At 41.0% G+C, this 57,923-nt stretch overlaps 2 protein-coding genes and 34 non-coding genes across 38 annotated transcripts; 35 read left to right on the top strand and 1 right to left on the bottom strand.

Moving 5' to 3' along the window:
* The first annotated feature begins 17,710 nt into the window (after positions 1-17,710).
* On the top strand, positions 17,711-17,793 carry trnal-cag (transfer RNA leucine (anticodon CAG)). Its single transcript has one exon. It is a non-coding gene; the product is annotated as a tRNA-Leu (tRNA).
* Positions 17,794-18,064: 271 nt separating this feature from the next.
* On the top strand, positions 18,065-18,146 carry trnas-aga (transfer RNA serine (anticodon AGA)). Its single transcript has one exon. It is a non-coding gene; the product is annotated as a tRNA-Ser (tRNA).
* Positions 18,147-19,017: 871 nt separating this feature from the next.
* On the top strand, positions 19,018-19,100 carry trnal-cag (transfer RNA leucine (anticodon CAG)). The gene has a single exon. It is a non-coding gene; the product is annotated as a tRNA-Leu (tRNA).
* A 271-nt stretch (positions 19,101-19,371) lies between these two features.
* Positions 19,372-19,470, top strand: trnas-aga (transfer RNA serine (anticodon AGA)). The gene has a single exon. It is a non-coding gene; the product is annotated as a tRNA-Ser (tRNA).
* An 866-nt stretch (positions 19,471-20,336) lies between these two features.
* trnal-cag (transfer RNA leucine (anticodon CAG)) lies at positions 20,337-20,419 on the top strand. The gene has a single exon. It is a non-coding gene; the product is annotated as a tRNA-Leu (tRNA).
* A 271-nt stretch (positions 20,420-20,690) lies between these two features.
* Positions 20,691-20,772, top strand: trnas-aga (transfer RNA serine (anticodon AGA)). The gene has a single exon. It is a non-coding gene; the product is annotated as a tRNA-Ser (tRNA).
* Positions 20,773-21,666: 894 nt separating this feature from the next.
* On the top strand, positions 21,667-21,749 carry trnal-cag (transfer RNA leucine (anticodon CAG)). Its single transcript has one exon. It is a non-coding gene; the product is annotated as a tRNA-Leu (tRNA).
* Positions 21,750-22,019: 270 nt separating this feature from the next.
* On the top strand, positions 22,020-22,101 carry trnas-aga (transfer RNA serine (anticodon AGA)). Its single transcript has one exon. It is a non-coding gene; the product is annotated as a tRNA-Ser (tRNA).
* Positions 22,102-22,993: 892 nt separating this feature from the next.
* On the top strand, positions 22,994-23,076 carry trnal-cag (transfer RNA leucine (anticodon CAG)). The gene has a single exon. It is a non-coding gene; the product is annotated as a tRNA-Leu (tRNA).
* Positions 23,077-23,346: 270 nt separating this feature from the next.
* On the top strand, positions 23,347-23,428 carry trnas-aga (transfer RNA serine (anticodon AGA)). The gene has a single exon. It is a non-coding gene; the product is annotated as a tRNA-Ser (tRNA).
* An 871-nt stretch (positions 23,429-24,299) lies between these two features.
* On the top strand, positions 24,300-24,382 carry trnal-cag (transfer RNA leucine (anticodon CAG)). The gene has a single exon. It is a non-coding gene; the product is annotated as a tRNA-Leu (tRNA).
* A 271-nt stretch (positions 24,383-24,653) lies between these two features.
* trnas-aga (transfer RNA serine (anticodon AGA)) lies at positions 24,654-24,735 on the top strand. The gene has a single exon. It is a non-coding gene; the product is annotated as a tRNA-Ser (tRNA).
* Positions 24,736-25,592: 857 nt separating this feature from the next.
* On the top strand, positions 25,593-25,675 carry trnal-cag (transfer RNA leucine (anticodon CAG)). Its single transcript has one exon. It is a non-coding gene; the product is annotated as a tRNA-Leu (tRNA).
* A 271-nt stretch (positions 25,676-25,946) lies between these two features.
* On the top strand, positions 25,947-26,028 carry trnas-aga (transfer RNA serine (anticodon AGA)). Its single transcript has one exon. It is a non-coding gene; the product is annotated as a tRNA-Ser (tRNA).
* Positions 26,029-26,922: 894 nt separating this feature from the next.
* trnal-cag (transfer RNA leucine (anticodon CAG)) lies at positions 26,923-27,005 on the top strand. The gene has a single exon. It is a non-coding gene; the product is annotated as a tRNA-Leu (tRNA).
* A 271-nt stretch (positions 27,006-27,276) lies between these two features.
* Positions 27,277-27,358, top strand: trnas-aga (transfer RNA serine (anticodon AGA)). The gene has a single exon. It is a non-coding gene; the product is annotated as a tRNA-Ser (tRNA).
* An 888-nt stretch (positions 27,359-28,246) lies between these two features.
* trnal-cag (transfer RNA leucine (anticodon CAG)) lies at positions 28,247-28,329 on the top strand. Its single transcript has one exon. It is a non-coding gene; the product is annotated as a tRNA-Leu (tRNA).
* Positions 28,330-28,599: 270 nt separating this feature from the next.
* trnas-aga (transfer RNA serine (anticodon AGA)) lies at positions 28,600-28,681 on the top strand. The gene has a single exon. It is a non-coding gene; the product is annotated as a tRNA-Ser (tRNA).
* Positions 28,682-29,548: 867 nt separating this feature from the next.
* trnal-cag (transfer RNA leucine (anticodon CAG)) lies at positions 29,549-29,631 on the top strand. Its single transcript has one exon. It is a non-coding gene; the product is annotated as a tRNA-Leu (tRNA).
* Positions 29,632-29,902: 271 nt separating this feature from the next.
* Positions 29,903-29,985, top strand: trnas-aga (transfer RNA serine (anticodon AGA)). Its single transcript has one exon. It is a non-coding gene; the product is annotated as a tRNA-Ser (tRNA).
* An 890-nt stretch (positions 29,986-30,875) lies between these two features.
* On the top strand, positions 30,876-30,958 carry trnal-cag (transfer RNA leucine (anticodon CAG)). Its single transcript has one exon. It is a non-coding gene; the product is annotated as a tRNA-Leu (tRNA).
* A 271-nt stretch (positions 30,959-31,229) lies between these two features.
* trnas-aga (transfer RNA serine (anticodon AGA)) lies at positions 31,230-31,311 on the top strand. The gene has a single exon. It is a non-coding gene; the product is annotated as a tRNA-Ser (tRNA).
* An 889-nt stretch (positions 31,312-32,200) lies between these two features.
* On the top strand, positions 32,201-32,283 carry trnal-cag (transfer RNA leucine (anticodon CAG)). The gene has a single exon. It is a non-coding gene; the product is annotated as a tRNA-Leu (tRNA).
* A 271-nt stretch (positions 32,284-32,554) lies between these two features.
* Positions 32,555-32,636, top strand: trnas-aga (transfer RNA serine (anticodon AGA)). Its single transcript has one exon. It is a non-coding gene; the product is annotated as a tRNA-Ser (tRNA).
* An 888-nt stretch (positions 32,637-33,524) lies between these two features.
* On the top strand, positions 33,525-33,607 carry trnal-cag (transfer RNA leucine (anticodon CAG)). The gene has a single exon. It is a non-coding gene; the product is annotated as a tRNA-Leu (tRNA).
* Positions 33,608-33,870: 263 nt separating this feature from the next.
* Positions 33,871-33,952, top strand: trnas-aga (transfer RNA serine (anticodon AGA)). Its single transcript has one exon. It is a non-coding gene; the product is annotated as a tRNA-Ser (tRNA).
* An 889-nt stretch (positions 33,953-34,841) lies between these two features.
* On the top strand, positions 34,842-34,924 carry trnal-cag (transfer RNA leucine (anticodon CAG)). Its single transcript has one exon. It is a non-coding gene; the product is annotated as a tRNA-Leu (tRNA).
* Positions 34,925-35,195: 271 nt separating this feature from the next.
* trnas-aga (transfer RNA serine (anticodon AGA)) lies at positions 35,196-35,277 on the top strand. The gene has a single exon. It is a non-coding gene; the product is annotated as a tRNA-Ser (tRNA).
* Positions 35,278-36,167: 890 nt separating this feature from the next.
* On the top strand, positions 36,168-36,250 carry trnal-cag (transfer RNA leucine (anticodon CAG)). The gene has a single exon. It is a non-coding gene; the product is annotated as a tRNA-Leu (tRNA).
* A 271-nt stretch (positions 36,251-36,521) lies between these two features.
* trnas-aga (transfer RNA serine (anticodon AGA)) lies at positions 36,522-36,603 on the top strand. Its single transcript has one exon. It is a non-coding gene; the product is annotated as a tRNA-Ser (tRNA).
* Positions 36,604-37,493: 890 nt separating this feature from the next.
* On the top strand, positions 37,494-37,576 carry trnal-cag (transfer RNA leucine (anticodon CAG)). The gene has a single exon. It is a non-coding gene; the product is annotated as a tRNA-Leu (tRNA).
* A 271-nt stretch (positions 37,577-37,847) lies between these two features.
* trnas-aga (transfer RNA serine (anticodon AGA)) lies at positions 37,848-37,929 on the top strand. The gene has a single exon. It is a non-coding gene; the product is annotated as a tRNA-Ser (tRNA).
* Positions 37,930-38,651: 722 nt separating this feature from the next.
* On the top strand, positions 38,652-38,723 carry trnaa-cgc (transfer RNA alanine (anticodon CGC)). Its single transcript has one exon. It is a non-coding gene; the product is annotated as a tRNA-Ala (tRNA).
* A 467-nt stretch (positions 38,724-39,190) lies between these two features.
* On the top strand, positions 39,191-39,262 carry trnat-ugu (transfer RNA threonine (anticodon UGU)). The gene has a single exon. It is a non-coding gene; the product is annotated as a tRNA-Thr (tRNA).
* A 2,148-nt stretch (positions 39,263-41,410) lies between these two features.
* On the bottom strand, positions 41,411-44,406 carry LOC116366392 (uncharacterized). The gene is made up of 7 exons (XM_031818532.1): positions 44,271-44,406; positions 43,950-44,068; positions 43,772-43,817; positions 43,543-43,640; positions 42,922-43,400; positions 42,337-42,813; positions 41,411-42,200 (listed from the first exon to the last, which is right to left on the bottom strand). The coding sequence occupies exons 1-7, from the start codon at positions 44,394-44,396 to the stop codon at positions 42,034-42,036; spliced, it is 1,512 nt and encodes a 503-aa protein (XP_031674392.1). The 5' UTR covers positions 44,397-44,406; the 3' UTR covers positions 41,411-42,033.
* Positions 44,407-48,037: 3,631 nt separating this feature from the next.
* On the top strand, positions 48,038-57,881 carry LOC116366391 (TOG array regulator of axonemal microtubules protein 2-like). 3 transcript variants are annotated; one of them, XM_031818529.1, is made up of 9 exons: positions 48,038-48,164; positions 49,055-49,633; positions 52,952-53,503; positions 53,899-54,160; positions 54,506-54,629; positions 54,828-54,933; positions 55,085-55,320; positions 56,237-56,395; positions 57,437-57,881. In XM_031818529.1, the coding sequence occupies exons 3-9, from the start codon at positions 53,021-53,023 to the stop codon at positions 57,585-57,587; spliced, it is 1,521 nt and encodes a 506-aa protein (XP_031674389.1). In that variant the 5' UTR covers positions 48,038-48,164; positions 49,055-49,633; positions 52,952-53,020; the 3' UTR covers positions 57,588-57,881. The 3 variants fall into 3 exon arrangements, with proteins under 3 accessions (XP_031674389.1, XP_031674390.1, XP_031674391.1); XM_031818530.1 differs by having other exon boundaries at positions 48,082-48,164; positions 49,058-49,633; XM_031818531.1 differs by having other exon boundaries at positions 48,096-48,133.
* Positions 57,882-57,923: the final 42 nt, after the last annotated feature.

The raw sequence follows: 57,923 nt of genomic DNA, 5'->3' as shown, positions 1-57,923 counted from the left end.
TGGAATGGCTTCATACAGTATCTGCGTGTATATCATTGACTGTATTGTCTTTTTAGGCCAAGAGGACCAAGAGAAACAAAGTGGAGCAGATCACTGATGCAGGTCATAAATGAAACTCTAATTTCACTGAATGTAATCCTTTTGCATGTAAATGTAATTTAGTATGGACATCTATTGAGCAGAGGACTAATAGCAGAGTGCACATGTTATACTTTCTTGGCTACTTAACTTCACAAAGTGCACAAAGTTGGCTAATACATATTTGCCTCAGAAGGTTACATGTTTTCTGACTTCTTTACCTTGGTGAATGCTGCTTTGCACACAGGTCCCTCTACATCTGTGGAATTCTCTGGGATGGCAGTTCAGGGGACATCTCACCAGGGACAATCTAATGAGAAGATCCTAAGTGAGTGTGTCTCCAGGGCCTGTCAGACCAGGGCTCTTGACCTCCCGCCAATCGATCCGGATGCGTTCAACCCGATTATCATCCGGTTTCTGGAAAAACTTACTGAGGAGTATGTCCAAACTTCTATTGTAGTATTTGAATGCAATGTCATCTGGAGGATTTTATAAATTGTATGTGTGTTGGTGTGCTTTTTGGTGCTAAAAACATCTAATTATCTCCTATAGGCAATGGAGGCAGTTAAGCATTGGCAGGATGGACCCTGTAAGTCCCTTAACCCTGAAAATGATTCATAGATATATTAATAGATGTTTCAAGAATATTAGATACAAACCTTTTATCTATCTACAGTATCATCCACATTATCACAAACAGTTTCATTCAAAGAGCTTTTTAGTAGCCTACTGCTTTTCATGCTTTCCAATGTATGCCACTTTCATGATTCTCATGAACATATGTGAGATTGTTGGTATCTCTTCGAGGAGCTTGGTTTCAGAGCCCGGCTATGAGTAATCTACCTACACTGTTTCGGTCCTACAGGTGATGAGGGCATTGCTTGCAGAGATGTGCCTGGAGATTGTGCGGTTTGTATCTGAGGCCATCCTGGAGGTCATCATCCCTGCAATTTTCCGTTTTGTACGGATATACAGCCATGTGTCTCCAGTATCCAGGCAAGTCTCTGACAGAATCAGAGAGATCCTCTAGCACAAACCTGAAGGTTCGCAAGAGAGGCAGCAGCAAATCCTCAAGGTCTTGCACGGCCAAATCAAGCTCCTCACGTAATGGGTATGTTCAGTCATTCCTAAAGAAACCGGTTTCACCTAACTATTCATAACCCATTTTGTGAAAATATGTTTTGTTATCTGTATAACAGTTTACTCTTAATGACCAGTTTAACTGATTACTGAATGATGTATTAATGTCACTACCGTGTCTACTATTGAATATGGAATGCTGTATTGTTTGCTTTGTATTCTCAAAGGTCTCAGACAGTGTTGCCAAATACTCAGGGAGATGGTGAGTCTATATCATCTGAGCCACTCAGTGACTTTTTTGGGATCACTGAGGACAGTCTCCTCACTGGTGTCCAGGATTCCTTCAAAGAGTTGCTGAACAATGTCCTCTGTATCCAAAGAGAGGACCAGGTAGACACTCAAAGTCTATCCCGGGTTATTGTTGGAGAAGTGTCAAAGAAGGTCAATTCCATAATCTCTGTGGCCATCCAACCTCCCATCTCTGGGCGAATGTCCCCTGTCATTTTTGCCAGTGGTGGTGTCTCCAGCACCAAGGTGGTTGAGGAGATGGTGTCTGGTGTTTCCAACATACTTCAGATGTACATTAATGGGAAGAGTGTTGAGCAGAGTGTTGTTCTCAGAGAGGATGGTGTTGAGGTGGACATGACACATTTAACAGGACAGGTCATGACAGCCCTCAGTGGCACTGTTTTGAACTTCAGCAATAAGGAGAAAAATGAACCCGACAAGAGGGAACTGCTTTGTGTTGTTGCTGACCATATGAAGATGCTTGAAGCTTGTAAAAGTCCAGAGGAGATGCTAAAACAAGGAGAGAGCAACCTCAATATCAAAGGTGCCAAATCTAGTCTTCGTCTGTCAACACAAAGTATGGACAGACTACTCACTGAGGAGTTTCAGACCAAGGCCAATGAATCGATCCGGGAGATCGTTAAAAGATTCAGGGGTTGTACATCATGTTGTTCTGGCACTACATCATCTTGTCCAACTCCTAGGATAGGTGAGATCAGAGACCTTATGGTTGACCCTGAGGCCTCTGAGTTGGTAAGTACCTTTGTTTCAGACATGGACAATCTTACCCAGTCTATCAGGGCATCCTGCTCCCCTGCACAGGGTGAGCAGATCCTTCTTGAAAACCATCAAAGTAAGATCTGGTCTTACACTGTTGGTTGTTACTACGACATGAAAAATACGCTGAAGAGGCTTCTTACCTGTCCAGAAAAAGGGGATCTCGCAAGTACATTTGTGGGGAGCACAAAATATTCTTTCACAATGGTTCCAACTTTGTGCCTGGACGTCGGTCATTCCAGTAATGGTGAGGCTGACACATCAGACTCCATTTCTTGTAAACCACTTTTAATAACCCCCTCATCTATGAATGAACAAAAAGGACAAAGTGAGACCCCAAAACCTCTCTTGGCTCTCAACAAGTATTTGCAAGACCAAGTCCTCCTTGACACCACAAAAGCGATTGCCAGCCAGGTTGTAGTCTTGTATAAGACTGAGGTGATGGAGAAGTTCTCATCTTCTGTTGGAGAGTGTGATTCTGAAGAGTCTCTGGAGGCCATTCTATTTGTGGATGGCATCATGTCTGACTTGAACGATTTCACCAGTTCTTGTTCCCCCTCACCATCTGAGTTGTTAGACAGTGAACAATGTCTCTCCCATCTCACTTTTCCACTTGGTCTGCAGGACAGTACCACCAACAGTGAATCTACCCAGAGTCTTCCAATTATAAATATGAAGAAACTCTCCGGTGTGTCTTTCCAGACAAAGGCTAGAAAGGCAGTGAGTGAAGATCTGAGATCTGTCAACCCCTTTACAAACAGCTTACTGGGAGACTCTGAAGCATCTAAATTGCTGGACACTTTTGTAACAGATGTGGAGACTGTTGTTCAGTCCATGCAGGCACATGACTCTGAAAATGTCCGAATTTCAAAAGTGAGCACCCTTCATGCTGCTCGTATTAAATATCATAGATTTAGAGAAATGCTGAGGCGGTTTCTCACTCCCTGCCAAGACTCTGTAAAGGTCATCGATGGTGTTACACCAATACATGATGAGACTCTCAAACAGGCTCCTAGTGAAAGTTTAGATTCTCAGGTGACTTGTAATAGTGATTCTCTTGAAATCCAGGCAGACCTTCAAACCTGTACCAAGGAGGTCATTAGTCAGATCCTCACTGTGTATCACTCTGCGGAATCCATGGAGAAATGCCTCTCTAGCCTAAAAGGAGATACAGAAGACCTGTCCAAGCTTTTGGATGCCGTTGTTTCTCAGATTGACGTCCTTGCCGCCTCCAAATCATATTTATCTGTTGATGACTATGCTGTCAATACACAGGACAATTTGCACAGTGAGATCAACAATGATGAGGAGGAGGCATCCTCTAGAAGTCTTAAATCCACAGCCTTTGACAAACTATGTACTGAGGAGTTTCAAACTAAAGCCTCACATATGGCTGGTGGGATCCTTCAATCAGGGTTAATTGGCATTGTAAATACCAGCCTTGATGGTAGAAGTGCAGACATTTGTGCAGAGTCCAGTAATGATGGTGATGATAGAGATGTCAAAATCCTTCAGAAGAGTGGAACTTTGTTCACCTCTTCTCTGCACACCAATTCTGCAGCATCCAACATCGTCATAAGCATCACTAAAGACCTTAATAGCTTCACCCAGATGACTAAAATGTCTGATGCGTCAGTGTCTGGCCAGTTAGAGAGATCCCTGTCAGCTTCAACCCTTCCTGTCAGTGTTCACAACGGGGCCAATGTGAAAGGAAAGATCATTTGGCCAGGCACTGTTAACCTGTTCAACAATGTGTTCACCAAGGTCAAGGACTTTTTTGCCCAGCAACAACCGGTCCTCCTAGACAATGTGGTTGAGGCCCCCAAACATGCCGAATCCATATGCAGAACAGCTACTTCTACACAAATGACTTACAGTGAACATGAAGGCAGCCAGACCAGCATGGTAAATTATTCCAAAGCCTTAATTAGTCAGACTCTGATGACAATCCAGAGGAGAGTGTCTATGTCAGAGAGGATGAGCACCTCAGAGAAAGGCCTCTTGACTCGTTCCATCGTGGGCTCCATGTTGGAGGATGTTGACATGGTGAGAACTGATAGTAGACACGAGATACACCGGCCATCCTCCTCAAAGTCCTCCCTGTCCATCACCTCTGCCATGACCAGAGGGTCCCAGAGTGATTTTACAAATTCTCTTCCAGGCACTCCAGTCCCCGATGAGTGGCCTGTTGAAATCTATTGTCCTATCATTAGGAGTTCGGTCATTGATATGAGTGACTCCTCAACTCATTCACAAGGGTCAACAAATGACACAAGGCAAACCATCTCTGCCATAGTTGACATTGTTATGGAGGTCATTCCAAGAGAAGATATGGAACACATAGCCACTGGAGATGATGTCACTTCTTTTACAAGAAGACTTGCGAGACTCAGCCCCAGGGACGGTCTTCAGAACTTCTCACATGAGCTCACTGACAAAGTTTATGAGCTCATAAAGAGTCACAACACCCCCCAGGCTCTTTTTGTGCCAGCTGGCAAGACCGTGTCTGACTCTATTCTTTTGAAGCTGAAGACAGGATTGAATGCTTCTGAAGAATCCAGGGAGTTTCCATCTGACCTTGTATACTCCTTTGCTACGGAGTCAATAAAACGTCTGCTACAGCAGATTGTCTTCTGTCTTCCTCCACCATCACAAGGATCCGATTTCTGCCAAACTATCATCTCTGATGGTTGTCTGCAGGACACAAGTCGGCTTATCCCGAGCTCTTCTGCCATCTCCATTAGTTCCTCACAGGTTTACTGTGACACAAAGAGCCTTTTCACCAATATAATGGTCAATCAGGTCATGGATACCTGTTCTGTGGCCTCCAATTCATCAGAAGAATTATCAGAGTTGATGAACATAATCAATGGGTTGTCCCCAACTGATGCTGGAACACTTGACTCTAACAGACCGGCTCTCATGACCACTAGCCGTCAGTCTAGTGCCAAATCATTGCCTAGACCATCTCTGTCTGGCAGCAGCACACACAACGGTGGAACTGTGGATATTCAAGTTTTAGGAGAGGTGGAATCCAAGATGGACAACAAAGATCTGGAGATGTCTAGTGCCTCTGTGCATCCATCAACTCCATCAGCCATGGACTCTGATACACATGCATCATTTGACTCCACTAGCAATGACTACACCTCTTTGGTACTTTTACTGATTGTTAGACTGCTGTCAATGATCACCCCTATCACATTACTGGAATCCTCTGACATTGGTGAAACATCAAGAGTTCTCACAAAGAGGATTCTGTCTGAGTTCTGTGGCACCTCAGGCCTTGAACCAACTCAAGCCTACCCCCAGAATCTGAAAATAAAAAAGATTTTCAAGGCTGTCTACAAGGGGCTTCTTCAAGAATTTGGGTCAGAGAAGATGCTCCAGGTTGCAATGAAGTCAACGGATTATGCATTTGACGATGCCCTGGTCAAATCATTAACTAGGGAACTACTAACGAAATGCAATGAGGCTAGCTCTTCACCTCCCTCCATGACCCAGTTGTCATCACGCAATGCACTTGGCAGTGACGAGGTAGGTAATTCTGGGCTTCCAAAAACTGGTAGAAAGGAAAAGAAGAGAGGAAGATTCAGCACTCTCTGTGGACTCAACCCAAAGGTACATATGTCATCAAAATACACATTTTTAAGATTATTTTTTATTCATTACGTACAGTATGATGGTAAACACTGTTACCCTTTGTGTGCAATTTCTCCTACTGTATAAATGACTGTTGGTTACCCAGAGTACAAAGCAGGTCAACAAGAAGAACCACTGCACTCCAACACCTTCCCAGAACCAGACCCCTGCCGTCAGTGAAACAGGTAAGTCAATACACTCAAATGTGTACTGAACAAAAATATAAACGCAACATGCAACAATTTCAAAGATTTTATTGAGTTACAGTTCATATATGGAAATCAGTCAATTGAAATACGTTCATTAGGCCCTTATCTATGGATTTCACATGACTGGGAATACAGATATGCATCTGTTCGTCACAGATACCTTAAAAAAAGGTAGGGCGTGGATCAGAATACCAGTCAGTATCTGGTGTGACCACCATTTTCCTCATGCAGCGTGACACTTCTCCTTCGCGTAGAGTTGATCAGGCTGTTGATTGTGGCCTATGGAATGTTGTCCCACTCCTCCTCAATAGCTGTGTGAAGTTGTTGAATATTGGTGAGAACTGGAACACGCTGTTGTACACGTCAATCCAGAGCATCACAAACATGCTAAATGGATGACATGTCTGGTGAGTATGCAGGCCTTTCGACATGGGGCCATGCATTATCATGCTGAAACATGAGGTGATGGTGGTGGATGAATGGCACGACAATGGGCCTAAGGATCTCGTGACGGTATCTCTGTACATTCAAATTGCCATTGATAAAATGCAATTGTATTCGTTGTCCGTAGATTATGCCTGCCCACACCATAACCCTACAGCCAACACGACGCCATATACGTGGTCTGTGGTTGTGAGGCCTGTTGGACATACTGCCAAATTCTCTAAAACGACATTGAAGGCGGCTTATGGTAAAGAAATAAACATTCAATTCTCTGGCCACAGCTCTGGTGGACATTCCTGCAGTCAGCATGCACAATTGCACGCTCCCTCAAAACAAGTCAACCAGCGTTTTTCCTTGCTCCTATTTTTCTCAGTCTCTGTCTCTGAGACATCTGTGGCGTTGTGTGGTGTGTACAAAACTGCACATTTTAGCGTGGCCTTTTATTGCCTCCAGCACTAGTTGCACCTTTGTAATGATCATGCTTTTTAACCCACAAGAGTCTAAGCCCTGTCTAGGCCGAGGGGTTTGTATCGTCCTTACTGCTAATAGCCGATACAAATGCATTGAATAACATATTCACTACATGGAAAGTGTCTGTCCTAAATCTGAGAGATATAAGAAAGTTGACGAATATATATATATTTATTTATATGTATATATATTTTTGCATGGTTTTATCCCCTTCTTTTTGGCACTAAACAGTCTAAGCCCTGGGGGGGCCTATGTAACACTTCTGCGTTAAATAGCCGACTGCTAGGCTACCTGCCGCCCTACATTTGTAAATTATGTAGAATATTACAATTTAAATAATAATAATGCAATACTAATTCTTCACACTAACTAGGGTCAGTTAAAGAAAATGTTATGTTTACATTTTTTCCCCCAGCAATTGTCAATGATCAAGAATCCTGCCGAACAGAGAGTGTATGCTCCACCAAGAAGAAACCAAGGAAGCGTTCGCTCATTTCCAGGATGTTTTCAGCTATAGGCAAAGCCTTGTCCAGTCCCTTTACTTCCTGCTATAAAAAGAAGAGCACCTAATCTATATTTCAAAATAAATATTTGAAATTAACATAATTGCATTAATTCTTCATGTTGAGTGTTTTTCATTATATATTATTGGATGATATAAAGTGTAGTAGTAGTAGTAGTAGTAGAAGTTGTATAGTTGACTATATTACTTTTACTTTTAAGATACATAAAAAAATAATAAGAATAGTGTGCACTTCTAGGTACAGTTGAAGTCTGATGTTTACATACACCTTAACCAAATACATTTAAACTCAGTTTTTCACAATTCCTGACATTTAATCCTCGTAAAAAAATCCCTGTCTTAGGTCAGTTAGAATCATCACTTTATTTTAAGAATGTGAAATGTCACAATAATAGTAGAGAGAATGATTTATTTCAGCTTTTATTTCTTTCATCACATTCCCAGTGGGTCAGAAGTTTACATACACTAAATTAGTATTTGGTAGCATTGCCTTTAAATTGTTTAACTTGGGTTAAATGTTTCGGGTGGACTTCCACAAGCTTCCCACAATGCGTTGACTGAATTTTGGCCCATTCCTCCTGACAGAGCTGATGTAACTGAGTCAGGTTTGTAGGCCTCCTTGCTCGCACACGCCTTTAAGTTCTGCCCACAAATGTTCTATAGGATTGAGATCAGGGCTTTGTGATGGCCACTCCAATACCTTGACTTTGTTGTCCTTAAGTCATTTTGCCACAACTTTGGAAGTATACTTGGGGTTATTGTCCATTTGGAATACCCACTTGCGACCAAGCCTTAACTTCCTGACTGATGTCTTGAGATGTTGCTTCAATATAGCCACATAATTTTTGTGGATATCACATCAAATAAAACTATAAATAATCTTATCTAAGTCCTTTACAATTTTAGGGGGTAAGTCAAGTGATAACGTGACATAAACCGACCTGGATAACCCTTCAGCTTTGGATAATAATACCCGACCGTATAACGAAATATCTCTCATCAACAAGAGGTTCAATTTGTTCTTTGTTTTCTCAATGGAGTTAAAGTTCAATTGTTTTTCATCCTTGCATATAACAATTTCAAGATAAGTAACCTTATCTTTAGATGGGATACCATATACAGTGGGGCAAAAAAGTATTTAGTCAGCCACCAATTGTGCAAGTTCTCCCACTTAAAAAGATGAGAGGCCTGTCAATTTCATCATAGGTACACTTCAACTATGACAGACAAAATTAGAAAAAAAATCCAGAAAATCACATTGTAGGATTTTTAATGAATTTATTTGCAAATTATGGTGGAAAATAAGTATTTGGTCACCTACAAACAAGCAAGATTTCTGGCTCTCACAGACCTGTAACTTCTTTAAGAGGCTCCTCTGTCCTCCACTCGTTACCTGTATTAATGGCACCTGTTTGAACTTGTTATCAGTATAAAAGACACCTGTCCACAACCTCAAACAGTCACACTCCAAACTCCACTATGGCCAAGACCAAAGAGCTGTCAAAGGACACCAGAAACAAAATTGTAGACCAAAGTAACAAAGCCTAACATCAGTAACACACTACGCCGCCAGGGACTCAAATCCTGCAGTGCCAGACTTGTCCCCCTGCTTAAGCCAGTACATGTCCAGACCCATCTGAAGTTTGCTAGAGAGCATTTGGATGATCCAGAAGAAGATTGGGAGAATGGCATATGGTCAGATGAAACCTAAATAGAACTTTTTGGTAAAAACTCAACTCGTCGTGTTTGGAGGACAAAGAATGCTGAGTTGCATCCAAAGAACACCATACCTACTGTGAAGCATGGGGGTGGAAACATCATGCTTTCGGGCAGTTTTCTGCAAAGGGACCAGGGCGACTGATCCGTGTAAAGGAAAGAATGAATGGGGCCATGTATCGTGACATTTTGAGTGAAAACCTCCTTCCATCAGAAAGGGCATTGAAGATGAAACGTGGCTGGGTCTTTCAGCATGACAATGATCCCAAACACACCGCCCGGGCAACGAAGGAGTGGCTTCGTAAGAAGCATTTCAAGGTCCTTGAGTGGCCTAGCCAGTCTCCAGATCTCAACCCCATAAAAAATCTTTGGAGGGAGTTGAAAGTCCGTGTTGCCCAGCAACAGCCCCAAAACATCACTTCTCTAGAGGATATCTGCATGGAGGAATGGGCCAAAATACCAGCTACAGTGTGTGCAAACCTTGTGAAGACTTACAGAAAACGTTTGACCTCTGTCATTGCCAACAAAGGGTATACAACAAAGTATTGAGATAAACTTTTGTTATTAACCAAATACTTATTTTCCACCATAATTTGCAAATAAATTCATAAAAAATCCTACAATGTGATTTTCTGGATTTTTCCCCCTAATTTTGTCTGTCATAGTTGAAGTGTACCTGTGTTGAAAAATACAGGCCTCTCTCATCTTTTTCAGTGGGAGAACTTGCACAATTGGTGGCTGACTAATTACTTTTTTGCCCCACTGTACTTCCTGTAAAACACAATCCTTGAGTGGAAATAAGACTGACTTACTGGTATTCATTTTCCAACCCCAAACTAAGGAAAAGTCTTCAATACAGGAAACTGCTTTAGAAACCTCATTCCGGTCTCTTAAAAATATTACGGATTCGCCTAGCATTAATAAAAAAAACAGAAATGGACATTTACTATCACGGTGACTATATGAAGAATATTAAACTTGTATACGTTCACATGAATCAGGGTCTCACAAAAAGAATATTTCGATTTAGAGCAATAAAGAAATTGAATAAATTAACTGAGCAAACTAGAAACCTTTCAATATATAAGTTTAAACATGATTTAAAAACATTTTAAATATAGCATATAGAAATGTTGTGGGCCTTAGTAGATGAAGAATCAATATTTCTTTAGATTGAGTATTTATTGGGTCATTATGCTAGTGTATTATGTATGTTTGTAATAGTGTGTTATATGTGAAAGTGTGTTTGTATTATAAATTGTGTTTTAATGTTAAGGACTCTTGGAAGATTAGTTCAAATGGGGACTAAAAGAGATCCTAATAAAATCAATCAAATCTAAAATCTTACTAGTTGCAAATAAAAACAGTCCTTTGCACCACGCAAGTGGGTGACCTAAATTATATATATATATATTTTTATACAATTACAAATAACATTGTACCATAAATTGGTAAAAACGAATAGCCATCAAGCTAACATTAAGAGTCATTGCGAATTTCCCTGCCATAAAATAAATATATATATAAAAGAAGTTTGGCTCACACAAACAATGCTCTTTCCTCAAGAAATATAAAGTTTTGATTCAAAAGGTAAAACAGGAAATTTACCAGATTTATAGAGAGGAAGTAGAGAAAAAGCTTAGGTTCCTGAAACAACGATATTATGAAGCAGGCTCAAAGGCAACCAAATTACTAGCATGGAGACTCAGGAAACAACAAGCACAGAATACCATTTTCAAAATAAAAGACCCCAAAACAAAAAAGATCACATGCAAATTAGATGAAATACAGAATGCATTTGAATCATATTGCAAAAATCTGTACAAGCAACCAGAGAAGGCAGATGCACAGACAATAGAGCACTTTTTGAACTCACTCGATCTCCCCTAAATTGGGACAGAGCAAAATGATAGACTAACTTCAGAAATATCCACCGAAGAAATTAATAAAGCAATATCTCAGCAAAAAGCCAACAAGTCTCCAGGCACTGATGGCTTCCCTTCAGAATGGTTCAAGATCTTCAGAGAACAATTAGCACCTCTACTTAAGGCCTGTTTTAACTGGACTCTGAGGGAGGGGGGTCTCCCACCGTCATGGAGAGAGGCCATCATATCAGTAATCCCAAAAGAGGGTAAAGATAAGAAAGAATGCAGTTCATATCGACCTATCGCAATTCTTAACACAGATTATAAACTATATGCATCAATAATAGACAAAAGAATGGAGAACATAATCCCAGAATTGATTGACGGAGATCAAACTGGTTTCATACAAAATAGGCAGAAACAGGACAATATAAGGAGAACACTACATGTCATGGACCACATTACTCAGAATTGTATTTATTTTATTTATTTTACCTTTATTTAACCAGGTAGGCAAGTTGAGAACAAGTTCTCATTTACAATTGCGACCTGGCCAAGATAAAGCAAAGCAGTTCGACAGATAAAACGACACAGAGTTACACATGGAGTAAAAACAAACATACAGTCAATAATGCAGTATAAACAAGTCTATATACAATGTGAGCAAATGAGGTGAGAAGGGAGGTAAAGGCAAAAAAGGCCATGATGGCAAAGTAAATACAATATAGCAAGTAAAATACTGGAATGGTAGTTTTGCAATGGAAGAATGTGCAAAGTAGAAATAAAAAATAATGGGGTGCAAAGGAGCAAAATAAATAAATAAATAAAAATTAAATACAGTTGGGAAAGAGGTAGTTGTTTGGGCTAAATTATAGGTGGGCTATGTACAGGTGCAGTAATCTGTGAGCTGCTCTGACAGTTGGTGCTTAAAGCTAGTGAGGGAGATAAGTGTTTCCAGTTTCAGAGATTTTTGTAGTTCGTTCCAGTCATTGGCAGCAGAGAACTGGAAGGAGAGGCGGCCAAAGAAAGAATTTGTTTTGGGGGTGACTAGAGAGATATACCTGCTGGAGCGTGTGCTACAGGTGGGAGATGGTGACCAGCGAGCTGAGATAAGGGGGGACTTTACCTAGATGGATGAAGGGGAGTTAAAGAAATATTTTAAAACCTTGAGAGAATTGAGACACGGATTGTGTGTGTCATTCAGAGGGTGATTTGGCAAGAGAAAAGATTTAACTGCCTTTGAACGGGGTATGTTAGTAGGTGCCAGGCGTACTGGGTTAAGTGTGTCAAGCACTGCAACACTGCTGGTTTTTTCATGCTCAACAGTTTCCCATGTGTCTCAAGAATGGTCCACCACCCAAAGGACGTCCAGCCAACTTGACACAACATGGGCAGCACCCTTGTGGAACACTTAGGGCAGCTTGTAGAGTCCATGCCCAGACGAAATGAGGCTGTTCTGAGGGAAAAAGGTTGTGCAACTCAATATTAAGAAGATGTTCCTAATGTTTTGTGCACTCAGTGTATGTCATCCTACATGTTTTTAAATAGTACATTATCACATATCACAGTACAAAACCATATAAGTGAGGGCCTGTAGTATCTGTAAATCAACTAAACGTTGTTTTTTATTTCCATATGCAGATAATAAAGCATCATTGTTCATGTAATATTCTAATATATGCATTATACCTCCAGGAAGAGGAAATGGTCATAAAATCAAATAGATGAAAAGACAGAAACAAAAATGTTTTTGAACTACAACTTATTTTATTTTAAAAATGTCAAATTCAGTGCAAAGTAATGTAGTGCATTGGTGTCTAGATCCCTGTTGGGTGGCAAAGTGTCACAAGAATCCTGTGGGGAGAGAAAACAAGAGAATACATTAAATTAATGGGTGTTAACTAATCAGGGTTCAACAAAGCACTTCAAGTCCTCAATTCCTTCAAAAGAGAGAGAGAAGGAGAAAGGAGTATGGTCCCTGCAGTAGGACTACATGCTGGCCATGAGGTTCTCCAAGTGGTACTCCAGGAGGCTGGAGAGCTCAGTGACCAGAGACTCTGGGTTAAACTACCAGGCCAGCTGCTGGCCAAACATGTCATCTAGCAGAGCCATCAGCCCGCCCTGTAGAGAACACCACACAACACATAGAAAATGGCTCTGAGGTACTAGCTTATCAAGAGGAGAGAGACAATTAGAAATACTCCCCCTAAAATGGCATTGGGACCTGGTTAACCATGGATAAGGAAGTAAACAGGAAGTAACCTCTTGACTCTTACATTGAGCAGCAGCAGGTATCTGTCAGCCTCTGGCTCCATGTTGGCAGCAGTGGGCAGGAAGGAGTACAGGAGAGCGTACAGACGCTCCACGAACCCACCAGGGTGCTAAAGGAAACAAAGGAGGAGAAAAGAGAATAGAAGAGATGAGGAATTTAAGTGAAACTGCTAATAGAGAGAGATCAAAACATGCACCAGTGAGATGCTACTTACCACCATCAGGGACTTCTGAGCTGTCATCAACCCAAACAGCACCAGCTCAAAGAGGACATCTATCATGTTCACATGATGGATCTAGGACAAGAAAACACGTTTGGAGAAAATAGGAATGATTTCGTAAATATCAGCTACTGTGATGTATAAAAGACATGCATGTGGAAGAACTCAGTGAGACTTGAAAGAGTTAATGAACTCACCTTTGCCTCAGCCAGCTCCCTCTCAATGTCATTCCGCTTGGAGGGGTCACTCAGGTAGTCCACAAAGTCGTTATAGGTACGAATGAATTTGGCCTCGTCCTATGACAATGAAAATAGCATCTTAGTGAACAGAACACATTTCCCCTTAGGGATGCTCTAATTCCCTTGAAAGAGAATGAGTTAGTGAGTTACCATGTGGTTGGCCTGAACCAAAGCGCCCAGGAGGACCTTTCCCGCCACAAACAGATGGTTCCTGCTCAGGGTGGAACCAAGCAGGGTCTAGGAAAGAGGGAAGAGTTAGGATGACACATCTTCCTCAAGGAGAACAAGAAGTCACAGAGAGAAAAAGAAAAGTGAGTCCACTCACAGTGAAGGCCTGGCGCAGGGAGACGAGCCTCAGGGCGATGTCCTCCACTCTCTTGGTGGTAAGGTAGAGGCTGTGAAAGGGAGGGAATGGAGCATGTCAACCATTAGAGTCAATGGGGGATAACAGCATTATGACCACAATCCTTCAGCATTTGACAAGCTCAGACTACACAGACATTTAGAGGAACTCACTTTAGCAGAGGAACCTCCCTCTCCTCAGGCAGCAGGTCCTCCTCCCAGCCCTACGACAACAAAACAAGCATTCAAAATCAGTGACCAGTGCAATGACATAACAAACAATCGGTCAATGGAAGGATCTTAATGCTCCTAGTCAATAGTATGTGTGTGTAACGTCTGACCTCATACCAGTTGTGACCCTCAGGCTCTGAGAACAACACATTAAGAACACCTTCCTATTGAGTTCCCCCCCCCTTGGTGGTGGACCATTGTTGATACTCAGGGAAAAGTGTTGGGTGTGAAAAACCCAACAGCATGGCAGTTCTTGACACAAAATTCTACCATACTCTGTTCAAAGGGACTTCAATATTTGGTCTAGCCCATTCACCCTCTGAATGACACACATACACAATCCATGTCTCAATTGTCTCAAGCCTTACAATATTTTTTAAACCTGTCTCCTCCTCTTTATCTATACTAATTTAAGTGGATTTAACTAGTGACATCCATAAGGGATTATAGCGTTAACCTGGATTCACCTACTCATTTAAGGGTTTTTCTTTATTTTTACAATTGTTTACATTTTAGAATAATAGTGAAGACATCAAAACTATGAAATAGCACAATTGGAATCACGTAGTAAGAAAAAAGTGTTAAACAAATCAAAATATATTTTATATTTGAGAATCTTTGAAGTAGCCATCCTTTTCCTTGACCACTTTGCACACTCTTGGCATTCTCTCCAACCTTTTCATGAGGTAGTCACCTGGAATGTTTTTCAATTAACAGGTGTACCTTCTTAAAAGTTTGTGGAATTTCTTTCCTTCTTAGAGCGTTTGAACCAACAGGTTGTGTTGTGACAAGGTAGGGATGGTTTTCAGAAGATATCCCTATTTGGTAAAAGACCAAGTCCATATTATGCCAAGAACCGCTCAAATAAGCAAAGAGAAACAACATTGTTACTTAAGTCATGAAGGTGAGTCAATACGGAATATTTCAAGAACTTTGAAAGATTCTTCTAGTGCAGTCGCAAAAACCATGAACCGCTATGATGAAACTGGCTCTCATGAGGAAGACCCAGAGTTACCTTTGCTGCAGAGGATAAGTTCAGTAGACTGAACTGCACCTCAGATTGGAGCCCAAATACATTCTTCACAGAGTTCAAGAAACACACACATCTCAACATGCACTGTTCAGAGGAGACTGCGTGAATCAGGACTTCATGGTCGAATTGCTCCATTGAAACCACTACTAAAGGACGGACTCCAATAATAAGAAGAGACTTGCTTGGACCAAGAAACACGAGCAAAGGACCTTAGACTGGTGGAAATCTGTCCTTTGGTCTGATGAGTCCAAATTGGAGATATTTGCCTTTCAATGTGTGTGTAAAGACTCCAGGGTGTTTACTTGGGTCTACTCTTCATTATAAAACTATTTGTTGAATGGTTTAAAATCCATCAGAAGCTGAATAAGTCTTGATGGGGACAGAGCTTGTTTTGACAAGGAAAGTGAAAAGGACTGAGGGAAAGTAAAATGGAAAATACATGGAAGAACCTCAAAGAACATTACATTTTCAAGATCGTGTAACATCAAACATAACATCAAAATGCATCTTATATTCCTGCCCTTACAGAAAAACCACATGATTTCAACTGACATTTTATGTGAAATCATGTGAAAACATGTTTTGGAACACAACGTGATCACATTTTCACATGTGTCGTTTAATGTAATCACATGTTGCTTTACATGTTATCACATTATCTTCACATAAGATTACATTAAAACATGTTTTTGGAACACTTCCCGTGTTCACATGTGAAATTCATGTGTTTTTTGCGTAAACACCCTGCAGTTCCACACTCAAGGTTCTTAATAATGCTTTAAATGCACATGTATGATTGTGCATGTGTAATGGGTTGAAAACAAAGTAACTAAAAACAGACACCCATTTATTATTTATCCCCCCTAATTGTTTCTGTATTTGTCTTAATGAATCTTAATGGGATTTTCTACATACTTTATCGTCAGCAGTCCATCGGGCCAATAGATGGCGCTGTTGCACTGTTGTAGCAGGAGAAACATTAAGTTCTGGTCAAGTGCTCACCATCTGCAGAATAAGGACCAGAACTTTACAGAGGTAAACTGTGTCAGTTCTTTTACTATTACAGGTATGTAACAGCACTTCAAACGTTCAAATATATACACAATATGTAATAACATGCTATTTAACAACTTTGTCAAGATATTATCACGTTAGGAAAGGTTTTGTTTTGGCTTTGTGTCGAACTGAGTGAGAGAAGAACGTGATTTACATTGAGTGGGAGTATATGTTAGCTTGATGCTAGCTGAGGTAAAAAAACAAACATTTACGAGTCACATAGACTATGTTTACTGAGTAGCTGACTTGTACTGGATATAGTCTAGGATATTTTTTTATCAAGAATCCATTTGTTAGGGATTTCTGAGTTGGTTTTACATGTCATTAGTTGTTTTGGGTAAAAGGTGGAAGTTTAGTCGTGTTTCTTATACCAATCACATCGTCTCAGATCTCCACAAGTACATAGGGATTAGTTGTCCATTTGGGATAGGACTGCAGGCCATCTATCCCACCTCACACCTTTACACACCTGGTTATCCATCCTTCTAGCTCTATAGGCCACAGTAGCATAGGTTACAGGTTTGTAGTCAAGCCACAGATTTCAGGTGAGATCCCATGATACACTCAACAATACAACAACACGATTCTCATGAATAACCATTAAGCCATTTTCTAAGATTTCCCCCATTTTGACATGTGGAAACCTGTTGTCACTCTTACCCTGAGGGATAGCTCCAGACACTTTTTTGGTCCTATCTGAGGCATTTTTAAATTCATGTCAAAATGGCCATATTCTGAAGACACTCTTAAAGTCTGCAGGGTAATCGAACTGGCCACATCTAAAGTCAAGCCACAGGTCACAGGTGAGCTGCCTTGTTAAACCCTAAAAATAAATAATAACACGATTGCGTTGAAAATACCCATTAAGCCATTTGTTAAGATTTCCCCCATGTGGACCTGTTGTCACTCTTACCCTGATGATTGCTGATATTTACAGACACTTTTTCGGTCTTATCTGAGGAATTTTATCATTTATATCAGAATGGCCATATTCTAAGGCCAGTTTAGCGTTCATTCAATGACGATTTACTACTCTTTTCCATTGAAGGCCATATTGAGGTTAAATCAATGACTGGAGTTTTTCATTGATAAAAACAAATGACTATTGAAAGTGCAAGTCGGTATCGTGCATAAATTTACTGGTCTCTGTGGTGATTGCGTTGCTGTGCCTAGTTCTACTTTTACCCCATACTCTTTAACCCGATACCCAGGTACTGTGCTGTAGTCAGGATGGCCGAGCGGTCTAAGGCGCTGCGTTCAGGTCGCAGTCTCCCATGGAGGCGTAGGTTCAAATCCCACTTCTGACAGTTGTTTAGTGCCTCTCAGGAGTCATGCTGCTTAGCAGTAATAATAAGATGATGAAATAACAATTTATAATAAACACTCTCAAATGAAAACCTTCTGGAGTTGACCAAAGATCAAGGAAATTAGAAAACATCTGTACTTAATAATGAATGAGGGGAACAATTCATTTCATTGCATTATAATGAGTTAATGAGTTACTGCATTGTCTTTCAGTTGTAAAATTATCACTTTCTGTAGGCTATGCCTGGTGGCCCATTCACTGCTGACAAGACTGTTGTCGTGGCCGAGTGGTTAAGGCGATGGACTAGAAATCCATTAGGATCTTCCTGCGCAGGTTCGAATCCTGCCGACAACGAAGTTGAATTTTCTTGACCCCTCCAGGTTGAAGTTTAGTCGTGTTTCTTATACCAATCATATCCTCTCAGATCTCCACAAGTACATAGGGATTAGTTGTCCATTTGGGATAGGATCCCACCTCACACCTTTACACACCTGGTTATCCATCCTTCTAGCTCTATAGGCCACAGTAGCATAGGTTACAGGTTTGTAGTCAAGCCACAGATTTCAGGTGAGATCCCATGATACACTCAACAATACAACAACACGATTCTCATGAATAACCATTAAGCCATTTTCTAAGATTTCCCCCATTTTGACATGTGGAAACCTGTTGTCACTCTTACCCTGACGGATAGCTCCAGACACTTTTTTGATCCTATCTGAGGCATTTTTTAATTCATGTCAAAATGGCCATATTCTGAAGACACTCTTAAAGTCTGCAGGGTAATCGAACTGGCCACATCTAAAGTCAAGCCACAGGTCACAGGTGAGCTGCCTTGTTAAACCCTAAAAATAAATAATAACACGATTGCGTTGAAAATACCCATTAAGCCATTTGTTAAGATTTCCCCCATGTGGACCTGTTGTCACTCTTACCCTGATGATTGCTGATATTTACAGACACTTTTTCGGTCTTATCTGAGGAATTTTATCATTTATATCAGAATGGCCATATTCTAAGGCCAGTTTAGCGTTCATTCAATGACGATTTACTACTCTTTTCCATTGAAGGCCATATTGAGGTTAAATCAATGACTGGAGTTTTTCATTGATAAAAACAAATGACTATTGAAAGTGCAAGTCGGTCTCTGTGGTGATTGCGTTGCTGTGCCTATTTCTATTTTTACCCCATACTCTTTAACCCGATACCCAGGTACTGTGCTGTAGTCAGGATGGCCGAGCGGTCTAAGGCGCTGCGTTCAGGTCGCAGTCTCCCATGGAGGCGTGCGTTCAAATCCCACTTTTGACAGTTGTTTAGTGCATCTCAGGAGTCATGCTGCTTAGCAGTAATAATAAGATGATGAAATAACAATTTATAATAAACACTCTCAAATGAAAACCTTCTGGAGCTGACCAAAGATCAAGGAAATTAGAAAACATCTGTACTTAATAATGAATGAGTGGAACAATTCATTTTATTGCATTATAATGAGTTAATGAGTTACTGCATTGTCTTTCAGTTGTAAAATTATCACTTTCTCTAGGCTATGCCTGGTGGCCCATTCACTGCTGACAAGACTGTTGTCGTGGCCGAGTGGTTAAGGCGATGGACTAGAAATCCATTAGGATCTTCCTGCGCAGGTTCGAATCCTGCGCAGGTTCGAATCCTGCCGACAACGAAGTTGAATTTTCTTGACCCCTCCAGGTTGAAGTTTAGTTGTGTTTCTTATACCAATCATATCCTCTCAGATCTCCACAAGTACATAGGGATTAGTTGTCCATTTGGGATAGGATCTCACCTCACACCTTTACACACCTGGTTATCCATCCTTCTAGCTCTATAGGCCACAGTAGCATAGGTTACAGGTTTGTAGTCAAGCCACAGATTTCAGGTGAGATCCCATGATACACTCACGATTCTCACGATTCTCATGAATAACCATTAAGCCATTTTCTAAGATTTCCCCCATTTTGACATGTGGAAACCTGTTGTCACTCTTACCCTGACGGACAGCTCCAGACACTTTTTTGGTCCTATCTGAGGCATTTTTAAATTCATGTCAAAATGGCCATATTCTGAAGACACTCTTAAAGTCTGCAGGGTAATCGAACTGGCCACATCTAAAGTCAAGCCACAGGTCACAGGTGAGCTACCTTGTTAAACCCTAAAAATAAATAATAACACGATTGCGTTGAAAATACCCATTAAGCCATTTGTTAAGATTTCCCCCATGTGGACCTGTTGTCACTCTTACCCTGATGATTGCTGATATTTACAGACACTTTTTCGGTCTTATCTGAGGAATTTTATCATTTATATCAGAATGGCCATATTCTAAGGCCAGTTTAGCGTTCATTCAATGACGATTTACTACTCTTTTCCATTGAAGGCCATATTGAGGTTAAATCAATGACTGGAGTTTTTCATTGATAAAAACAAATGACTATTGAAAGTGCAAGTCGGTCTCTGTGGTGATTGCGTTGCTGTGCCTATTTCTATTTTTACCCCATACTCTTTAACCCGATACCCAGGTACTGTGCTGTAGTCAGGATGGCCGAGCGGTCTAAGGCGCTGCGTTCAGGTCGCAGTCTCCCATGGAGGCGTGGGTTCAAATCCCACTTCTGACAGTTGTTTAGTGCATCTCAGGAGTCATGCTGCTTAGCAGTAATAATAAGATGATGAAATAACAATTTATAATAAACACTCTCAAATGAAAACCTTCTGGAGCTGACCAAAGATCAAGGAAATTAGAAAACATCTGTACTTAATAATGAATGAGGGGAACAATTCATTTTATTGCATTATAATGAGTTAATGAGTTACTGCATTGTCTTTCAGTTGTAAAATTATCACTTTCTGTAGGCTATGCCTGGTGGCCCATTCACTGCTGACAAGACTGTTGTCGTGGCCGAGTGGTTAAGGCGATGGACTAGAAATCCATTAGGATCTTCCTGCGCAGGTTCGAATCCTGCCGACAACGAAATTGAATTTTCTTGACCCCTCCGGAGGTTGAAGTTTAGTCGTGTTTCTTATACCAATCATATCCTCTCAGATCTCCACAAGTACATAGGGATTAGTTGTCCATTTGGGATAGGATCCCACATCACACCTTTACACACCTGGTTATCCATCCTTCTAGCTCTATAGGCCACAGTAGCATAGGTTACAGGTTTGTAGTCAAGCCACAGATTTCAGGTGAGATCCCATGATACACTCTACAAAAAAACAACACGATTCTCATGAATAACCATTAAGCCATTTTCTAAGATTTCCCCCATTTTGACATGTGGAAACCTGTTGTCACTCTTACCCTGAGGGATAGCTCCAGACACTTTTTTGGTCCTATCTGAGGCATTTTTAAATTCATGTCAAAATGGCCATATTCTGAAGACACTCTTAAAGTCTGCAGGGTAATCGAACTGGCCACATCTAAAGTCAAGCCACAGGTCACAGGTGAGCTGCCTTGTTAAACCCTAAAAATAAATAATAACACGATTGCGTTGAAAATACCCATTAAGCCATTTGTTAAGATTTCCCCCATGTGGACCTGTTGTCACTCTTACCCTGATGATTGCTGATATTTACAGACACTTTTTCGGTCTTATCTGAGGAATTTTATCATTTATATCAGAATGGCCATATTCTAAGGCCAGTTTAGCGTTCATTCAATGACGATTTACTACTCTTTTCCATTGAAGGCCATATTGAGGTTAAATCAATGACTGGAGTTTTTCATTGATAAAAACAAATGACTATTGAAAGTGCAAGTCGGTATCGTGCATAAATTTACTGGTCTCTGTGGTGATTGCGTTGCTGTGCCTATTTCTACTTTTACCCCATACTCTTTAACCCGATACCCAGGTACTGTGCTGTAGTCAGGATGTCCGAGCGGTCTAAGGCGCTGCGTTCAGGTCGCAGTCTCCCATGGAGGCGTGGGTTCAAATCCCACTTCTGACAGTTGTTTAGTGCCTCTCAGGAGTCATGCTGCTTAGCAGTAATAATAAGATGATGAAATAACAATTTATAATAAACACTCTCAAATGAAAACCTTCTGGAGCTGACCGAAGATCAAGGAAATTAGAAAACATCTGTACTTAATAATGAATGAGGGGAACAATTCATTTATTGCATTATAATGAGTTAATGAGTTACTGCATTGTCTTTCAGTTGTAAAATTATCACTTTCTGTAGGCTATGCCTGGTGGCCCATTCACTGCTGACAAGACTGTTGTCGTGGCCGAGTGGTTAAGGCGATGGACTAGAAATCCATTAGGATCTTCCTGCGCAGGTTCGAATCCTGCCGACAACGAAGTTGAATTTTCTTGACCCCTCCAGGTTGAAGTTTAGTCGTGTTTCTTATACCAATCATATCCTCTCAGATCTCCACAAGTACATAGGGATTAGTTGTCCATTTGGGATAGGATCCCACCTCACACCTTTACACACCTGGTTATCCATCCTTCTAGCTCTATAGGCCACAGTAGCATAGGTTACAGGTTTGTAGTCAAGCCACAGATTTCAGGTGAGATCCCATGATACACTCAACAATACAACAACACGATTCTCATGAATAACCATTAAGCCATTTTCTAAGATTTCCCCCATTTTGACATGTGGAAACCTGTTGTCACTCTTACCCTGACGGATAGCTCCAGACACTTTTTTGGTCCTATCTGAGGCATTTTTTAATTCATGTCAAAATGGCCATATTCTGAAGACACTCTTAAAGTCTGCAGGGTAATCGAACTGGCCACATCTAAAGTCAAGCCACAGGTCACAGGTGAGCTGCCTTGTTAAACCCTAAAAATAAATAATAACACGATTGCGTTGAAAATACCCATTAAGCCATTTGTTAAGATTTCCCCCATGTGGACCTGTTGTCACTCTTACCCTGATGATTGCTGATATTTACAGACACTTTTTCGGTCTTATCTGAGGAATTTTATCATTTATATCAGAATGGCCATATTCTAAGGCCAGTTTAGCGTTCATTCAATGACGATTTACTACTCTTTTCCATTGAAGGCCATATTGAGGTTAAATCAATGACTGGAGTTTTTCATTGATAAAAACAAATGACTATTGAAAGTGCAAGTCGGTATCGTGCATAAATTTACTGGTCTCTGTGGTGATTGCGTTGCTGTGCCTATTTCTACTTTTACCCCATACTCTTTAACCCGATACCCAGGTACTGTGCTGTAGTCAGGATGGCCGAGCGGTCTAAGGCGCTGCGTTCAGGTCGCAGTCTCCCATGGAGGCGTGCGTTCAAATCCCACTTCTGACAGTTGTTTAGTGCCTCTCAGGAGTCATGCTGCTTAGCAGTAATAATAAGATGATGAAATAACAATTAATAATAAACACTCTCAAATGAAAACCTTCTGGAGCTGACCGAAGATCAAGGAAATTAGAAAACATCTGTACTTAATAATGAATGAGGGGAACAATTCATTTATTGCATTATAATGAGTTAATGAGTTACTGCATTGTCTTTCAGTTGTAAAATTATCACTTTCTGTAGGCTATGCCTGGTGGCCCATTCACTGCTGACAAGACTGTTGTCGTGGCCGAGTGGTTAAGGCGATGGACTAGAAATCCATTAGGATCTTCCTGCGCAGGTTCGAATCCTGCCGACAACGAAGTTGAATTTTCTTGACCCCTCCAGGTTGAAGTTTAGTCGTGTTTCTTATACCAATCATATCCTCTCAGATCTCCACAAGTACATAGGGATTAGTTGTCCATTTGGGATAGGATCCCACCTCACACCTTTACACACCTGGTTATCCATCCTTCTAGCTCTATAGGCCACAGTAGCATAGGTTACAGGTTTGTAGTCAAGCCACAGATTTCAGGTGAGATCCCATGATACACTCAACAATACAACAACACGATTCTCATGAATAACCATTAAGCCATTTTCTAAGATTTCCCCCATTTTGACATGTGGAAACCTGTTGTCACTCTTACCCTGACGGATAGCTCCAGACACTTTTTTGGTCCTATCTGAGGCATTTTTTAATTCATGTCAAAATGGCCATATTCTGAAGACACTCTTAAAGTCTGCAGGGTAATCGAACTGGCCACATCTAAAGTCAAGCCACAGGTCACAGGTGAGCTGCCTTGTTAAACCCTAAAAATAAATAATAACACGATTGCGTTGAAAATACCCATTAAGCCATTTGTTAAGATTTCCCCCATGTGGACCTGTTGTCACTCTTACCCTGATGATTGCTGATATTTACAGACACTTTTTCGGTCTTATCTGAGGAATTTTATCATTTATATCAGAATGGCCATATTCTAAGGCCAGTTTAGCGTTCATTCAATGACGATTTACTACTCTTTTCCATTGAAGGCCATATTGAGGTTAAATCAATGACTGGAGTTTTTCATTGATAAAAACAAATGACTATTGAAAGTGCAAGTCGGTCTCTGTGGTGATTGCGTTGCTGTGCCTATTTCTATTTTTACCCCATACTCTTTAACCCGATACCCAGGTACTGTGCTGTAGTCAGGATGGCCGAGCGGTCTAAGGCGCTGCGTTCAGGTCGCAGTCTCCCATGGAGGCGTGCGTTCAAATCCCACTTTTGACAGTTGTTTAGTGCATCTCAGGAGTCATGCTGCTTAGCAGTAATAATAAGATGATGAAATAACAATTTATAATAAACACTCTCAAATGAAAACCTTCTGGAGCTGACCAAAGATCAAGGAAATTAGAAAACATCTGTACTTAATAATGAATGAGTGGAACAATTCATTTTATTGCATTATAATGAGTTAATGAGTTACTGCATTGTCTTTCAGTTGTAAAATTATCACTTTCTGTAGGATATGCCTGGTGGCCCATTCACTGCTGACAAGACTGTTGTCGTGGCCGAGTGGTTAAGGCGATGGACTAGAAATCCATTAGGATCTTCCTGTGCAGGTTCGAATCCTGCCGACAACGAAGTTGAATTTTCTTGACCCCTCCAGGTTGAAGTTTAGTTGTGTTTCTTATACCAATCATATCCTCTCAGATCTCCACAAGTACATAGGGATTAGTTGTCCATTTGGGATAGGATCTCACCTCACACCTTTACACACCTGGTTATCCATCCTTCTAGCTCTATAGGCCACAGTAGCATAGGTTACAGGTTTGTAGTCAAGCCACAGATTTCAGGTGAGATCCCATGATACACTCACGATTCTCATGAATAACCATTAAGCCATTTTCTAAGATTTCCCCCATTTTGACATGTGGAAACCTGTTGTCACTCTTACCCTGACGGACAGCTCCAGACACTTTTTTGGTCCTATCTGAGGCATTTTTAAATTCATGTCAAAATGGCCATATTCTGAAGACACTCTTAAAGTCTGCAGGGTAATCGAACTGGCCACATCTAAAGTCAAGCCACAGGTCACAGGTGAGCTACCTTGTTAAACCCTAAAAATAAATAATAACACGATTGCGTTGAAAATACCCATTAAGCCATTTGTTAAGATTTCCCCCATGTGGACCTGTTGTCACTCTTACCCTGATGATTGCTGATATTTACAGACACTTTTTCGGTCTTATCTGAGGAATTTTATCATTTATATCAGAATGGCCATATTCTAAGGCCAGTTTAGCGTTCATTCAATGACGATTTACTACTCTTTTCCATTGAAGGCCATATTGAGGTTAAATCAATGACTGGAGTTTTTCATTGATAAAAACAAATGACTATTGAAAGTGCAAGTCGGTCTCTGTGGTGATTGCGTTGCTGTGCCTATTTCTATTTTTACCCCATACTCTTTAACCCGATACCCAGGTACTGTGCTGTAGTCAGGATGGCCGAGCGGTCTAAGGCGCTGCGTTCAGGTCGCAGTCTCCCATGGAGGCGTGAGTTCAAATCCCACTTCTGACAGTTGTTTAGTGCATCTCAGGAGTCATGCTGCTTAGCAGTAATAATAAGATGATGAAATAACAATTTATAATAAACACTCTCAAATGAAAACCTTCTGGAGCTGACCAAAGATAAAGGAAATTAGAAAACATCTGTACTTAATAATGAATGAGGGGAACAATTCATTTTATTGCATTATAATGAGTTAATGAGTTACTGCATTGTCTTTCAGTTGTAAAATTATCACTTTCTGTAGGCTATGCCTGGTGGCCCATTCACTGCTGACAAGAATGTTGTCGTGGCCGAGTGGTTAAGGCGATGGACTAGAAATCCATTAGGATCTTCCTGCGCAGGTTCGAATCCTGCCGACAACGAAATTGAATTTTCTTGACCCCTCCGGAGGTTGAAGTTTAGTCGTGTTTCTTATACCAATCATATCCTCTCAGATCTCCACAAGTACATAGGGATTAGTTGTCCATTTTGGATAGGATCCCACCTCACACCTTTACACACCTGGTTATCCATCCTTCTAGCTCTATAGGCCACAGTAGCATAGGTTACAGGTTTGTAGTCAAGCCACAGATTTCAGGTGAGATCCCATGATACACTCTACAAAAAAACAACACGATTCTCATGAATAACCATTAAGCCATTTTCTAAGATTTCCCCCATTTTGACATGTGGAAACCTGTTGTCACTCTTACCCTGAGGGATAGCTCCAGACACTTTTTTGGTCCTATCTGAGGCATTTTTAAATTCATGTCAAAATGGCCATATTCTGAAGACACTCTTAAAGTCTGCAGGGTAATCGAACTGGCCACATCTAAAGTCAAGCCACAGGTCACAGGTGAGCTGCCTTGTTAAACCCTAAAAATAAATAATAACACGATTGCGTTGAAAATACCCATTAAGCCATTTGTTAAGATTTCCCCCATGTGGACCTGTTGTCACTCTTACCCTGATGATTGCTGATATTTACAGACACTTTTTCGGTCTTATCTGAGGAATTTTATCATTTATATCAGAATGGCCATATTCTAAGGCCAGTTTAGCGTTCATTCAATGACGATTTACTACTCTTTTCCATTGAAGGCCATATTGAGGTTAAATCAATGACTGGAGTTTTTCATTGATAAAAACAAATGACTATTGAAAGTGCAAGTCGGTATCGTGCATAAATTTACTGGTCTCTGTGGTGATTGCGTTGCTGTGCCTATTTCTACTTTTACCCCATACTCTTTAACCCGATACCCAGGTACTGTGCTGTAGTCAGGATGGCCGAGCGGTCTAAGGCGCTGCGTTCAGGTCGCAGTCTCCCATGGAGGCGTGCGTTCAAATCCCACTTCTGACAGTTGTTTAGTGCATCTCAGGAGTCATGCTGCTTAGCAGTAATAATAAGATGATGAAATAACAATTTATAATAAACACTCTCAAATGAAAACCTTCTGGAGCTGACCAAAGATCAAGGAAATTAGAAAACATCTGTACTTAATAATGAATGAGTGGAACAATTCATTTTATTGCATTATAATGAGTTAATGAGTTACTGCATTGTCTTTCAGTTGTAAAATTATCACTTTCTGTAGGCTATGCCTGGTGGCCCATTCACTGCTGACAAGACTGTTGTCGTGGCCGAGTGGTTAAGGCGATGGACTAGAAATCCATTAGGATCTTCCTGCGCAGGTTCGAATCCTGCCGACAACGAAGTTGAATTTTCTTGACCCCTCCAGGTTGAAGTTTAGTCGTGTTTCTTATACCAATCATATCCTCTCAGATCTCCACAAGTACATAGGGATTAGTTGTCCATTTGGGATAGGATCCCACCTCACACCTTTACACACCTGGTTATCCATCCTTCTAGCTCTATAGGCCACAGTAGCATAGGTTACAGGTTTGTAGTCAAGCCACAGATTTCAGGTGAGATCCCATGATACACTCACAATACAACACGATTCTCATGAATAACCATTAAGCCATTTTCTAAGATTTCCCCCATTTTGACATGTGGAAACCTGTTGTCACTCTTACCCTGACGGATAGCTCCAGACACTTTTTTGGTCCTATCTGAGGCATTTTTAAATTCATGTCAAAATGGCCATATTCTGAAGACACTCTTAAAGTCTGCAGGGTAATCGAACTGGCCACATCTAAAGTCAAGCCACAGGTCACAGGTGAGCTGCCTTGTTAAACCCTAAAAATAAATAATAACACGATTGCGTTGAAAATACCCATTAAGCCATTTGTTAAGATTTCCCCCATGTGGACCTGTTGTCACTCTTACCCTGATGATTGCTGATATTTACAGACACTTTTTCGGTCTTATCTGAGGAATTTTATCATTTATATCAGAATGGCCATATTCTAAGGCCAGTTTAGCGTTCATTCAATGACGATTTACTACTCTTTTCCATTGAAGGCCATATTGAGGTTAAATCAATGACTGGAGTTTTTCATTGATAAAAACAAATGACTATTGAAAGTGCAAGTCGGTATCGTGCATAAATTTACTGGTCTCTGTGGTGATTGCGTTGCTGTGCCTATTTCTACTTTTACCCCATACTCTTTAACCCGATACCCAGGTACTGTGCTGTAGTCAGGATGGCCGAGCGGTCTAAGGCGCTGCGTTCAGGTCGCAGTCTCCCATGGAGGCGTGCGTTCAAATCCCACTTCTGACAGTTGTTTAGTGCCTCTCAGGAGTCATGCTGCTTAGCAGTAATAATAAGATGATGAAATAACAATTATAATAAACACTCTCAAATGAAAACCTTCTGGAGCTGACCAAAGATCAAGGAAATTAGAAAACATCTGTACTTAATAATGAATGAGGGGAACAATTCATTTTATTGCATTATAATGAGTTAATGAGTTACTGCATTGTCTTTCAGTTGTAAAATTATCACTTTCTGTAGGCTATGCCTGGTGGCCCATTCACTGCTGACAAGACTGTTGTCGTGGCCGAGTGGTTAAGGCGATGGACTAGAAATCCATTAGGATCTTCCTGCGCAGGTTCGAATCCTGCCGACAACGAAGTTGAATTTTCTTGACCCCTCCAGGTTGAAGTTTAGTCGTGTTTCTTATACCAATCATATCCTCTCAGATCTCCACAAGTACATAGGGATTAGTTGTCCATTTGGGATAGGATCCCACCTCACACCTTTACACACCTGGTTATCCATCCTTCTAGCTCTATAGGCCACAGTAGCATAGGTTACAGGTTTGTAGTCAAGCCACAGATTTCAGGTGAGATCCCATGATACACTCACAATACAACACGATTCTCATGAATAACCATTAAGCCATTTTCTAAGATTTCCCCCATTTTGACATGTGGAAACCTGTTGTCACTCTTACCCTGACGGATAGCTCCAGACACTTTTTTGGTCCTATCTGAGGCATTTTTAAATTCATGTCAAAATGGCCATATTCTGAAGACACTCTTAAAGTCTGCAGGGTAATCGAACTGGCCACATCTAAAGTCAAGCCACAGGTCACAGGTGAGCTGCCTTGTTAAACCCTAAAAATAAATAATAACACGATTGCGTTGAAAATACCCATTAAGCCATTTGTTAAGATTTCCCCCATGTGGACCTGTTGTCACTCTTACCCTGATGATTGCTGATATTTACAGACACTTTTTCGGTCTTATCTGAGGAATTTTATCATTTATATCAGAATGGCCATATTCTAAGGCCAGTTTAGCGTTCATTCAATGACGATTTACTACTCTTTTCCATTGAAGGCCATATTGAGGTTAAATCAATGACTGGAGTTTTTCATTGATAAAAACAAATGACTATTGAAAGTGCAAGTCGGTCTCTGTGGTGATTGCGTTGCTGTGCCTATTTCTATTTTTACCCCATACTCTTTAACCCGATACCCAGGTACTGTGCTGTAGTCAGGATGGCCGAGCGGTCTAAGGCGCTGCGTTCAGGTCGCAGTCTCCCATGGAGGCGTGGGTTCAAATCCCACTTCTGACAGTTGTTTAGTGCATCTCAGGAGTCATGCTGCTTAGCAGTAATAATAAGATGATGAAATAACAATTTATAATAAACACTCTCAAATGAAAACCTTCTGGAGCTGACCAAAGATCAAGGAAATTAGAAAACATCTGTACTTAATAATGAATGAGGGGAACAATTCATTTTATTGCATTATAATGAGTTAATGAGTTACTGCATTGTCTTTCAGTTGTAAAATTATCACTTTCTGTAGGCTATGCCTGGTGGCCCATTCACTGCTGACAAGACTGTTGTCGTGGCCGAGTGGTTAAGGCGATGGACTAGAAATCCATTAGGATCTTCCTGCTGCAGGTTCGAATCCTGCCGACAACGAATTGAATTTTCTTGACCCCTCCGGAGGTTGAAGTTTAGTCGTGTTTCTTATACCAATCATATCCTCTCAGATCTCCACAAGTACATAGGGATTAGTTGTCCATTTGGGATAGGATCCCACCTCACACCTTTACACACCTGGTTATCCATCCTTCTAGCTCTATAGGCCACAGTAGCATAGGTTACAGGTTTGTAGTCAAGCCACAGATTTCAGGTGAGATCCCATGATACTCAACATACACACCACGATTCTCATGAATAACCATTAAGCCATTTTCTAAGATTTCCCCCATTTTGACATGTGGAAACCTGTTGTCACTCTTACCCCTGACGGATAGCTCCAGACACTTTTTTGGTCCTATCTGAGGCATTTTTAAATTCATGTCAAAATGGCCATATTCTGAAGACACTCTTAAAGTCTGCAGGGTAATCGAACTGGCCACATCTAAAGTCAAGCCACAGGTCACAGGTGAGCTGCCTTGTTAAACCCTAAAAATAAATAATAACACGATTGCGTTGAAAATACCCATTAAGCCATTTGTTAAGATTTCCCCCATGTGGACCTGTTGTCACTCTTACCCTGATGATTGCTGATATTTACAGACACTTTTTCGGTCTTATCTGAGGAATTTTATCATTTATATCAGAATGGCCATATTCTAAGGCCAGTTTAGCGTTCATTCAATGACGATTTACTACTCTTTTCCATTGAAGGCCATATTGAGGTTAAATCAATGACTGGAGTTTTTCATTGATAAAAACAAATGACTATTGAAAGTGCAAGTCGGTATCGTGCATAAATTTACTGGTCTCTGTGGTGATTGCGTTGCTGTGCCTATTTCTACTTTTACCCCATACTCTTTAACCCGATACCCAGGTACTGTGCTGTAGTCAGGATGGCCGAGCGGTCTAAGGCGCTGCGTTCAGGTCGCAGTCTCCCATGGAGGCGTGGGTTCAAATCCCACTTCTGACAGTTGTTTAGTGCCTCTCAGGAGTCATGCTGCTTAGCAGTAATAATAAGATGATGAAATAACAATTTATAATAAACACTCTCAAATGAAAACCTTCTGGAGCTGACCAAAGATCAAGGAAATTAGAAAACATCTGTACTTAATAATGAATGAGGGGAACAATTCATTTTATTGCATTATAATGAGTTAATGAGTTACTGCATTGTCTTTCAGTTGTAAAATTATCACTTTCTGTAGGCTATGCCTGGTGGCCCATTCACTGCTGACAAGACTGTTGTCGTGGCCGAGTGGTTAAGGCGATGGACTAGAAATCCATTAGGATCTTCCTGCGCAGGTTCGAATCCTGCCGACAACGAAATTGAATTTTCTTGACCCCTCCGGAGGTTGAAGTTAGTCGTGTTTCTTATACCAATCATATCCTCTCAGATCTCCACAAGTACATAGGGATTAGTTGTCCATTTGGGATAGGATCCCACCTCACACCTTTACACACCTGGTTATCCATCCTTCTAGCTCTATAGGCCACAGTAGCATAGGTTACAGGTTTGTAGTCAAGCCACAGATTTCAGGTGAGATCCCATGATACACTCAACGATTCTCACGATTCTCATGAATAACCATGAAGCCATTTTCTAAGATTTCCCCCATTTTGACATGTGGAAACCTGTTGTCACTCTTACCCTGACGGATAGCTCCAGACACTTTTTTGGTCCTATCTGAGGCATTTTTAAATTCATGTCAAAATGGCCATATTCTGAAGACACTCTTAAAGTCTGCAGGGTAATCGAACTGGCCACATCTAAAGTCAAGCCACAGGTCACAGGTGAGCTGCCTTGTTAAACCCTAAAAATAAATAATAACACGATTGCGTTGAAAATACCCATTAAGCCATTTGTTAAGATTTCCCCCATGTGGACCTGTTGTCACTCTTACCCTGATGATTGCTGATATTTACAGACACTTTTTCGGTCTTATCTGAGGAATTTTATCATTTATATCAGAATGGCCATATTCTGAGGCCAGTTTAGCGTTCATTCAATGACGATTTACTACTCTTTTCCATTGAAGGCCATATTGAGGTTAAATCAATGACTGGAGTTTTTCATTGATAAAAACAAATGACTATTGAAAGTGCAAGTCGGTATCGTGCATAAATTTACTGGTCTCTGTGGTGATTGCGTTGCTGTGCCTATTTCTACTTTTACCCCATACTCTTTAACCCGATACACAGGTACTGTGCTGTAGTCAGGATGGCCGAGCGGTCTAAGGCGCTGCGTTCAGGTAGCAGTCTCCCATGGAGGCGTGGGTTCAAATCCCACTTCTGACAGTTGTTTAGTGCCTCTCAGGAGTCATGCTGCTTAGCAGTAATAATAAAATGATGAAATAACAATTTATAATAAACACTCTCAAATGAAAACCTTCTGGAGCTGACCAAAGATCAAGGAAATTAGAAAACAGCTGTACTTAATAATGAATGAGGGGAACAATTCATTTTATTGCATTATAATGAGTTAATGAGTTACTGCATTGTCTTTCAGTTGTATAATTATCACTTTCTGTAGGCTATGCCTGGTGGCCCATTCACTGCTGACAAGACTGTTGTCGTGGCCGAGTGGTTAAGGCGATGGACTAGAAATCCATTAGGATCTTCCTGCGCAGGTTCGAATCCTGCCGACAACGAAATTGAATTTTCTTGACCCCTCCGGAGGTTGAAGTTTAGTCGTGTTTCTTATACCAATCATATCCTCTCAGATCTCCACAAGTACATAGGGATTAGTTGTCCATTTGGGATAGGATCCCACCTCACACCTTTACACACCTGGTTATCCATCCTTCTAGCTCTATAGGCCACAGTAGCATAGGTTACAGGTTTGTAGTCAAGCCACAGATTTCAGGTGAGATCCCATGATACACTCACGATTCTCACGATTCTCATGAATAACCATTAAGCCATTTTCTAAGATTTCCCCCATTTTGACATGTGAAAACTGTTGTCACTCTTACCCTGACGGATAGCTCCAGACACTTTTTTGGTCCTATCTGAGGCATTTTTAAATTAATGTCAAAATGGCCATATTCTGAAGACACTCTTAAAGTCTGCAAGGTAATCGAACTGGCCACATCTAAAGTCAAGCCACAGGTCACAGGTGAGCTGCCTTGTTAAACCCTAAAAATAAATAATAACACGATTGCGTTGAAAATACCCATTAAGCCATTTGTTAAGATTTCCCCCATGTGGACCTGTTGTCACTCTTACCCTGATGATTGCTGATATTTACAGACACTTTTTCGGTCTTATCTGAGGAATTTTATCATTTATATCAGAATGGCCATATTCTGAGGCCAGTTTAGCGTTCATTCAATGACGATTTACTACTCTTTTCCATTGAAGGCCATATTGAGGTTAAATCAATGACTGGAGTTTTTCATTGATAAAAACAAATGACTATTGAAAGTGCAAGTCGGTATCGTGCATAAATTTACTGGTCTCTGTGGTGATTGCGTTGCTGTGCCTATTTCTACTTTTACCCCATACTCTTTAACCCGATACACAGGTACTGTGCTGTAGTCAGGATGGCCGAGCGGTCTAAGGCGCTGCGTTCAGGTAGCAGTCTCCCATGGAGGCGTGGGTTCAAATCCCACTTCTGACAGTTGTTTAGTGCCTCTCAGGAGTCATGCTGCTTAGCAGTAATAATAAAATGATGAAATAACAATTTATAATAAACACTCTCAAATGAAAACCTTCTGGAGCTGACCAAAGATCAAGGAAATTAGAAAACAGCTCTACTTAATAATGAATGAGGGGAACAATTCATTTTATTGCATGTTAATGAGTTACTGCATTGTCTTTCAGTTGTATAATTATCACTTTCTGTAGGCTATGCCTGGTGGCCCATTCACTGCTGACAAGACTGTTGTCGTGGCCGAGTGGTTAAGACGATGGACTAGAAATCCATTAGGATCTTCCTGCTCAGGTTCGAATCCTGCCGACAACGAAATTGAATTTTCTTGACCCCTCCGGAGGTTGAAGTTTAGTCGTGTTTCTTATACCAATCATATCCTCTCAGATCTCCACAAGTACATAGGGATTAGTTGTCCATTTGGGATAGGATCCCACCTCAAACATTTACACACCTGGTTATCCATCCTTCTAGCTCTATAGGCCACAGTAGCATAGGTTACAGGTTTGTAGTCAAGCCACAGATTTCAGGTGAGATCCCATGATACACTCACGATTCTCACGATTCTCATGAATAACCATTAAGCCATTTTCTAAGATTTCCCCCATTTTGACATGTGGAAACCTGTTGTCACTCTTACCCTGACGGATAGCTCCAGACACTTTTTTGGTCCTATCTGAGGCATTTTTAAATTAATGTCAAAATGGCCATATTCTGAAGACACTCTTAAAGTCTGCAAGGTAATCGAACTGGCCACATCTAAAGTCAAGCCACAGGTCACAGGTGAGCTGCCTTGTTAAACCCTAAAAATAAATAATAACACGATTGCGTTGAAAATACCCATTAAGCCATTTGTTAAGATTTCCCCCATGTGGACCTGTTGTCACTCTTACCCTGATGATTGCTGATATTTACAGACACTTTTTCGGTCTTATCTGAGGAATTTTATCATTTATATCAGAATGGCCATATTCTGAGGCCAGTTTAGCGTTCATTCAATGACGATTTACTACTCTTTTCCATTGAAGGCCATATTGAGGTTAAATCAATGACTGGAGTTTTTCATTGATAAAAACAAATGACTATTGAAAGTGCAAGTCGGTATCGTGCATAAATTTACTGGTCTCTGTGGTGATTGCGTTGCTGTGCCTATTTCTACTTTTACCCCATACTCTTTAACCCGATACACAGGTACTGTGCTGTAGTCAGGATGGCCGAGCGGTCTAAGGCGCTGCGTTCAGGTAGCAGTCTCCCATGGAGGCGTGGGTTCAAATCCCACTTCTGACAGTTGTTTAGTGCCTCTCAGGAGTCATGCTGCTTAGCAGTAATAATAAAATGATGAAATAACAATTTATAATAAACACTCTCAAATGAAAACCTTCTGGAGCTGACCAAAGATCAAGGAAATTAGAAAACAGCTGTACTTAATAATGAATGAGGGGAACAATTCATTTTATTGCATTATAATGAGTTAATGAGTTACTGCATTGTCTTTCAGTTGTATAATTATCACTTTCTGTAGGCTATGCCTGGTGGCCCATTCACTGCTGACAAGACTGTTGTCGTGGCCGAGTGGTTAAGGCGATGGACTAGAAATCCATTAGGATCTTCCTGCTCAGGTTCGAATCCTGCCGACAACGAAATTGAATTTTCTTGACCCCTCCGGAGGTTGAAGTTTAGTCGTGTTTCTTATACCAATCATATCCTCTCAGATCTCCACAAGTACATAGGGATTAGTTGTCCATTTGGGATAGGATCCCACCTCACACATTTACACACCTGGTTATCCATCCTTCTAGCTCTATAGGCCACAGTAGCATAGGTTACAGGTTTGTAGTCAAGCCACAGATTTCAGGTGAGATCCCATGATACACTCACGATTCTCACGATTCTCATGAATAACCATTAAGCCATTTTCTAAGATTTCCCCCATTTTGACATGTGGAAACCTGTTGTCACTCTTACCCTGACGGATAGCTCCAGACACTTTTTTGGTCCTATCTGAGGCATTTTTAAATTCATGTCAAAAATGGCCATATTCTGAAGACACTCTTAAAGTCTGCAGGGTAATCGAACTGGCCACATCTAAAGTCAAGCCACAGGTCACAGGAGAGCTGCCTTGTTAAACCCTAAAAATAAATAATAACACGATTGCGTTGAAAATACCCATTAAGCCATTTGTTAAGATTTCCCCCATGTGGACCTGTTGTCACTCTTACCCTGATGATTGCTGATATTTACAGACACTTTTTCGGTCTAATCTGAGGAATTTTATCATTTATATCAGAATGGCCATATTCTGAGGCCAGTTTAGCGTTCATTCAATGACGATTTACTACTCTTTTCCATTGAAGGCCATATTGAGGTTAAATCAATGACTGGAGTTTTTCATTGATAAAAACAAATGACTATTGAAAGTGCAAGTCGGTATCGTGCATAAATTTACTGGTCTCTGTGGTGATTGCGTTGCTGTGCCTATTTCTACTTTTACCCCATACTCTTTAACCCGATACACAGGTACTGTGCTGTAGTCAGGATGGCCGAGCGGTCTAAGGCGCTGCGTTCAGGTAGCAGTCTCCCATGGAGGCGTGGGTTCAAATCCCACTTCTGACAGTTGTTTAGTGCCTCTCAGGAGTCATGCTGCTTAGCAGTAATAATAAAATGATGACATAACAATTTATAATAAACACTCTCAAATGAAAACCTTCTGGAGCTGACCAAAGATCAAGGAAATTAGAAAACAGCTGTACTTAATAATGAATGAGGGGAACAATTCATTTTATTGCATTATAATGAGTTAATGAGTTACTGCATTGTCTTTCAGTTGTATAATTATCACTTTCTGTAGGCTATGCCTGGTGGCCCATTCACTGCTGACAAGACTGTTGTCGTGGCCGAGTGGTTAAGGCGATGGACTAGAAATCCATTAGGATCTTCCTGCTCAGGTTCGAATCCTGCCGACAACGAAATTGAATTTTCTTGACCCCTCCGGAGGTTGAAGTTTAGTCGTGTTTCTTATACCAATCATATCCTCTCAGATCTCCACAAGTACATAGGGATTAGTTGTCCATTTGGGATAGGATCCCACCTCACACCTTCACACACCTGGTTATCCATCCTTCTAGCTCTATAGGCCACAGTAGCATAGGTTACAGGTTTGTAGTCAAGCCACAGATTTCAGGTGAGATCCCATGATACACTCACGATTCTCACGATTCTCATGAATAACCATTAAGCCATTTTCTAAGATTTCCCCCATTTTGACATGTGGAAACCTGTTGTCACTCTTACCCTGACGGATAGCTCCAGACACTTTTTTGGTCCTATCTGAGGCATTTTTAAATTCATGTCAAAAATGGCCATATTCTGAAGACACTCTTAAAGTCTGCAGGGTAATCGAACTGGCCACATCTAAAGTCAAGCCACAGGTCACAGGTGAGCTGCCTTGTTAAACCCTAAAAATAAATAATAACACGATTGCGTTGAAAATACCCATTAAGCCATTTGTTAAGATTTCCCCCATGTGGACCTGTTGTCACTCTTACCCTGATGATTGCTGATATTTACAGACACTTTTTCGGTCTTATCTGAGGAATTTTATCATTTATATCAGAATGGCCATATTCTGAGGCCAGTTTAGCGTTCATTCAATGACGATTTACTACTCTTTTCCATTGAAGGCCATATTGAGGTTAAATCAATGACTGGAGTTTTTCATTGATAAAAACAAATGACTATTGAAAGTGCAAGTCGGTATCGTGCATAAATTTACTGGTCTCTGTGGTGATTGCGTTGCTGTGCCTATTTCTACTTTTACCCCATACTCTTTAACCCGATACCTAGGTACTGTGCTGTAGTCAGGATGGCCGAGCGGTCTAAGGCGCTGTGCTCAGGTCGCAGTCTCCCATGGAGGCGTGGGTTCAAATCCCACTTCTGACAGTTGTTTAGTGCCTCTCAGGAGTCATGCTGCTTAGCAGTAACAATAAGATGATGAAATAACAATTTATAATAAACACTCTCAAATGAAAACCTTCTGGAGCTGACCAAAGATCAAGGAAATTAGAAAACAGCTCTACTTAATAATGAATGAGGGGAACAATTCATTTTATTTCATTATAATGAGTTAATGAGTTACTGCATTGTCTTTCAGTTGTAAAATTATCACTTTCTGTAGGCTATGCCTGGTGGCCCATTCACTGCTGACAAGACTGTTGTCGTGGCCGAGTGGTTAAGGCGATGGACTAGAAATCCATTAGGATCTTCCTGCGCAGGTTCGAATCCTGCCGACAACGAAATTGAATTTTCTTGACCCCTCCGGAGGTTAGTCGCTGTATTTAGCAAATATTCAGACCCCTCTGAATACTTGCAGACATTTTCATTTAACTCACTTTTTGTGTCTTCCACAATGTTATCCCTCACTCCTACAGTGTCCATCACAATTACATGCACATGGACAATTATGCAAATTAGGTGATGACATCATTTAGCAACTTCTAGCGACTTTTAGGACAGTCAATAGCTACTTTCCTTACTGAGGTGTTGGCAACACTGCTAACTTTAAACATCGGCTATCTGAGCAGCTAACTGATCACTGCAGCTGTACAAAGCCCATTTGTAAATAGCCCACCCAATCTACCTACCTCATCCCCATATTGTTTTAATATACTTTCTGCTCTTTGCACACCAGTATTTCTACTTGCACATCATCATCTGCTCATCTATCACTCCAGTGTTAATTTGCTAAATTGTAAATACTTCGCTACTATGGCCTATTTATTGCCTTACCTCCATTTGCACGCACTGTATATAGACTTTCTTTTTTTTCTTCTATTGTGTTATTGACTGTACGCTTGTTTATTCCATCTGTAACTCTGTGTTGTTGTTTGTGTTGCGCTGCTTTGCTTTATCTTGGCCAGGTCGCAGTTGAATATGAAAACTTGTGCTCAACTAGCTTACCTGATTAATTATAGGTGAAATTTTAAAAAATGAGAAAAAACAATTTCTTTCACAGAAAGGGGATGTAGCTCAGTGGTAGAGCGCATTCTTCGCATGTATGAGGTCCTGGGTGCAATCTCCAGCTTCTCCATTAAATTTTTTGCAATGGCCCATCTCCTACTTTCCAGAATGTTGAAATTCTCAGCAGGAAACAGAGACGTGCTCAATAATTTGCTCTTGTAATCTGAAGAACATGTGTTCAATCCCTGTTCGTACATTTATGTAACAGAAGTGGCATGGTTGCCAACTTCAATTGCATCATTTTCAAAAACTGAAGTTCATTGGTTAGATGACTGTCCATACTTGCTTGTATTTAGAATTGCTGCTATCATTTCATTGTAGTTTCAATGGAGTGGTGTATATAAAAAGTACATTGTATTAATATTGCATTTTATCTGCAAATAAAATTGGATCGAAGCTCAGAGGGGGAGTGCATGCTATTTTAGTATGAGGTCCTTGGTTCAATCCCAAGGTTCTCCACTGAGTATTTGTGTGCCAAATTCACATTACACAACTCCTACTTTCCAGAATGTTGATAAAAATCTTGCAGCATAGAGTGGCATGGTGGTCAAGCGGTAAGGTGTCAGTCTTGTAAACCGAAGATCATGGGTTCAAATCCCATCCGTACCTTACTGAAAGATAGCTGGTACCATGTGAAGGTTCTTTCACTGGAGGACTTTGAAGAGAAAAAAAGTTTTCTCAAAATGGCAACCCTGCTATTATATAGTAAGGGGATGTTCCTCTATGGTAGAGCTAATACTTGAAATGCATGCGCTCTGAAGTTCATCCCCAAATTTTCTGATGGGTATATTTAGTTGTGAAATTAGCTTTTGCACAACTCTACTTTCCAGAATGTTGACATTTTAAGAAGGAAATAGATGTGCTAAGTGTTGGTGTTTACATACTGGAGAGGGAATGCAAAACAACGACGCTGGACAGAGTGGAATCAGGTGTATCAAAAGGCAATTTATTGAGTCAAAGATATCTTTGAAAGGGTCAATTTGTATTGATATGGCCACTACGACCTGTATGCTCTAGCCGGCTGGCCCTCGCTACATATTCGTCGCCAGACCCACTGGTTCCAGGTCATCTTTTTAGTCTATGCTAGGTAAAGCTCCGCCTTATCTCAGCTCACTGGTCACGATAACAACACCCACCCGTAGCACGCATTCCAGCAGATATATCTCACTGGTCATCCCCAAAGCCAACACCTCCTTTGGCCGCCTTTCCTTCCAGTTCTCTGCTGACAATGACTGGAACGAATTGCAAAAATTTGTTCCAGTGTTGCCAACTTAGCGACTTAGTCGCTGTATTTAGCAAGTATTCAGACCCCTCTGAATAATTGCAGACATTTTCATTTAACTCACTTTTTGTGTCTTCCACAATGTTATCCCTCACTCCTACAGTGTCCATCACAATTACATGCACATGGACAATTATGCAAATTAGGTGATGACATCATTTAGCAACTTCTAGCGACTTTTAGGACAGTCAATAGCTACTTTCCTTACTGAGGTGTTGGCAACACTGCTAACTTTAAACATCGGCTATCTGAGCAGCTAACTGATCACTGCAGCTGTACAAAGCCCATTTGTAAATAGCCCACCCAATCTACCTACCTCATCCCCATATTGTTTTAATATACTTTCTGCTCTTTGCACACCAGTATTTCTACTTGCACATCATCATCTGCTCATCTATCACTCCAGTGTTAATTTGCTAAATTGTAAATACTTCGCTACTATGGCCTATTTATTGCCTTACCTCCATTTGCACGCACTGTATATAGACTTTCTTTTTTTTCTTCTATTGTGTTATTGACTGTACGCTTGTTTATTCCATCTGTAACTCTGTGTTGTTGTTTGTGTTGCGCTGCTTTGCTTTATCTTGGCCAGGTCGCAGTTGAATATGAAAACTTGTGCTCAACTAGCTTACCTGATTAATTATAGGTGACATTTTTTTAAATGAGAAAAAACTATTTTTTTCACAGAAAGGGGATGTGGCTCAGTGGTAGAGCGCATGCTTTGCATCTATGAGGTCCTGGGTTCAACTCTCTGCTTCCTGCGCCTGACTTCTCACCCACTAGACCCAGAACGTTACAATACTGTAAGATTATATGTTTCAGTCTCTTCTGATCTACCAGCTCAATAGTGGTCTACTGAAACCATACTCACCATCTCAGGGGTTCTCAGATCATGAACCACTGACCTCAACACCATCCTCAAAACCAGCAGTCCTCTTTTGGAGACAGATTGGTCAGTTATCCTGTATGGCACCAACATTGTGGATTTTCATCCAATACTTCTGGACTATGGGAACATTCGTTGGACAATGAAATGAGGTAAAATGGAAGCTGGCTACAGTCTCAGTTTTATCCTCCAAGACAGTGTGAGGATGTGTAACAACAATACCTGTGGTTTAACTTGATGATCAGGGCCAGATTACCGAATGGGCACACAGGGCACCTGCCCTGTGGGCCCCGACCTCCAGGGAATATCATCATAACATCCAAAACTAAAACAATTGTGGATGTATATTACAGTACGTGGACGTTTTACAATTCGTGAGCTCGTTTCATAGTTTGTAGCCATGTTATATATAAATTTGTGCATATTTTGTAGTGACCTCAGTCGAACACAGCCAGAAAGAGGAGGTGGAAGAGGTGTTAGAGGATGTGAGCAAGAAAGAGCAGAAGGCTTCTGATCAGCCAAATGGCAGGTAGAGGGAGAGGTCATAGTGATTCACACCCACAGAGAGAAAGACAACCCACACAACCTCTTGGTTGAGATGAACCGCACAGAGTTAGAGGCAGAGGGCTTTCAGCGCTAGCCAGTCAGCCTGCCTGCTCTGATCCTCAAGTCAATTTTATTTAAATTCATGTTCATTAAAGATTTTTATTCAAGAATTGAAAAGTCCCATTTACTTAATGATCATTTTTCACTGTCTTCAACCCCCAAGAACCAGGGTGAGTCTGGGTCACCCTTTTACTGGGCAAATAGAACTTGCATATTGTCAAAGACTAGGCCGAAACGTTAATCTTTTAACCTTGCTTGAATAAAACAATGCATTTTTTATAGTGAGCAAGAGTTGGGCTTTTTCCTTTTCTATGATGATTCAAATATTTGGTTGCACCTCAACTCAACGTTGGTTGAGCGCCCTCCATTTTTGTTGTCAAATAAGACATGTTTTTTTTAAATGTACAAAGTAAATTATTCAAAGCATCAACATTGGGATGTGTCCCACTTATTTACACAACCTAGTCCACACTTGCAAAGTGAAAGTTTATAGAAAAGTTAAGAAATTAAGTAGTAAACAGAAGAAAATCAGAATTGAGTTCAATTATAATGTGAATAATTTAATGCTCTATGGTTCAATCCCTTTTCTGCAGGTGTGATGAATAATTAATATTGTTCCTCCTCTTCCTTGTGGCAGGCGCAGCAGCACACTGCCCTCCAAAGCCTGCAAAATAATCGCCGGACTGCCCCTTTCCTAGCTCTGCATGGAACATCCAGTGTCACATCCTTGGTGACGTGTGGGGTGACATCCGGGATGACCACAGCAACATCCTCTGGAAAGGGAAAAAAGAGGATCAGAATGTAAACTAATGCAAACCGTAGCTTCTAAACACTGGCCAGTTGAAAGGTTCTACTAAGATGTCATGACAAACGACACCTGTCAGAGTGCTCTCTGTAAGTGTTACTCACCTGCTTGGATGTCAGCTGGCAGAGTGGCGAAGACGGCCATCGTGAGAATCCTTTCTTCATGTGTGACGTCCACAACCTCCAAGAGGGAAGAGATGGGCTCTGCTTCTGTATTAGGGGTGGTGTCCACCACATTCAGGTGGGAAGAAGCCGGATCTGCCTCTGTGTTAGTGGTGATGTCTTGAACCTCCAGGTGGGAAGAAGCCGGATCTGCCTCTGTGTTAGTGGTGATGTCTTGAACCACCAGGTGGGAAGAAGCCGGATCTGCCTCTGTCTTAGGGGTGATGTCCTCAACCTCCAGGTGGGAAGAACCCGGATCTGCCTCTGTCTTAGGGGTGATGTCCTCAACCTCCAGGTGGGAAGAACCCGGATCTGCCTCTGTGTTAGTGGTGATGTCCACAACCTCCAGGTGGGAAGAAGCCGGATCTGCCTCTGTCTTAGGGGTGATGTCCTCAACCTCCAGGTGGGAAGAAGCCGGGTCTGTATTGTGGGTGAAAACAACAATCCTGATGAGCTCTACTACTACAAGGCACCAAGATGTCATCAGAACAGGCATCTGTCAGAGTGTTCTCTATCATTGCTACTCACCTGCTTGGATGCCAGCTGGTAGTGTGGTGGAAACGGCCACCGTGAGCACAGGGGGGACTGGTAGGGTGGCTGCAGGGGGCTGGAAGCAGCTCTGCACCTCGTCAGCCACAAAGCCACAGACAGAGCTCATATAAAAAGGGCTCTGCAGGTCATCGGTGGAGAAGGACTGACTGATTCTCCCGAGGATCGACCGCACAGAGTCAAAAGCAGCAGCCCGGGAGAAAGGGATGTGAGGGGATGGGTCCTTTAACATGCAGGAGAGCTTCTCCACTACGGCCGCCACCATGCCCACGGCCATTATTAGGATTGGGTGCTCTGAATGGCCTTCCTCTGGCTGAAGCCACAGGGCCAGGAGGAGCCTGGGCACCACCTCCACCACCACCTGAGATGGGCTGAGCAGGTTGCTATGGGGCTCATTGGACTGCTCGCCCAGAATGCTTCTCACAGCTTTCTCCACGATGCTGTGGACCTTTGGATCGCTGAAATCAACAATAAGGAGAAAACAAAGGTAAACGATGTGCAATGTACTCACTTAGAACACTGTCTTAGTCTGTTTCTGCGTAGTTCCAGATGTGTAGATAAATGGATCAAGTCATATGCAGGGCAGTACATGGAACTCACATGTCAGCTGGCGAGGTGGGGTGCATGGAGCGGCGGAGCTTGCAGAAAGCCTCGTGCTCTATGTTCATCATTTTTAGGCAAGTGTTTACTTCCCAGGCCTGCAGTATGAAACAGGAAGTCCCATTGGTGTAATTTCACAACAGATCTATTCTGCTGTGCTAACTCGTTGTTGAAAGGCTAGTAAAGAGCTCACTAACTTGTAGTTTGTCTCTAACTCTCATTCTCTTACCAGCCGAGCGAGGTCGTTTCCTTCCTCCAGGGTTTCCTTCCACACCCTTCAAATAAAACGCAGAGCAATTCAACTTTCCTGGCTTCTGATTTTTCTGTTGTTTATTTTACCCACACCTCCTGGAGTGCTGCTGGTGGCAGGGAATGGCAGTGAATGTGAGTGCTGACGTGGTACTCACCTCTCCCTAAGAGATTTTTTGCCCTGAGACACCAGCCAGTTGCTCATGTGCTCCGTGGTGACATGGGGAGGGACCTGGCCTTGACTCTGGAGCAGCAGATAGTGGACCATGAGCTTCTTCTGCAAGATGAGGTAAGGTGTGAGTCTGTGCCACGAAATACCATATCATGTGCTTTCAGAAGGGCCTCTCGCAACATTTCACAACTGCTCATGCCTCACAATTTGCAAGTGATTATTAAGAACTCTTATGACCACCTTCTCTAAACTGTCTTGAAATACAACTCTTTTTCTGTTGTTTCTGTTTTTGTGGGCTGAATCTTACCTGTTTATTGTAATATGTTTCCTCCCAGCAGGCCTGCAGAGTCTGAAAATAAAGGCTGCTTCTACAGAAATCCTTTGAAGATAATGAAAATAATGATGCTTTGTTATGCACATTATGCACAGGCATTTACAGTATGCTAAAATTAATTTCTCCAAAGATTACCTTTGTGGGACCATAAGTGAACTCCGGAATGCACCAAACCCTATCCATGGTAAGATGGGGAAGAAATGAGATGGTCTAGAGATAACAGGAGTGACTTAAAGTCGCGAATGATCAATGGCTGGAGTCCTCCAATATGCTGCACTTAGAATTGAGTTGTAGGGATGTTTGGCGCAAAATAGAATGTTTACATTCTATTGCCATGGAGAAATGGAATGTGTAGAACCTGTATAATTGGGTATGCTTCTATGTCTTTATTTCGTGAAACATTACACTCTTTATTTTGTCATAATGTGTATATGAGGATGTAGGAGCCCGTCCAGATTCATGACCCGATTATCCAGGTGCATGTTGCTTAGACCAACTAATCCAACCTTGGTTTCCAAGTTAAATACATTGTTTATATATGCCTATACAGTATCTTTATATTATCCACATTGTAACAAAGTGTTTGTACACTTTAGCTATGCAGCTGTAATTACATTTTTTAAAAATACACTGAATTATTAGTATTATTATCAAATTATTAACATCCCCTCTTGACCTGGCCGATTTGAATTGGTCCTTGTGTGCAATTTGGTGCATAATATAGGGGAACAACATCACACTGCTACACCTATACAAATCTATCGACCACATCCATTTAAAGCAATGATTGTCAATTGAAAATGTGGTTGTTGTGTTATCCTGTTGTGCGGCTTGAGTGTCAGTCCCCTTAAGCACATTATTCCAATATTTTTCCATGCTCTGAATTGACAGAATGGACACTTTTGAAAAGATACGTATGACTTGGATTGTATGCATAATAGTGTAGTAAACAGTATCGCTCAGCGTAGGAACTTTTGGTGTTTGGAAAGTATCCGTTTTTAGTCTCCATGACACGTATCACTTCGTTGTCTTGTTGGTAATAGTAAAAATGCATGACAGTCCGCATTGTAATGGTCTAACAGGTGTTTTTCCTTTTGTTTCTCCCAATAAACAGACATTTGAGAACGGAATTGCTTACTGTTGTACCTATGATGCACAGACACACAAAAGCTGTACAGTGTAGTTTGAATAATCAGTTTCAATTATTTGCAGATGTATTCCCTATTATTTACAAATCGAAAGATGTAACATTTGAAGTGAATGTGGCAGAACAGTTTAGCATAGAGTTCCTGTGGGAGTCTTCTCCTTCAGTCTTTTTGCCTCCTTGGCCTCGCTTCTCATTACATGGGATTTCCCCAGTGCCAACTTCACATGAGATGGCCGCTGTCTACTGTCATGTGGTGCTGAATGACAGATGTCGCTATGCCGATATTGCTGCTGTCCATGGACCTGAAATGTACAATCTTGCCTATTTGCATATGTACGACCGTCCAAACTTGACCCCACACACATACACAAACATTAATGCTAATCTCTCACACACTTTCGAACATTGCACAACCTGCAACAAGACACTGAAAGATCATTTTATTCCACGTGTGTTTGTGTTTGAATAAAGACCCGAAGAATGAAATCAATGTGTGGATGTTGATTGGACAATGTATATGTGCTTTGCAGAAGCCTTTTTTTTTATTCCCTGTAGCGTGTATTTTACTGGAGCATGATCAGATTGCTTTGTTTAAACCAGAATGAAGATTTGGTCTGAGAAACTATGCCGATTATAGCACGATAGCTTTATTTTTATTTTTAATAAGGCAATGTATATATGACCCCCTTTCAAAGAGTCACTCATTTATCACTTTCTTGCAGATATAAAGTGCCTTCAGAAAGTGTTCATACCCCTTAACTTATTCCTCATTTTGTTTTCTTACAGCCTGAATTCCAAATGGATTAAATTATAGTTTTTTATCATCTCACCCAGCTACAGACAATACCCCATAATGACAAAGTGAAAACATGTTTTAATGGTTTTTTTCAAATGTATTGAAAATGAAATACAGAAATATCTAATTTACATAAGTATTCACAATACATGTTAGAATCACCTTTGGCAGCGATTAAAGCTGTGAGTCTTTCTGGGTAAGTCTCCAAAAGCTTTGCACCCTTGGATTTTACCATATTTGCATTACCATAATATATACAGTACCAGTCAAAAGTCTGGACACACCTACTCATTTAAGGGTTTTTCTTTCATTTTAAATTTTTTTACATTTTAGAATAATAGTGAAGACATCAAAACTATGAAATAGCACAATTGGAATCATGCAGTAAGCAAAAAGTGTTAAACAAATCAAAATATATTTTATATTTGAGAATCTTCGAAGTAGCCATCCTTTTCCTTGACCACTTTGCACACTCTTGGCATTCTCTCCAACCTTTTCATGAGGTAGTCACCTGGAATGTTTTTCAATTAACAGGTGTACCTTCTTAAAAGTTAATTTGTGGAATTTCTTTCCTTCTTAAAGCGTTTGAGCCAACAGGTTGTGTTGTGACAAGGTAAGGATGGTTTACAGAAGATATCCCTATTTGGTAAAAGACCACGTCCATTTTATGCCATGAACAGCTCAAATAAGCAAAGAGAAACAACATCCCATCATTACTAAAGACATGAAGGTCAGTCAATACGGAACATTTTAAGAACTTTGAAAGTTTCTTCTAGTGCAGTCGCAAAAACCATGAAGCGCAATGATGAAACTGGCTCTCATGAGGAAGACCCAGAGTTACCTTTGCTGCAGAGGATAAGTTCAGTAGAGTGAACTGCACCTCAGATTTGAGCCCAAATAAATTATTCACAGAGTTCAAGAAACACACACATCTCAACATGCACTGTTCAGAGGAGACTGCGTGAATCAGACTTTCATGGTCGAACTGCTCCATTGAAACCACTACTAAAGGACGGACACCAAAATTAAGAAGACTTGTTTGGGCCAAGAAACATGAGCAATGGACCTTAGACTGGTGGAAATATGTCCTTTGGTTTGATGAGTCCAAATTCGACATTTTTGCCTTTCAATGTCTGTGTAAAGAATCCAGGGTGTTTACTTGGGTCTACTCTTCATTATAAAACTATTTGTTGAATGGTTTAAAATCCATCAGAAGCTGAATAAGTCTTGACGGGGACAGCTTGTTTTGACAAGGAAAGTGAAAAGGACTGAGGGAAAGTAAAATGGAAAATACATGGAAAGGAACATGGAAGAACCTCAAAGAACATTGCATTTTCAAGATCATGTAACATCATGTCACATCAAAATGCATCTTATATTCCTGCCCTTACAGAAAAACCACATGATTTCAACTTACATTTTATGTGAGCACAAATTACATTTTGGAACACAACGTGATCACATTTTCACATGTGTAGTTTAATGTAATCACATGTTGCTTGACATGTTATCACATTATCTTCACATAAGATTACATTAAAACATGTTTTTGGAACACTTCCCGTGTTCATGTGAAATTCATGTGTTTTTTGCGTAAACGCCCTGCAGTTCCACACTCAAAGTTCTTAATAATGCTTTAAATGCACATGTATGATTGTGCATGTGTAATGGGTTGAAAACAAAGTCACTAAAAACAGACACCCATTTATTATTTATCCCCCCTAATTGTTTCTGTATTTGTCTTAATGAATCTTAATGGGATTTTCTACATACTTTAGCGTTAGCAGTCCATCAGGCCAATAGATGGCGCTGTTGCACTGTTGTAGCAGGAGAAACATTAAGTTCTGGTCAAGTGCTCACCATCTGCAGAATAAGGACCAGAACTTTACAGAGGTAAACTGTGTCAGTTCTTTTACTATTACAGGTATGTAACAGCACTTCAAACGTTCAAATATATACACAATATGTAATAACATGCTATTTAACAACGTTGTCCAGATATTAGCACGTTAGGAAAGGTTTTGTTTTGGCTTTGTGTCGAACTGAGTGAGAAGAACGTGATTTACATTGAGTGGGAGTATATGTTAGCTTGATGCTAGCTTGATGCTAGCTGAGGTAAAAAAAACATTTACGAGTCACAAAGACTATGTTTACTGAGTAGCTGACTTGTACTGGATTTTGTCTAGGAGATTTTTTATCAAGAATCCATTTGTTAGGGATTTCTGAGTTTGTTTTACATGTTATTGGTTGTTTTGTGTAAAATTGTGCTCACTAGCTGGTAAACTGGCCGAGCACGCTCAGTCTGGTGGACTTTTAGTGCATACAGTGAGAGAGAGACGATTTTCTGGAGGTGTCACTATCTTAAAGCTGAATGTATTGTTGTCACTTTTCTGTAGAGGTATATAGAGAAACATTCAGTTATTTATGGTTTCATATATAGGTGTTTCTATTGTATGAATGTGAAATACATTGTGGTTTTCATGTGAAACCGTACACTAAGACAGGGTTATTTGTGGAACATTTTTTAATTCTGCTTTAGGTAAAGTGCATTTATGTTGTTTAATTTAAAGTGTGCACTTGTTTGATGTGAATATTTTCAAAGTACTAACAAGAAAATAGACAATTGAACAAGAGAAAAAAAATATTCTTCAAAATAAAGAAAGCGGCAGAACTTTGCAGACTTAAACTTGTGTCCGTTCTTTTTACTATTGCAGGCCACCTCAGCTACACATGTACTCTGTCTGCACACGCATCCACGCATGCACATACACACGGACAAACACACACTAATGTTCTCTCTCTTGTGTTTGTCAGCAGTTCATCGTGGCCCTGTAGTTCGCCTCCTTCACCAAAGCTCTGTCAGGGACCTACATGAAGAGTGCCATCACTCAGAGAGACACTTTGACCTGTCCTGCTCTCTCATCGGACTCATAGACGGCAGCTTTGAGATGGGTTTCAACAATAACATTGAGTTGCTTGAGAATTCATGTAGTAAAAACCAGATACAGACTACAGTATGATCCATTTTTTTGTGGTTCAATCAGAGTCTGCTCTCAATACTGTCCAGTTTTATAGTTGTTCCTATTAATTGATTGACTGGCGTTTGTCCATGACTCTACTGTCAAACCCCTAACATTGTTGTATTTGATGCTATGTTGTTGCAGCCTAGTATCCAAACTGATATGTCATTTTTAGTTAAAAAAATTACAGTGTTTATAATTTGCTATTCCTGACTACTGTAGTGTTGTGGTTTCTTGCAGGTAACCTGCTGTTTCTGGCTGTGGTCAGCCATTTTGGGGCGAAGCTGCACCGGCCCAGGTTCATTGCTAAGGGCTGTTTCCTCATGGCTGTAGGATCCTCCCTCACAGGCCTGCCACACTTCTTCATGGGACGGTAAAAACAACTGAAATACTGGTTAAACTTGTACTTGTAGAGATACTCCAATGCGGAGGATAGTTTCACTTTAGAAATAAAGAAATGTATCCAGTTGTTGATTAATCTCAGTTAACTTCGAACTAAAGTCTTGCGTAATTGGCAGGCTGCTTGATTATGTTTTGGTGCCATACATGTTAAGAGAAGGGATTAACTTGTTATGGCTGCAATCCCGTTAACGGGATAAGTGTCATCAACAACCGCTGTATAGCATAGCGCTACATTCAATAAATATTATTAAAAATATTTATATTCATGAAATCACAAGTGCATTATAGGAAAACACAGTTTAGCCTTTTGTTAATCCACCTGTCATGTCAGATTTTGAAATGATGCTTTGCAGCGAAAGCAATCCAAGTGTTTGTGTAAGTTTATCGATCGCTCGACAAAACATTAAGTACACTTAGCATCAAGTAGATCGGTCACGAAAATCAGAAAAGCAATTAAATGAATCGTTTACCTTTGATCTTCGGATGTTTTCACTCACCAGACTCCCAGTTACACAACAAATGTTCCTTTTGTTCCATAACATTATTTTTATATCCAAAATACCTCCGTTTGTTTGGTGCATTATGTTCAGAAATCAACAGGAAAGAGCGGTCACCACAACGCAGACAAATTCCAAATAGTTTCCATAATGTCCACAGAAACATGTCAAACGTTTTTTATAACCAATCCCCAGGTTGTTTTTAAAATATATAATCGATAATATATCAACCGCAAATGTAATTCACAGTAGGAGAGGGAAAAGCAATAGCTGTCCAAACTCTGTTGCGCAAGCAAAACTCATGTGACCACTTGACGCGATGTTATCTGTCTGGCTCATTTTTCAAAATAAAAGCCTGAAACTATGTCTGAAGACTGTTGACACCTTGAGGAAGCGATAGGAAAGGGAATCTGGTTGATATCCCTTTAAATGGAGCAAGGGGAGCCTATGGAACATGGAGTTTTCAAAATAGAAGCCACTTCCTGTTTTGATTTTCCTCAGGGTTTCGCCTGCAATATCAGTTCTGTTATACTCAGACAATATTTGTTTTGGAAACTTTAGAGTGTTTTCTATCCAATACTAATAATAATATGCTTATATTAGGAACTGAGACTGAGGAGCTGGCCGTTTACAATGGGCACCTTTTAATCCAAGCTACTCAATACGGCCCCTGCGGCCATAAAAAGTTTGGACAACAAAGGCAAGGTATTGGAGTGGCCATCACAAAGCCCTGACCTCAATCCTATAGAAAATGTGTGGGCAGAACTGAAAAAGCGTGTGCGAGCAAGAAGGCCTACAAACCTGTCTCAGTTACACCAGCTCTGTCAGGAGGAATGGGCCAAAATTCACACAACTTATTGTGGGAAGCTTTTGGAAGGCTACCCATAACGTTTGACCCAAGTTAAACAATTTAAAGGCAATGCTACCAAATACTAATTGAGTGTATGTAAACTTCTGACCCACTGGGAATGTGATGAAAGAAATACAAGCTGAAATAAATAAATCTCTCTACTATTATTCTGACATTTCACATTCTTAAAATAAAGTGGTGATCCTAACCGACCTAAAACAGGGGATTTTTACCAGGATTAAATTTCAGGAATTGTGAAAAACTGAGTTTAAATGTATTTGGCTAAGGTGTATGTAAACTTCCGACTTCAACTGTATACAGTGTATATATATATATATAAACTCAGCAAAAAAAGAAATGTCCTCTCACTGTCAATTGCTTTTATTTTCAGCAAACTTAACATGTGTAAATATTTGTATGAACATAACAAGATTCAACAACTGAGACATAAACTGAACCAGTTCCACAGAAATTTGACTAACAGAAATGGAATAATCAAAATCAATGGTCAAAATCCAAAGTAACAGTCAGTATCTGGTGTGGCCATCAACTGCATTAAGTACTGCAGTGCGTCTCCTCCTCATGGACTGCACCAGATTTGCCAGTTCTTGCTGTACCATGTTACCCCACTCTTCCACCTAGGTACCTGCAAGTTCCCAGACATTTCTGGGGGGAATGGCCCTAGCTCTCACCCTCCGATCCAACAGGTCCCAGATGTGCTCAATGGGATTGAGATCCGGGCTCTTCGCTGACCATGGCAGAACACTGATATTCCTGTCTTGCAGGAAATCATGCACAGAACGAGCAGTATGGCTGGTGGCATTGTCATGCTGGAGGGTCAGGATGAGCCTGCAGGAAGTGTACCACATGAGGGAGGAGGATGTCTTCCCTGTAATACACAGCGTTGAGACTGCCTGCAATGACAACAAGCTTAGTCCGATGATGCTGTGACACACTGCGTCCAAATCGATATCGCTCCAGAGTACAGGCCTCGGTGTAACGCTCATTCCTTCAACGATAAACGTAAATCTGACCATCACCCCTGGTGAGACGAAACCGCGACTCTTTTTGGCAGTCCTTTCTGGTCCAGCGACGGTGGGTTTGTGCCCATAGGCGACGCTGTTGCCGGTGATGTCTAATGAGGACCTGCCTTACAACAGGCCTACAAGCCCTCAGTTCAGCCTCTCAGCTTATTGCGGGTAGTCTGAGCACTGATGTAGGGATTGTGCGTGGGAAACATGGGAAACAGTGTTTAAACCCTTTACAATGAAGATCTGTGAAGTGGCTTGGATTTTTACGAATTATCTTTGAAAGACAGGATTCTTTTTTTTTTTTGCTGTGTTTATATATATATATATATATATATATATATATATATATTTACAAATTCACCACATTCATGATTTTATATGGGAATCAAAAAGCTTTCATTTAATGTTCATGTGCTGATGTGCTCAGCACTGTCAACAGACCCCATTATGACATCACAATGTAACGGAAGCCTTGCCATGATATCATTGCTGGTTCCATCTGACAAGCAAAATTTCATTTCATGATAGATCTCTCACAGAGATAGGTTAAGTTCTTATTTTGAGAGTGTTAATATTTATCATCAATGGCTTATCGAGGGAGAAAATCAAGTGAGTTTGACAAACTCCAGAAGGAGAACTCACAGATGAAGAGCGTCATCGAAAACTTGAGGAAGCAAAACATGGCTTTAAACCAACAGGATGACCAGGACAAGTTTTCAAGTTTTGTAAGGCTCATCAGTTTTTCCAACGTTTTTCCAAAAATATCAATGTTTATTTTGTGGTTTCATAAACATACAGTAGGCCTACATCCATAAAATCTTTAGCTTAAAAGTTTTTCATGACACACTGTAGAAACTATTTTGCCTTCTTCACTTCTGTTATACATTTCATACTGTACCATTGTGATCCAGGGCTATCAGGAGAGCTACCCAATCGCAGAGGGCCATCGTGGCTTCATCAGTGATGCCAGACTTCTGCAGATGCAGAGAGCTGAAAGAGAGGCCATGGAAGCAAAGCAAAGAAAGATAAGTGCTATCCATGAGAATTATGTCCGGACTGCTCTCATCAGGGTTGGCAGCACCTTCGCGCACCACTTCGTCCCCTCTATTCAGTGCATTCCGCGGCCGAAAGCTCCACCGAGGCCTTTGCCACGAAGGCTTGAGCACATAGCTCTGGCCCCACTGAAGAACGTGGTGGGGGTGGACGGAGCCCAAGTTCGACCCGGATCTCACTCTCTGGAGTCCATCCAGATAAATAAGTCATTCAGCAGCAGTAGCGTGTGGCCTGTTCCCGTCCCTCCCACTGCAGCTCCCTCCAAGAGGGGAAAGAAGAAGAAGGGCAGGCGGGGAGTCAAAGCCCTGAAAGTCCAGTCGGACCAGGGCTGTGCTGACAACAACGGACCCATTGACCTGATGGAGGAGGTGAGGGACATCGAGGCTCACCTGAAGGAGGAGGACTGGAAGGTAGGATGGACTTCAAATTTATTGTAAATGTGAAAATTTGCAGTTCAGAATTATACTTGGACTGATAAATTGCCAAAACAGATAGTGGTTCCATGTCTTAAAATCAAATCAATCACATGTGCCGAACACAACAAGTGTAGACCTTACCGTGAAACCAACAGTGCAGTTCAAGAAGAGTTAAGAAAATATTTCCCAAATAAACTAAAGTAAAAAGTAATAATAATTAAAGTAACACAATGACATAACAATAACGAGGCTAAATACAGGGGGTATCGGTTTAAACAGCATGATAGAATAGATCCTAGAATACAGGATCTCTCTGTATTAGTTCATGTATATACTAGTTCTATATGTATTTCTATGATGGGAGCATTGTTTTCTGGTCTACACCAAAGGTGGTACATGAGGTGAAGGCCATGGGCAGGAGAAGTTTGGGCTCAGCCATGTCCACGGGGGAAATAGCAACCAGCTCTCTGGGAAGCCTGAGCTCAGTGGATATGAACACCCCTGCGGAGCTCCGTGACTACTTGGATGTCGGGACCCCGGTCAAGTCGCTTAACAGCCCACCCAGGCCTGCTCCCCCTCCTACCAAGCCCAGGAGCAAACAGCCTCGGCCTATAAGGTTCCTTAGCCTGCCAAAGGCTGCCACCGGCTCAGGTCAGTCCCTCTCATGTATTCACACAAATGTAAATAAGACAGGGAGATGAAGCTAGGTAGAGTGATAGAAAGACAGTAGGAAGGGAAGGGACACAAATGGCTTTAGCCCAGGGATAAGACATTTTTCCACACTTGATTTGCCTGTTTCACAGTGAGATAACTTTTACTCAAGGTTAATTGGACCCTGTTTCTGAGCAGGGAGAGCACCAAAAATATATGTGCTAAATTTAAAATGATATCATAATGAACTAGTGTTAAAAGCTACAAACAGATATGGAAATGAGTAAATGCATAAATAAATACATACAGTTCATAGAGAGATAGATGTCTGCTGTCAACCCATAGACAAGATGGCAGCCAGTGAGCCAAAGGGTCAAATTAAGAACCAGGCCAGATTGCAGCCCCTGTCCAACCCAGAGCAGGCCCTGACTAAGACCTTCAAGCTGCTCCACTCTGCCTCTGATGACTGGTGAGCATTCACTGTAGACGAGACCAATGGAGCTAGGCTAAAGGAAGCACAGTGTAGTGTCCTTGGAAAAGTAGATTTGAGCTACAGAGCATAGAAACTTCTGAAATTAAATGACCAGAGTCCTAATTGATGAACATCATTTTAATGTTTTTGGAAAATGTTGTGTAAAATGCTTACGTTTCTTTCACTGAATTGCAGGGAGAAGAAGATCGAGGGCTTGACCTTTCTCCGTGTGATGGCTCAGAACCACATGGACATACTGATGCCTAAACTCCATGATATCTGTCTTGCCATTATAAATGAGGTAGCTGTATTCATTCACTGCCCTATTCATTCATCTGCACAAATGTGCTACATTTGGAGAACAAGTCAAATTATTGTTTCATGTTTCTGATGTTCGTGGGTTGTTCTGCTCAACATTAATAGCTGGTCCTGTGTGTGTTATTATGATTCAGGTGAAGAACCTGCGCTCTGCAGTGTCCTGTGCTGCCATGGCCACACTGGGTGACATGTACGTCCACCTCCAGAGGGCCATGGACAGTGAGGTGGAGGGGACGGCACGCGTGCTGCTGCACAAAGCCAGCGAGGCCAACGCCTTCATCCGGCAGGGCGCCAACTCTGCCCTGGGTCACATGGTGCAGAGCTGCACCCCTACACGTGTCATGAATGCCCTGCTGGTCGGTGGGCTGAGGTAAAGAGGGAGAGGGGTCAATTAACACTCACTAAGGGGTAGATCCGGACTTCCACAAATTATCCCATTATCCAAGCCTCAAAATTGAAAAGATTGAAATACTGCTAGTTTTTAATTAACTGCCTTTTTCATCAGCATGCTAGGTTATTCCACAACACTTACGGCAGCAACTCACCCCAACGCTAGACGTCACATTTCAATGGAATCACATTTTTTTGTTATGTCTTATACTTCCTTGTGTTGTGTACTTCTTATTTTACCATTGCATTATTTAGATTATTTTTAGCCATTGGTAGAGAGGTACTGTCTACTGATGTGTGCTAGCGTTTGGGGAGTAACAAGTCATTTATAAACATTTATAAAGTATATATAGTGAACACTTTAGATTAGGGGCTATTAGTGAGGCACTGAGGTATTCGTAAGTACATGTACTCACATTCATAAATGCACTCATTAATAAATACACCATTTGTGACATTCATAAATACATTAATAAATATGTATATAAATGGTGAGTCAAACCATTAATCAACCATTAACAAATGCCTTGACAGTAACTCCTTTATAACTGGTTTATAGTACATTAGTAGTACATTATTAATCATTTACAAATTGTGAACATACTATGATCAAACACCTCATGAACAAATCATTTAAAATAGCGTTTTTAAATGTGTAAATAACTATTTATAGATTTCTTATTGACATTTACAAAGGTAGGAATAATGATTCATAAATGGTAAGTAACTCTTTACAAACAGTTTATAAATGGTATATTAAGGGACCTTAATATAAAGTCTTACCGAACATTTTGATCCATCGATGAGACGTCATCAATACAATCCATTATCATTCATCTCCTAACTCATGTATCTCTATGATATGTAACTGATGTGCTCTGTTTTTCCTTCCTCAGCCACCGTAACGCTGCGGTGAGGAGCTGCACTGCTCAGCACCTGGAGAGACTGGCTGAGGTCATGGGGACGGCTCGTCTCCTGTCGGGGAAGAAAGACCTCACTGACCGTTTCTTGATTGCCGTCAGTAAACTGGCTGTGGACCCTTCACAGGAAGTCAGGTGGGAAGTTCCTCCTGTAAAGTAGCTTGCTTCAACATAACAGTTAAGGCCGGGATTCAACCATGGCTCGCTATAGCACTAGATCGCCGACAATGCAGCTTTTAAAGGTAATTTAGTCTTGAGTCAACATCTGCAGCGTTTACCACGAATACAAATTGAAATTGACTTTAAAAGCCACATTGTCGTCTGTCTACAGCATCTATGCTAAAGGGTGTAATGGATTGAATTGCGGATTTTAGGTATTCCAAAACAACCACAGGTTCTCTTGGAGGGGAATAGTAATTGAAAACAAAAAGGAAAAATTATAAACACAAATAAGTGCTACGTGGCATAGGACAATCCAAGTCCAGGCACCCATGTGGGTTTGAAAGTTAAAAAGCCAAAAGCTTAGCCGGGATGTTTGGCCGGGAGGGATGTTCTTCTCCCATCGCCAACTAGCGACCTCCTGTGGTGGGCGGGGTGCAATGCACGGACACGGTCGGCAGGTGTATGGTGTTTCCTCCGACACATTGGTGCTTCCAGGTTAAGCGGGCATTGTGTCAAGAAGCAGTGCGGCTTGGCTGGGTTGTGTTTCGGAGGACGCACGGCTCTCGACCTTCGCATCTCCAGAGTCTTTACGGGAGTTGCAGCGATGGGCAAAGACTGTAACTACCTATTGGATACCACGAAATTGGGGTAAAAATTACAAATGTAATTGAGTCCAAATAGTCAGTACCTGATTCAGTTTCCTTCCATCTGTTTGGTGCCTAATGAAGACAACCCTACTTGATCACAATGGTCGGTCTGAGCCAAGTGCTGTGCAGATTCGCTTAGATTTTCATAATAACGAACGGTTAAAACCCAGTTGTTATATTGTTGAGATGATTTGTAGATCAGGTAATGCGGTACATTGCTCAAACTGACCCTCTTGCAAATTCTACCTAATGTATGTCTTATTTTTTCTCAGGTTGCCATCAATTGAGTACTGTTTTTAATCACAGACAGCAGAAATGATTTGATATGTTGCACGTTTAAGATGATATTCATATCTTTTGTCCACAGGCATCATGGTCGCAATATCTTGAGCAACATGGCCACCAATGGCGACTTTCCTAAAATGTGGGACAAATTCGCTCCGAGGAAAGAGAGAGAATCCTTGAGGGAGGTCATCTCAAAGGTTAACCTCAAAGAAAGGTACATTCTCTCTGGATGATTAGAAGAAATGTAACAAATGAGCTGATATGATTACAGAAATCCAATCCCACTGGGCACAGAAATCAGATCCATGTCTAGTTTGATTTAAATTTGGGAACTCAACCAAAATGTGAAATCAACCAAAAATGCTGGTTAAAAGTTGGGTGGAAAAAATCCAATTGAGTTTTCAGCGTTGATTCACCGTCATCACATAGATTTTCTTGTTGTTGAAATGAGGTGGAAAAGTTTATTCAACCAGTTTTGGCCCAAAGGGATGAATTTAATATACTTGTCACAACTCTTACCGAAGGTGGCTCCCTTTCCCGTTCGGGTGGCGCTCGGCGGTCGTCATCAA

This window comes from Oncorhynchus kisutch, unplaced genomic scaffold (assembly GCF_002021735.2).
Source record: "Oncorhynchus kisutch isolate 150728-3 unplaced genomic scaffold, Okis_V2 scaffold1463, whole genome shotgun sequence".
NCBI classification, from domain to species: Eukaryota; Metazoa; Chordata; class Actinopteri; order Salmoniformes; family Salmonidae; genus Oncorhynchus; species Oncorhynchus kisutch.
The sequence above is the reverse complement of the archived record's forward strand: the minus strand, read 5'-3'. Positions and strand labels throughout refer to the sequence as shown.

What these genes read in the sequence shown, in the direction of transcription:
- LOC116366391 (XM_031818529.1), top strand. Translation starts at nt 53,021, where the DNA reads ATGCAGAGAGCTGAAAGAGAGGCCATGGAAGCAAAGCAAAGAAAGATA. An exon ending in TGAAGGAGGAGGACTGGAAG is followed by an intron (nt 53,504 to 53,898) that starts GTAGGATGGACT and finishes TCTACACCAAAG; the next exon opens with GTGGTACATGAGGTGAAGGC. An exon ending in GACCCTTCACAGGAAGTCAG is followed by an intron (nt 56,396 to 57,436) that starts GTGGGAAGTTCC and finishes TTTTGTCCACAG; the next exon opens with GCATCATGGTCGCAATATCT.
- LOC116366392 (XM_031818532.1), bottom strand. Translation starts at nt 44,396, where the DNA reads ATGCCTGTGCATAATGTGCATAACAAAGCATCATTATTTTCATTATCT. An exon ending in ACCAGCTGGCATCCAAGCAG is followed by an intron (nt 42,814 to 42,921) that starts GTGAGTAGCAAT and finishes CCCACAATACAG; the next exon opens with ACCCGGCTTCTTCCCACCTG. An exon ending in GCCAGCTGACATCCAAGCAG is followed by an intron (nt 42,201 to 42,336) that starts GTGAGTAACACT and finishes TTCCCTTTCCAG; the next exon opens with AGGATGTTGCTGTGGTCATC.